Genomic DNA, 72089 nt, shown 5'->3' with positions numbered 1-72089 from the left:
TAATTTACAGTCTTCAAGGCACAAACTGTGTCCACGATTCCATAATCACAGTATATTCTATATTCAGAAGAGTAACGTAATTTTTTAAAATCAAAAGGTAAAAAAAGTATTGCTCGTTACCCTTCCTGATTATTCTCAAAGAATGTGGATAATTTGATATGAATAAAACTGATATACTCATTGCTCCTCAACTGAAGTGCAAAGAACCAGCTGCCACCACTTGGTCTAAGCCAGCGTGTGACAACAGCAGTAGACAAACCACAGGGCCCCTCACCCTGTCAGCATTCACCTCAGTGTAGGACTTGCACCAATTTATCACATTCATTCTTGTGGATGCTGTATTGTGTCAAATTGTTAAACAAATGAATCCTCCTCTGTGTCCCAAATCTAAAGGCTTAAAGGAGAAATTCAAGTTTCCTTTTTGGTTCTCTGAAGTGGAGAAAGATTTAAGCTATCTGTAAGTTCCTCAGACTAATTGATGACCCAGCTTTCTGGAAGTTGGAAGAGACTTCAGAATTAGGTCATATGATTATTTCTTTGTTTCCTAATACAGAGTATTTGAGATATATAGTTAGAAAAACTTGTACAGCAATGCTTGTGATTTGTCAGTGACTTGTTGCTGGATTTTTCATATGACTTTTAGAATAAGACCATGCTTTCAGGCAGAAATAGTTTGCATTCCTTTCTTTTTTTTTCAGTGTAACTCATATGATCCTGGCATAAACTTTATGTTTTGAGACTGAGATCCAGCCTTTGCGTGGATAAGCATCTCAGAGTCTGGCCAAATAATCACATCTTTGTTGCGGAGAAGTAATAGAAGCAGCTTTCTCTGTTTTCCATTCTCGTTTCAGCTACTATTTAGTAACTCTGGCTATGGGCGTGGCACTGAGCAGTGGAATGGCACACAAAAAAATGAGATGTGCCCCTCTGTCCTCAAGGAGCTCAAATCATTAAAAAATGGCACACAATATTAATTGCTAAAACAGAGGTAAATGACTAAAGAAATGGAAATATACAATATGGAGTGATTAATTTTGGTTAATGATGTAGGATCTTTATTTTATTCAACAAATTACTGATCTATGTGCCAGGCACTGTGAATACAAAGGGGATACAAATACATGCAATGAAAAAGGGGTCCTGATCTCAAGGAGCTTGTATTCTAGATCAAAGAACCAGTATACACACACACGCACACGCACAGAAAAGTAAAATTAAATCCCAAACGCTGACAGTTAAACAAACAAACAGATATACAAATTAAAAACATTGCAAGTTGTGGTATGCGTTATGAAGGAAACAGACAGAGGAATGGAGAAGAGGCTAATGGGAGGGTTGGGAAACCTATTTCATTTTTAACGAGGAGATCAGGGAGGCTTCCATGAAGAGGTGGCATTTAATATAAAAAGTGTGAAAATACTGCTTACACTGAATTTAAAATTGTATCCTCCGTATGTCATCTGTAGAGTAGGTAATAAATTTCTTTTCATTTTTCTATTTCCACTATAGGGAGAAGAAATACTTGAATTTGCCTGACCCAATTTCCCTAGCTCACGGAGTGGTATTTGTATGGTTACATGCAGGGCTGATAGTCAGCTGCCAAACACCAGTAGAGATGTTATAAGTGGACAAAACATTGAAACATTTTGCCATCAATAGGCAAGTAGCTTCCCAGAGCCCAGTCCCACTAAAGCTCCTTTGTCAGGACCCCTTGTACCTCCTGTGATCCAACAATGGGGTTAAAGCCGGGAGCCACAGGACCCTGCTCTTTGTATCTGGCTGACTGATCAGTTCATCTTTCTTACTGTTGTTAAATATTTTGGACATTACCCTTGGTTTCATCTAATCCTTACCAAAAATAATTGATCTATAATAGGATATGTGTTTGACACATTTATAGAAGGCCCTGGAAGGTTCCAAGATGAAGAACATTCAGAGAGCCACAGATATTGGTTGTCTAACCGATATAATCGTATAATCAGAGACTGAAGGCAGAAATTGCAATTTGCAATTAGTTTCTTCTGAAGCTCATGAACATTAGGATTTTACACTCACTACCTTAGCTATTAATTGTTTTATTTCTTCTGCTGCTTGGTCCTAAAAACAGTCTGTATCCTTTTCACATTCTTCATTAATTTGCCATAATACATAGTTTTACATTTTTTCTTAACTAAATCAGATTTATCATAAAAATGAATTTGATATTAAGAAATTCAGAAAGCAATATTTGTGATTTGTCAGTGACTTGCTGCCGGAATTTTCATATGATTTTAAGAATAAGACCATACTTTCAGACAGAAATAGCTTTTAAAAGATATGATATGCTATGGAGAAAATAGTTTTTATTTGTTCTTTATTGATTTCTCTCTTCCCTCTCATCCAAGTCAGCCAGGTTTTGGGAATCTTTGCCTAAATAGTAAGAATAATCTGAAAAAGGCTGTCTTTCAGAAAGTGAAAGCTAACTGAAGAGATTCTGTTTGGTTTACTGGCAAGAGAGGAAAGGGAGGGTATCTTTTAGAAGCTGATGGAAAAGCTGTATTAGGTAATGGAGTGAGGTAGGGTGGGGGTGAGTGGGGATATATTGGGAGCATGTAGGGAGTAATGGGGACCCAGGAAATTCTCCCTGGCAGAGAAACTAGGAAGTGGCCAGTCCTCACAGGGGTTGGTAGCATGGTGTATCTAGGGAGGTAGGACTTGAATCACAGAATCCTAACCAGAGTAACACTCCTATAGCCAATGTGTGGCAAGAAGTGAAGAGCCACTGGATTTTGAGTGGTCACTCTGAGCTTGGAAAATGAGGATGCCAGCAGTGACCAGGATATACTGAAAATTAGCATTCCTTCTTCAATTTCTTGGCATCATTTAAAGTTTCAGATTCTCATAGGCCTGGGTGAGACAGATCCCCATTATTCATTGGAGTTTCTCACACCTATGTGTAGAAGGGGCTGACTTAAAGAAAATAGAATACTGTTTCTCTCACACCTGAGTTTGTGGATCAAGATATTTAACAGACATCACGGGAAGCACCAAATTCTGAGGGGTAAATAAGTCTTGTTTGACCAGCACAGTATTAGGAAAAAAGTGAATGCAGGTGTCCTTAGGCCAAGCTTGCTCTTGCCACATTCCCTAGCCCTCTTTCCTCAATGTCTCACCCCTTCCTATCTGGCCTGAAATTCACTTTTTCTCCCAATGTCTCCTGTTGACAAAAACACAATAGGCTTTTAGAATCTCAGACTTGATAGAGCTTTTAGAGTCTAAACTTATGTCTTTGAAATTAATCCTTTTCAAAAATGTCTCCAACAAGTCATAATTCATTTAATTTTTAAATACATGTTTCACCTTTTTTCATGGGATTTGAATCAGCTTGTGAGAATATGTATATATATAAAATACTGGTATTTAAATAATAAATTGACGAGACTGGAGAGCAAAGAAAACAGAATGGAAGATGAAGATGGGAGAAACTAAGAATGCATATGCTCATATATGTGTATCATAGATTTCTAAAGAGTTGACAGCTTTATAGATTGGTTGATTGTCTTCAAAACAAGAAACAGACCATGCTGCTCCAAATTTGAGACCCTTGACTGACTTCCCCTCACATGTGGAATAAAATTTGAATTACTTCTCAATACTACAGCACAAGCACTATCTATTCCTGCCCCTTTCTCTCACCTCCCTGATCTCACTCTGAGTGCAGCCACTTTTGCATCCTCCTCCTCCTCTGTTTTCCATCAGTAGTCCAGGTTCTTGCCTTCCTTGGGGCTTTTGTTCTTCCTGGTCCCTTTGTTTAGATGCTTCAATCCCAGAGCTTTGGCAGTTCTCCTGAATTAGTCAGGACTCAACTCTGATGCCTTATCTAAAAGCCAGACTCTCACAATCATATCAGCTTATTTAATTTCCTTCATAGCGTTCTCTCTATTGAAATTATTTTGCTCAGGTATTTCTTTACTTGTTTGTTTCATGTCTTTCTTTCTACCCTCCAAGCCTATGAGAATGGATGTTCTATGAGAGAAAGTTCCTTGCCTGTCATTTTCACTGTTATATTCTCAGTATCTAGAACAGAATAGTTTCTGAAATACAATGGACATATATAATAAATAAACATTGAATAAATAAGTGAGTGAATTCTGAGTTTCCAACCAGTAGAAGGGAAACGGGGAGAATGATCAGTTACAGATGTTTCATTGTCCAGTAAAAAAAAGTTCTCCTGATTAGGGATCAGAGTTTTTCTATCAATAATAATGAAGAAATTTCTCTGATGGGACTTCATACTGGGACAAAAACAGTGTCTTTTACAATGTGCTCAAAAATATTCTGGAGGCATTCTTAAAAAACTGGTTTCTTAAATAGTTATCCACCCAGTGCTTGAGCTCATCAAATACAGACAATGAAGAAGGGATTTTTTTCCTTATTCTAGGTGCAGCGTTTAAAGTTCAGCCATATAAACAGATTTAATCTCTCAGTAACTCCTGCTCCATTGTATCATGGACAGCATCACAAAAGATAAGACCTGCTTGAACTGGGATGACATTGTGGCTGTCACCTTTCCCAAACTAATCCCGCTGTTCTATCTTCTCCATGATTATTCTGTGATTTATGGATATATATAATTTTTCACCTATTTCGTTTCCCAGGCCTATGCCTATTCTATTGGCATCCATCCAACATTCTCCTACTGGTCAATGTAACACTTAAATTACTGTACCCAGAATTGTATCCAGGTCTTTAATGTTTTCTTCTTACCATAGAATAATATGAGACTTCCAACACCAGTTTTCTATATCCTATTCTTTAATTAAAAATAAATCCTAAGATTGTGTTGTATTTTTTGGCAGCCTCATCATCCATTGAGCTTCTAGTCAATAGAAACCTGAACTTTTTACATACGCAGCTGATAGGGAAATCACTTCTCTCAAATTTGTTTTACCTTCTACTGCTGCTTTTGATGTTTGATTGTTTGTTATATTTCACTTGCTCACTTTGCCAATTTTTACAGCCTGATAAGATCCTTTATAATTCTAACCTATTCCCTTCCTGATTTTTATATCCAGTTCTGTATCACTTGTGAATTTGACTCACGTTTACTATCTCTTTATTTAAAAACTTGGCACATTTTAGTAGCTAAAGTTATACCCAGTATTTTACAGAGTTGTCCTTCCATGTAGACTTTGCTTGGTTAGTAATGACCACATGAATAATCATTCATCCCACTGAAAAGCCACTTAACATTAATTCAGCACTCATTATTTTTGCTTTTGCAATGTGAAATCAGAATGACTATCAAAATGGCCTATTCAAAATCAGCCACACTATGCCTATAACATTCTCGTAATCTTAAAATAATGATGTGGAGATTGAAATAAGAAATTGTTAAATGTTTCCAAAAATTGTGCACATGAGAAATTTTATGACAGTTGAATCAAATTTAACTAAAAAATAATGATACAGATTATGTTTGTAGCTTCTTTTTTTAAAAAGCTATTTTATAAGATAGGGTGCCCTCATTGACATTAGTACTTGATTTAAAACATCCCCATCAATGAGAAGGTAGAATAATAATCATTGTAATGACAGTTATTGAGCACCCACCGTATTCTAGGTACTATAAAAACATTTACAGACGTATCTTTTTAAATTTTCCCACAATCCAATGAGGTGGGGTCTATTGCTATCATTATTTTTCATATGAAGATACTCAGAGTTATTTAAATAAATAAGCTATGAATAAGTGCAAGTAAGTAAAAAGAAACCTGCATTCACCTTCAGGTCATTAATGTGATCTGCAATACCAATGTTTTTTACCAACTGCAAATGACAGTATGTGTTACATGGGAATCAGATTTTAGAAATCATTGAATCCTATGGAGCCTATTTAATCTGAGGAAACTGAGACTCAAAAGGCATGAAAGAAATTAATCACATTGACCAAGTCAAATTGGAGAAATTCCAAAGAAAGAAAATTAAAACCATTCTACTTTTTTAAAATAGAAGGAAATGCCAAGGGAATATGTGCGAAAGGAAATAACTGAATGAATTCCATAAATGCAGTTCTCATGGGTGCTTTGATAACTTGGCATTGTTCATTGAGCCAAGTGACGACAGTCGTGTACGCACGCATATGTACCAGTAACCCGTGACTCCCGAGACAAAGAATGCAATATTGTGTTTCCCTCACAAGTTTGAAAGTCACCAGTTTAAACTTGGAAAATCTTGTGTTCTCATAAGTTCAACAGCACCATGTTTCTTCTTTTCAAATTAAGTTTTTTCAAGCCCAAGTCAAGCACCCATTCTATGTGTAGGTATCTGAGATTTGAAGGCTTATTCTGTGTGTGGGTACCTGAGATTTAAAGGCATTGAAAAGAAAGCAGCACCTTGCACTAAGTGCAAAGAGTTGGAGAAACACATTAATAGTTTTAAAGACAATCTGCCAGCTCCTTAAGTGACACCTCACCTTCATATTAGTTCATTAATTATACATCCACAGCAATTACCTTCTGGGGAATAATTACTGCCAAGGAACAACTGTAAGATGTGCAGATCACATTAGTTATTTAAAAGGAATATGGTAAAACGATTCCTTTTTAAGCTGAAAAATAAATTCGTCTAACTCCAGACTGGAAGCGTTACACTAGTGAGTACAGTGATTAATACACACACACACACACACAAAAGAAACCAAAACCAAATATCATGTTGGTATGGAAAGGCAGGTGCAAAATCTGTGCTGTGTGTTAGCTAGGTCTTAGTTGATGTCTGTTTGGGTCTACATTAAACAGAAACCTTCTGACTCAATGTAAATAAATATTTTTTTATAAATATATGACTGTATTAATGGTTGTTGGTTTCCTTAGACTAACCTGTATCGTGTAAAATAGTATTTCACGTATTTTTAAATAACAGCAATTCTTGTTTTCCTAGGCATGGAGGATTTCTTTTCTTTTCTTCTTTTTTTTTTTTTTTTTTTTTGAGGAAGAGTAGCCCTGAGCTAACTGCTGCCAATCCTCCTCTTTTTGCTGAGGAAGACTGGCCCTGAGCTAACATCTATGCCCATCTTCCTCTCCTTTATATGTGGGATGCCTACCACAGCATGGCTTTGCCAAGCAGTGCCGTGTCTGCACCCGGGATCCGAAACAGCGAACCCCGGGCGGCCGCTGAAGCGGAACCTGCACACTTAACCACTTCGCCACTGGGCCGGCCCTGAGGATTTCTTTAGAGTCCAAATGTGTTCCTCAATATTTGATGAGAGATTTAGGCACCGTGATAAACCTAACCTTCATGATTATTAGAAACTTGTAAGAAAATTTAGGATAATCCTAGTCCCAATTGTTTAATATCTATCATAGGAACAGATTGCATATATTTTCGTTATGTCACCACTATTATGAATATTGTTTTAGAAGTTCTACCTAATAGAATGAGACATGAAATAGAAAAGAATATATACCTGCTGAAAATAAAGAGATGAGCTCATGATGCTGCTGTTGTGCTGATACTGACAACAGGGGAGAAAATCAAGTTAGATATTTATCTTATACATTATCTCAATAAGAAAAATAGATTAAATAGATTAGTTAATGTAAAATATAAATCTCTATAAAAAAGAGGTGAATAATTGACATAAATAGGAAAGGAATTTTCCAGCACAGAGCCATTTTACTAAAAGCGAAATGTAATAATTACAGACTAAAACACACAAATTGCACTTACAAATCCATTAAAGATACCATCAATTGACTAACGGGCAAATGTTTTGCACATGCAGTATAAATAATAGAAATACATATTACTAATGAGTTTAAGATAATCTATGCAATCTTATAATCAATAAAGACAATTTCAGATGTTTTTCGACGACTAAATCAGCAAAGATTTTAAAAACCTTTATAGCTTTGAGTGTATAATGCTGCCCACATTCATACGCAACAGACAGGCATGTGGATATTTATGAAATTATTCTTTAAAGAAATTTGCAGTGTGTATCAAAAATTTTAACTATACCTGCTTATGCCTTGTTTCAAGGACTCTATCGTTAGGTAATGATCAAATATAAGATGACATATTTATAGAAGGCTTTTGTTGCACTTCCTTATTCTAGTGATAAGAAATAGGTGTTCAAAAATAGTGAATTAAAGAATTAATTATGGTAAAGTCATATGAACTACTGAAAGATCCCTGAGAACGTCCCTCATCTACCTAGTTCCTTTGTGACACCATCTAGAATGGTGTCATGAGCATGTCATGAAGGTGTCAATGCCCTGAGTCATTATCTGCGGAATGAATGAACTGGAGTGATATGAAAACATTAATAATCATGCCTGTGAAGATTTATAGGGAGAATAATTAAAACATAAAGCTATACGAAAACACGATAAAGATTATGTCAACAATGAGATCTCAAGTTTTAAAACATGTTGTTTACATTTAAATAAAAGATATCTGGAAAAAATAAAAGTATTAAGTATTAAAGTGATGGTTTTACAGTTTTTTTAATTTATTAATGGTTTTACAGTTTTTTTACACTTTTCTCTATTTTTAATTTTCCTGCAATATGCACATATTTAATTATTACTATAAGGAAAATGTGACCATAATCTTTTGAAATTTTAGATTCACATTGAGCCAAACAAAATAAACATGCCTCTGTTCAAAGGGAAATACTGTGAGTGCTATGAGGACAGCACTGGGTCTGTCTTGCTCACTTTTCTCTCTCAGCACTTTATCATGTTGTCTGGCTCAGAGCACGGGCTCAGTATTCATCCACTGAATGAATGAGCCAGTTTTGATTCTGATGACTGTATTTCAGAGTCAAGTTCTTTAGGACAGAATACCTTTACAAATATCTTATAGCGACTTCACTGTTTCGTTCAATTCCAGATAAATTAGAGATAACTTAACATTGATTTTATTTCCGTTACTTTTCCAATGTTATGTCAATTGAATTTTGCGTGATCTTGAATTATTCTTGAAATTTGACTTTGAAATATTTTACAGTTAACAAATAAGCTTCTCTATGCTGAGTAGTTTTATTCCTTTCAAGAGCAGGAACTCCTTAGGTCCATTATATTGCCTGCTATAACAATGTTTTTCTATTGTAGCAGTTATCATCCTGTCTGTCTGTCAATTACTTTGACTTCTGAGTATGTATGTATGTATCTATCTACTTTCGACTTTTCCACAGCCTGTGAAAAAGTTTCTTTTCAACATTCTTTCAAAAGTTTTATTCCATATTTTAACACAGCTCCTAGCATACAGTAGGCAATCCATATTTGTTATTTTCATCAGCACACAGCAATTGGTGTTTTTCTAGTCTATCAACAAATTCTATCAGTAATTATTATATCCTTAATATAATATTAATCATTCCATAAATAATTTATAAAAATTATTAATTTTAATAAAAATTTATAAAAGAGGACATACTGATGTACATGAAAGACTAGCAAACAATACAGGAGTAACTGTTAAACTATTAAACAGTGTGGAACAGACCACGAGTGCCAGTGAACATAAGAGGAAATGATTACCAATGAGGCTGAGATTCAGCAGGGCTGGCATCAGCATGGAGGCAAATAGAAGTGTAAATTGAAGTCTGCTTCCTGGAGCTCCAAATCTTACTAAAACCTGGGATATTGATCTGCTAAAGAAATCAAGTATCTCATTCACTTTTGAAAATGAAATATTAATTAGGGTTCACAAATTTCCTTTTAGTGGGTAGATATTAAAGTGTTCATTGCATCACTAGTGTTGAATTTTAATCAATATTTCGGAATGATATGAGAATTATCTGATGAAATGTTAATGGAGCATTACTCTCCTATGGTGTCCTCTAATATCATAGTTGATACTGAAGGTCCAGCATCAATGACAAAAATTAAGGAAGTGAAACAGGCCCTCTTGTAGGTCCCCACCACAGGTGGTAAATTACCTGCTCCAGGGAACCGTGAACTGAGCTGGTATTGTGTATACTATGTCTGGTACACTTCCTCGGGATCTCACAGTGCCTCACATTTCAAAAATCTTTTTTTATATACCTGACTAAATGAGAAACTGTTGGAAAACATTTTTTTTCCTTTAGAATTGCATATTTAATTTTTGACTGATAATTTATGTTAACATAGAAAATTATTTTAGCTAGCATCATATTCTATCATCAAGAACTGTCAGTCTTTTCAATGCAAATAACTTAGGTATCATTAGTGACTTGCAAGTAAACCTACTACGAATGATGAAACTTTGAAGTCTAGTAACGTTAAATGCATTTTAAATATTTAAAATATGTAAAACTGTGTATGAAATGTGAATGAACTCTTTTCTTTCGACTGCCAGTGATAGGGTTTATGGTAGATTTTTTTTTTGGTCTCCTGTTATTTCATAATGGGTCAGAGGTTATTTAGGCCTCATATGCATATTTCTGAAAGGGCAGCACACATTGAAAAAATGTCATTGCATTAATGTGTGCCATTCTTGGCTTCCTTGGCCAAGCCCACTTGTCACAATTATTGCCAAAGCAATGCCATTGTGTGTCCTGTGATTCTCTGCCCATGCAATTTAGACCAACCCATTTTCATGTTCTTAAGGTAATTATGTCCCTCCAAATGTCAGCTAGATGACTTTGACATTCAAGATTCGTAACAGCTTTTGAACACCATGTTATCTGTGCTATTTGTAATTCATATTCATGCAAATCCCCAGCCCCAGACACTTACACCATCCCATCTGCTGAAAAGGTTCCACTCCTTCTGCCTTTGAATTGTAGCTGGCTAGAGAGGCTGTATACCTATTGACAATGCTTTTAAGGTATTTACTGTCCCCAGAGATTCTACAACAGGTAGGATTTTCTGACCATTCCAAGTGAGGAAACATCTATTTATGACAGCGTGAAAATTCTTTTTAAAAAATTTAGCAATTAGTTGTTATCTTGTGGAAATATATTACTATTCTCTTTCTTTCTGCAGTAGCAAGAACTCTTCCAGGTTATTTTTTGGCTAAGTTTATCTTTGCTTTATTTGTAAAATAAATAAAATATGTTTTTGTAAAAAAATCTCAATAGAAGGGAAATATGTGAAGATACATCAAAACAGGTGGACCCCCTCTGTATTCTTTTATGACATAGATAAAGTAAATGTCTTTGACTGGAAGATACACACACACACATACACACACACGCAGAATCACACACACACACAGGATAATTTGCTCAAAGTAAACTGAAGAGTTAGTCAAATTATGTGGATAGTCTAGGTAAGTTATTGTGGTTGTCATAAGATTTCTTTGCTAGATATTTTTTAAAGTCTACTTAAATTTTTTTTTTTTTTAAAAACAGTCATTGTGTAGTATTAAAAAGTGACTCAACAACACAGTATCGTGTTTGTAGATGGTTAAACCCTTGGGAATAGTTATTTGTCCTATAGCATAATTATAAGCCCCTCAGTCCTTTTATCAGCCACGTGCATTGACGTTTGATAAGCTGACCTCTCTAGTTGTTCCCGAGGAAAATAATTTCCCACCATAAAATGAATATATTCCTGAGGCTGCTCACCAAGGAATATACTTCATAGAGTTGCTCATGTGAGCAGCAGTTTAATCGCAAATCAATGCTAGTAATTTTGTGTCTGTCCCTGTGAATTACAATTTAAGGCTCATATTGGAATCATACCGTTTACTTCTGATCGGGAAATGCAAGGGCCTCTCATATTCCTTAGTTTCAGCTACTTTTAATGCTAATTGCCTGTCTTTTTTAGATGTAACCCTCCCTTGCCCTGGATCCATGCAAAGAAGTCGTTGTTTATGCTTCATAGCCTAGAAATAATTACAATAGAAACAGATAGAATCTTAGCAATAGCTTGAGAAGATCAGTCTCTTACAAATTCGCTTACAATGATTGAGTTGTCTAATCGAATTAGACTTCTATCACTCCTGAGCTGTTTGGAAATATTTTCTATTATATATTTCAGCTCTTGTTGTTTTACCATATCTACTTAAAAACAAGGTGAGAAATCAAGTGTTGTACCCAAGATGTTAGCATTGCAGTGATTAAAACAAATCACCCTGGTTCACCTTTAACGGAAGCTCAACATTGTTCGAGCTTTTGCTCTTTGACTGTTAACACAGTAATTTGGTTACATCCTTTGAATCATACTTCATAAGAGATCCATATTATTAAAAGGGAGTAGTACACACCACAGTGCATTTCACAGAGAGAATTTTGCTATGGAATGAAAGAAGCAGTTTGCTGTAAATCCTGCAAGTTAAGCATAAAACTAGCCTACATTGCTGGGAAGGGAAGGAAAATAGTATTTTTTAAAACATGCTATTTCCTGGTGCTGAACTAAGTTCCATGTTCATAATAAGTGTTGTAACATTTATTCCTCACAATCACCTTTTATGTTTATTGTTGTGTGTGTATTACATGTCAGGCAATGTGTTAGATATTGAGGATGCAATAATAAATAGGATCTTGGGATCTGATGCTCTGTTCTCATGTGGTGAATAATCAAGAATTGAAAATATGCATGTAAACCAATATCAGCAATACGGGGTGAAATTGCAGTCAGGACAGCCTGTGTAAGAAACAATCATGGTTCAGAAGATGAATTATTCACTTCCATTATCCTATCCCCTTGACTTTTTAAAAATTGAAGCGTAGGGGCTGGCCGGGTGGTGTAGCGGTTAAGTTTGCCTGCTCTGCTCCAGTGGCCTGGGGTTTGCTAGTTCAGATCCCGGGCACCGACCTATGCATCGCTTATCAAGCTGTGCTGTGGCAGGTGCTCCACATATAAAGTAAAAGAAGATGGGCACAGATGTTAGCTCTGGGCCAATCTTCCTCAAAAAAAAAAATTGAAGTGTAATTTAAATATAGTTAAGGTGCCTAAATCTTAAGTGTACAACTTGATCCATTTTTTTCCTATGTATTCATCAATGTAACAACTATCTAGAGCCATACATAGAACACTTCCAGCAGAACTTGAAGGCTCCCACGTGCCTCCTTCCGTTGAATATGCCTCTCTAGATAATGACAATTCTGAACTCTTTTGCTTACCATATGTCTTTGATTTCATCCGTGTTGTTTTATGTACCAGAGGTTGTATTCTTTGTCATTTCTATATAAGAAATAATTGTACACATATACCACAATTTATTAGTTATTCGAGTTTAAATGGATATTTGTGTTGTTTCCAGTTTGGGGCTATTACAAATGTACTGCTATAGATGAATATTTCACGTATTATATTTGTTGAACAAATTATGCATTTCTCTTGGGCATGTGCTTCAAAGTACAATTGCTTGGTCATAGATTATGTGCATTTACATTGTTAGTGGTTATTGCCAAACTGTTTTCCTAGAAGATTCTACAAATTTAGACTCATACCAGCAATGTATAGGATTTATCATTTGCTATACATCTTCCATTTATTTAGGTCTTTTAATTTTTTTTTTTTGAGGAGGATTAGCCCTGAGCTAACATCTGCTGCCAATCCTCCTCTTTTTGCTGAGGAAGACTGGCCCTGAGCTAACATCCCTGCCCATCTTCCTCTACTTTATATGTGGGACACCTGCCACAGCATGGCTTGATAAGCAGTGCATAGGTCTGTGCCCGGGATCTGGACCAGCAAATCCTGGGCCGCCAGAGCAGAGCTGGCGAACTTAACTGCTATGCCACCGGGCTGGCCCCAGGTCTTTAATTTTTCTCAGATATATTTGTGACTATTAGTTTAAGGAACTTATATATCTTTCATTACTTTTATGCATAGATATTTTATATTTAATGATGGGATTTTAAATGGCATTTCAAAATTTCTTTTTCATTTTTTTGTCTCTAGTATATAGAAATGCAACTTACTTTTTATATATTTTGACCCTGAATTTAGCCACCTTACTAAATTCCCTATTTGATTCTAATAGCGCTTTTTTGTAGATTCTTTTCAAGTTTTCCGTGCAAACAATGAAGTCATCCGTGTTTAAAGTCAGTTTTAGTTCTTGCTTTCAGTCTCTTTACCTTTTTTTTTTTCTAGGCTTACTGCATTGATAAGGTCCTCTCCTTCAACATAATGCTGACAAACGGTGATACTAGACATCTTTGTGTTGTTCTTAAATGCAGGAGGAAGCATTCAACATTTCACTAATAATTATAACGTTATTTGTACATTTTTTAGTAAATACTCTTAATCAGATTATGGGAATTCTTTTCTATTACTAATTTTATGAGACTTTAAAAAAACTATCTCATTGAAGTCATAGTGGCTTATAGCATTGTGTGAATTTCAGATGTACATTATTATATTTCAGTTTCTGTATAGACTGTTTGTATTCGTGACTAATAGTCTAGTTTTATCCACCACCATACGTGTGTGCCCCCCTACCCTTTTCACCCTCCCTTACCCACTTCCCCTCTGGTACTAATCTGTTTTCCTTATCTATGTATGTGTTTATCTTCCATATTTGAGTGAAATCATACAGTATTTGTCTTTCTCTGACTTATTTTGCTTAATGTAATACACTCAAGGTCCATTCATGTTGTCGCAAGTGGCACAGTTTTGCCTTTTTTATGGCTGAGTAGTATTCCATCATACATGTATACCACATCTTCTTTATCCTTGCATCCAATGATGGGCACTTGGGTTGCTTCCACATATTGGCTATTGTGAATAACACTGTGATGAATGTAGACTGCATAAATCTTTTTGAGTTGTTGCTTTCATATTCTTTGGATAAATATCCAGTAGTGGAATAGCTGGATCATATGGCATTTCTATTTTTAATTTTTTAAGAAATCTCTAAACTGTTTTCCATAGTGGCTGCACCAGTTTGCATTCCCATTGGCAGTGTATGAGGGTTTCCTTTTCTCCACAACCTCTCCAACATTTGTTATTTGTTGTCTTGTCAATTATAGCCATTCTAACAGGTGTGAGGTGGTATCTCATTGTAATTTTGATTTGCATTTCCCTAATAATTCGTGAGGTCGAACATCTTTTCATGTGCCTGTTGGTCATCTTCTTTGGAAAAATGTCTGTTTATATCCTCTGCCTATTTTTTGATTGAGTTGTTCGATTTTTGTTGTTGAGTTGTATGAGTTCTTTAAAGATTTTGGAAATTAACCCCTTGTTGGATATATGATTTGCAAATACTTTCTCCCAGTTGATGGGTTAGCTTTTTGTTTTGTTGATGATTTCTTTTGCCATACAGAAGCTTTTTAGTCTCATGTAGTCCCATTTGTTTATTTTTCTTTTGTTTCCCTTGCCTGGGTATACATGGTATTCAAAAAGATATTGCTAAGGCTGATGTCAAAGAGCGTACTGCATATATCTTTTTCTAGGAATTTTATGGTTTCAGATCTTACATTCAAGACTTTAATGCACTTTGAGGTAATTTCTGTGTATGATGTAAGATAATGGTGTACTTTCATTCTTTTGCATGTAGCTGTCCAGGTTTCCCAACACCACTTATTGAAGAGATTTTCTTTGCTCCATTGTATGTTCTTGGCTCCTTTGTCAAAGATTAACTGTCCATAGACATGTGGCTTTCTTTCTGGGCTTTCAATTCTGTTCCATTGATCTGTGTGTCTGTATTTCTGGCAGAACCATGCTGTTTTGATTAATCTAGCTTTGTAACATACTTTGAAGTCAGGGAGTGTGATACTTCCAACTTTGTTGTTTTTTCTCAGGATTGCCTTGGCTATTTGGGGTCTTTTGTAGTTTTTTAACATTATAGATGGAGATTGAATCTTTTTGAATCTCTTAAGATTATCATATGGTTTTTCACCTTCATTCTGTTAATGTGGTGATTACATTGATTTTTTTTCTAACGCTAAACCAACTTTGCATTTATAGGATAAACTCATTGTGTATTATACTTTTTATGTATCATTTGATTTTTTCTGCTAATATTTTATTTTGGAATTTTTTTGCATCTGTGTTCATGAGAGATGTTCAGCTGTTATTTTCTTTTATTTTAGTATCCTTGTGAGGTGTTAGTATCAATACTATAGTGGCTTCATAAAAATGAGCTACAAAGTGTCTTCTCTTTCTGTTGTTCTGGAGGAGTTCTGAGATATGTTACCTAATTAATGTGTGTTAATTCAATGTTTTTAAAAATTCACTGGTGAAGCAACCTGGGGCTTGGATTTTTCTTGTGGGAAGATTTTTAATTATAGATTGAGTTTCCTTAAAATTATCGTATTATTTATATTTTCTATTTCTTCTTTGTCGCTTTTTTAAGTTGTGTTTTTCATTTTCTTCAGTTTGTCTAAATTCAAATATTTTTTATTATCCTTGTGGTCATAACACATTCCCTGTATGATTTCAGTCCTATAAAATTTGTTTGGGCCTCATTTGTGACCCAAAATATGTTTTATTTCAGTAAATTCCCATATGTACTTGAAAAGAATTTATATTCTGCACATTTTTGGTAGAATGTCGAGTGATGTCAATTAAGTAAAGCTGGCAACTAATGTTCGAATCTTCTATATCCTTTCTGACTTTCTTAAACCACTTTTCAGACTATAATAATTTAATTTATTTTTTCCCTTCTCACATACTTTCCTTTTATTGTCTTATATTTAATTTCTGCTCTTCTTATAAACTTCATTTTTTTTAAGGCAACCTTTTATTGGTGAGGAAGATTGGCCCTGAGCTGTTGCCAATCTTCTTCTTTTTTTTCTCCCTAAAACCCCAGTACATAGTTGTATATCCTAGCTGTAAGTCATTCTAGTTCTGCAGTGTGGGACGCTGCCTCAACATGGCTTGATGAGCAGTGCTAGGTCCAAGCCCAGGATCTGAACTGGCGAACCTCGGCCGCAAGAGCAGAACACAGGAACCTAACCACTCGGCCACGGGCTGGCCCCTAAATTTCATTTTTGAATAGCATTTCATTGCATATAATATAAAATTGTAGGTAGTCAATTATTTTCTTCCAACACTTTACATATGTAACTCTGTTGTGCTTTGGCTTCTACAGTTTCCATGGAAAAGTCGACTGTAAGTTTATTGTTCCACTTGTGAAGGTACTGTGCCCTTTCCTTCCCTTTCTTTTCTTTGGCTGTTTTTAAGGCTTTTCTTTAGGTCTTTGTTTCTCAACGGTTTCATTACAATGTGCATACATGTGCGGTTTTGGTTTGCTTAGGATTTGCTGAGCTTCTGGAATCTCTGGCTGGTCTTTCTTTAGTCTTACACATTTTCCAGCCATAATTTATTCAAATATTGCTTCCACCCTATTCCTACCTCACCTTGTTGATCTCCATTTGTATTTATTCTAGGCATTTTGACTGTTCCACATATGTCTCATCATGTTTCATCATGGATATTTTCTATTTTCCAACCATTTAATCATGTTTTCCCTTGTTTCACTCTGCTTTTAAACTCATCTAATGAATTCTTAATTTTAGATATTGTATTTTCAGTTCTAGAATGTCCATTTAAAATCCAGATTCTGTTTATCTGTTGAAATTCTCCAGGTCTTCCATCATTTTGTTCATCTTATCCTCTGTTTTTAAAGCATATTGGTTGTAGCCAATGTATGGTCCTTGTCTTCTAATATTCAAGTCATCCTTGTGTCTGCTTCTATTGTCTTACCTCTCAATTTTCATTTATGTTTTCTCACATCTTAGTGCCTGATAACTTTTAAAATTTTATTATGAATATTGTGTGTTAAAGAAAACTAAAGGTTATAGATGCTGTTATATTTTTCCAGAGAAATTTCTCTTTCCTTTTATCGGCAAATAAGATGAAGAATTGATCATCTAAATCCAACTGCAGATTGACCTGTTGAAGAACCATGTTGCTGTTTTAGTAAGACTCAGTGTACTTCTCTTTCATTTGGAGTCTGGCTGATTGCCTGAAGGTTCTCTTTCTCCTTGGCCCAGAGATATTAGAGGAGATCCACTTGTGTTCTTCAGATTTTCTCAGCCCAGCTCTCTGGACACTTGTATTAGTCAAGGTTCTCCAGAGAAACAGAACCAATAGGGTATAGATATAGATACAGAAACATAGATATCTATCTATACAGATAAAAATATATGTCTGTATATGTATGTCTATATCTAGAAAGAGATTTATTATAAGGTATTGGCTTATGTGATCATAGAGGCTGAGAAATCCCCCAATCTGCCCTGGGCAAACTGGAGACTCAGGAAGGCCTGCGGTGCAGTGTGAAAACCTGGTGGCCAGAGAATTGATGGTATAGATTCCAGTCCTGGTTGGAAGACTTGAGAACCAGGACTGACAAGGGCAGAAGATCAATGCCCCACCTCAAGCAGTCAGGCGGAGAAACATTCCTCCCCCTTTGTGTTCTGTTTAGACCTTCAAAGGATTGAATGATGACTACCCACATACAGGAGGGCCACCTGCTTTACTCAGTGCACCAATTCAAATGCTAATCTCCTCTGGAAACACGTTCACTGACACACCCAGAAACATTTGACCAACTATCTGGGCATCCCTTGGCCCAGTCAGGTTGACGTGTAAAATTACCATCATCATAGTTTAAAAATCTATCAGGTATCTTGAGAGGCTAGAAGTGTGCTTGAGGCAGGACTTCTCTTCCAGCAGATTTGTGCTTGGGAAAAGCACGATGAGACTGCAGGGGAGTTCACTCTGGCTTCCATGTCTTCAGGAAGTCCCAGATTTCAGCACATGTCTAGAGGGTAAAGGTGATTAAGCATTTGTGGTCCACCGGTCCCCCAGTTTCTTACACAGGACCTGTTTACCTGCTAAAAACTTAGCTTGTTTTCCTTTTCCTTAGTAGAATCTGTCTGTCTAAACTGGTGTCAATATAAAGCCTGTGACTAAAATTAGCAAATGCCTCTTGGAAAAAGAAGGATGTGATTAACAGTTTAGTTTGGAAGGTCTCTCTTTTCTCTAGAATATTAGGTTGGCTATTCTTTTTCTTTTATTTTTTTCCAGGACAATTAGCTGTGAGCTAACATCTGCTGCCAATCCTCCTCTTTTTGCTGAGGTAGACTGGCCCTGAGCTAACATCCCTGCCCATCTTCCTTTACTTTGTGTGTGGGATGCCTGCCACAGCATGGCTTGCCAAGCAGTGTGTAGGTCCTCACCTGGGATCAAAACTGGTGAATCCTGGGCTGCTGGAGTGGAATGTGCAAACTTAACCACTGTGCCACCAAGCCAGCACCCAGCTATTCCTTTTAAAAATATGGTTTCTGTAATTTACCCTGCTTTCTTCTTTGATTGCCATGGGGACAATAGTTGATTGCAACCTACTATTTTTCCCTGGAGGAAAAAGCCAGATTGATTTTTCTTAGAATAAATGATCCAGATCATCAATTTGGAATGGGATGGAGAGTTTGAGTACTATTCTGCCTCATTTTAGCTATTGTCTATGATTATCTGAATATTATATAGATGCCAGAATCTATGTAGAGATTGAGAATAAAAATTAAATAAGAAATAAGAAATAATTTCTACTTCAAAGGTAATTATAGTCCAGAGGATGAGAGAAATAGTGCTGCTAATCTCCATTTCGTACACTATGATAAAGCTAAGCGCAGGTTGCTGTAAGAACATAGATGAACTAAGGTCAGTTTTGGAGGATGATAATGCTTAGAATGAAAACTAAGGTGAAGTGAAGGCAAGGAAGAGAGGGAATAACTTTCTACATAGAGAGAGAAGTAGGAAAACAAATAATGTGTGCTAGGAACCATGAGAAGTTTTATATCATTGGGGCACAAAGGGGAATCAACCCTCCCAGTGAGTGGGTATACTGGAGAAATAAAAGCTTAGCTCTGTATGTTGGGTGCTCCAGTTCAGATTCAGAGAGCTCAACCTCCAATGCTGTTTGACATGTCTGATGGCACCACAACTGGCAGGGGCAGAGTTTATTTCTTATTTCTTCCTGCTACACTTGGAACATTTAAAGCCCCTCCTCTTCCCAAAGGAGCAGCTAAATTCAGAGGAAGACGTTTTAAAATTATAGTTTTGTGAGGATTACTCCAAAATATTCTAACTTCCTCCCGACCCTGCTCCCCAGGAGCCTTTTTGACTTTGTCATCTTATGGGAATATATATTTCTGTAAGACTTAAAAGGAAAGCTCAGGATGTGATATCTATAACCATATATACATTCCAAAAATTTGGCATAATAAAATGTTTTATTATTTGCAAATTTGATTTTTATTTTAGTAATGAATTTAACACCATGTTTAACAATGAATGCAAACGAATTGTTTACTTATTTCTTGAACACTCACATCAAAAAAGTGGTGCAAGCCAATAGATTTGGAATTCTCCTTGACCTCTTTCTTTCAGTCTTAGATGCAGTGCATCAGCATATCCTGTAAGTTTTCCCCAAATGTTTTCAAATCTCATTCCTTTTCACAACTGTGATAAGCTAGCCATACCACCATCACTTCTTTGTCAGGTGAGAGAAATAGCTTGCTTACAAAAATGCTTGCCCATCTACAATCTACTCTCCAAATAATGGCCAGAATGATATTTTAAAAACCTAACTTTAATTAAATGGTTCTCTAAAAATTCTCCAATAGCTTCTAATTTTATCTGGAATAAATCCAAATTTGAGAATGGCCCACAAGCCCTACAAAATATTGCTCTTTGTTACCGCTCTCACCATTTTCCCCCTAACCATTCTTCCCTTTAATGTCTCCATCCTGGCTTTCTTGTTCATCCTTTGGCATACTGGAATTCCTTTTTCCTGGATGTGTTCATGTCTCTCACATGTCATCCTTCAGAAAGAATATTGCTAAATAGTTTATTTAAATAATCACTGTTTTTCACTCCAATGGGAATTATTTTTTCTCTAGAGTATGTAATATACTCTACCATTATATTACATAGCTACTTATTTATTTATATCTCCTGCTAGTATGTGAACAATTGCCTAGAGACCTACAAAACCCATTGAATAAAAGTTGTGTGGGCAAGGGTTGTTTTTCCTTCTTTACCACAGTATTTTCATAGTCTATAACAATACCTGGAGTAGGGGTTGGCATATAGTATGTATTCAATAGTGGTTTTTTTTTTTTTTTTGGAAGATTGGCCCTAAGTCAACATCTGCTGCCAATCTTCCTATTTTTTTTCTCCCTAAAGCCCTGGTACATAGTTGTATATCCTAGTTGTAAGTCTTACTAGTTCTTCTATGTGGGATGCTGCCACAGGATGGCCTGATGAGCGATGCTAGGTCTGCATCCAGGATCTGAACTGGGGACCCCGGGCCACCCAAGTGGAGCACGCGAACTAACCCACTTGGCAATGAGGCCGGTCCCTCAATAAATTTTTTTTGAATTAATGCATGGAAAAAATAAAAAGAAGTAAAATAAAAAAGAAGAGAAACAATGTAAGAGATGAAAGGAAGAACAAGAATTGAGAATGGAGGACACAAAAATAAAGGATTTGGTCTCAGTAATAAACTGCATAAGAACTATTAACATCCTATGTTCATGTGCCTACCCTGTGTACCTTTTCCACTAGATTATTCTGGATGTGCATATTTATTTCCCTTTCATCTCTCAATCACTTTATATTCCTTTAAGTGACATGGGAGATGTAAGGGAAGGGTAGAGAGAATAGAATAAGCAACGAAAGATGCAAGAAAAATTAAAATCTATGCGAAGAGAATAGTCACTATTTTATTTTGAGTGAAACATAAACTTCATAAAAGGAAGTTGTAAAATCTAAGATAGTTGTCTAATGATGAACAGCATTGAATACCAGGAAATGAATTTGGAACTTTACTGTTTAGGTTATGAACAGGTCACCAAATATTTCCTTGAGAGAAAATACTTATTAGAGAATATTTCCATGTGATAGCTTTTTTATTGTATGACATTCAGAAAAATTTAAGAAAACATCTAGGAAAGTCAGATATTAAAACCCAAAATCAAGAAAACAGATCAAACCCAAACTGAATTCATAGGTACAGAGAACAGATTTATGGTTGTCGGGGGCAAGGGTCTGGGGGTGGGCTAAATGGGTGAAGGTGGTCAAAAATTACAAACTTTCCATTATAAAATAAATAAGTCATGGGGAAGCAATGTACAGCATGGTGACTATAGTTAATAATATTATATTGTATATTTGAAAGTTGCTAAGAGAATAGATCTTAAAAGTTCTTGTCACAAGAAAAAAATGTATTTGGTGATAGATGTTAACTAGACTTATTACGGTGATCATTTTGCAATATATACATATATTGAATCGCTATGTTGTATACTTGAAGCTAATTTAATGTTATATGTCAAGTATATCTTTAAAGAATTACAGAAGGTTACTGATAATTTCCTAGTGCCGTATATGTTAGTGAATTAACAGACACTGTAAGAAAGTAATATTTTTTGTTGTTGTTGTTCACTTGAAGTCTTTCTTTCATTGACCTAAATTGTTTTTATAAATATTCAACCAACAAGAGGGAGAATCTGAATCAAGATTTTTTAAGTAGACTCCCAAGACTTACTTGATAAAATAAATCATGGATAAGTAGAATTTCATAAAATGCTGCATCGTTTATAAGTTGAGTTGCAAGTCATAGCAAAGAAGAGGTTGCAATTTAATTTGATATCATAGAATTTGTCTCAATACCCTCATTTTTAATATGGAATAATTACTATATACAATTTCAATGGAATTCTAGAATTAGGGAAGGAATATTGTTTTATTATAGAAAATTCCCTGTAATTTACCACAGTAATATTGGGGTGGCTACTGTATTATAGAAATAATCTGGGCTCCATACGTAATCATAGATACTTCAAGCTCCACACATTCTCCCTAATCTCAACCCCTTTTAGCAGCTTGTGTCTTTTATAGTAATTTGTGTATAATTATTCTACCTACCTGCATCTGCATATTCTATTATAAACCTTCAAAGACAGGGAGCATGTCTTATTTATATTTTTAAACCCAACACCTAGAAAATATTGGACACAGTGAGTGTTTTTTGAGTAAAGTTAAAATATGATGCCTTTGGAATGGATTGTCATTCTTTGAGATCAGGCCTAAGTGTATACATATTTCAATAATAAGCAGTGGAATAGACTGATTTTTTGATAAATCAAAGTTTTAATTCTGTTATCACCACCACCACTATCACCAGTAAGACGATTGCGTCTACAGCTTCTTTTCTTCTTTCTCTGACTATAGATCAATTATTGAGTTCTTTCAGCATCGAGCATCGTGTGAAGGTCTTCGTCTCATTTACTCCTCACACCAACCCTGTGAAGGGAGAATTAACATCATGCCTGTTTCACAAATGAGGAGACCAAAGCTCAGAGAAGTTAAGAGGCTTGTCTAAGGTACATGGTTATGAAAGATGATAAGGGAAACAAAGGATATGGATATCTGGGATTGAGAAATTTGTGAGCCCAATATTCAAGTATATACCATCACCCTTGAGAAGCAAACAAATGCTGAACTTTTGAAAGTAGCTTTGTTTCCACAGTAGTGTGGGTGGAGCAGTCCTTGTTGGGCGAATATGTAAATGTGTCAATATTGTTGGGAGACAGAGTGCTCAGTGAGGAAAGAGGGAGTTAAAGATGTAAAATGGGAGAAGACCAGGATGGGCCATGTGAGGATGGATAGCACTTGAGGGATCAGAGTGGACTCTTGATTTCTAAAATATGTATGCATATATTCAGGTATATGTCTACATATTTAGGTATCTGTATATTTGTATGTGCTTATATATTTATGTATGTTGGTGTATGTATGGCTTTATAAACATGCATATGTTTCCTAACTCTGCCCACTGAAAGGCCTAGAAACAAAGACATCTGGGCATTGATGAACACACATGGTACCCAGATCTTGGTTTCTAATACCACACTCCAACAAAAGGAATCAGGGCTCCTTGAAGGGATGTTGAGTACAGAGCTGGGCGGAGAAGATAAGCCTGAAACATCTTGTTATGATAGAAAGTAAGAAAGTAGTAAAAACAATGATAAGACCTGTCACGAGGACACAAAACTCAACTTAAAGGGGCTCCTTCCTGCCAAATCAAGGACAGAATGAGCATCAAATAACAAAGGAGAGTAATGAACTACAAACTGTTTAAAAAATTAGGATCCATTAATTCATATCAACAATAAATAGATTAAAAATAAATGTGGGGGGAGTAGGAGGGAGGTGAAATAGATGAGAGGACTAAGAGGTACAAACTTCCAGTTATAAATAAATAAGTCCCAAGGATGTAGTGTGCAGTATAGGGAATATAGTCAATAATATTGTAATAACTTTGTATGGTGACAGATGATTACTAGACTTATTGTGATGATTTCATCATGTATGTAAATGTCAAATCACTATGTTGTAGACCTAATATGGAAACTAATAGTAGAAACTAATATAATATTGTATGTCAACTATACTTCAACAAAAAAAATGTGGGAGAAGGGAGAATGGGAGATCTAATTTATAGCAGAAGGCCAAGTGCTAACTGTTCAATATGGGGGAAATGCTGGAGGTGGCAAATCCCCTTTTTGTAACTATCACAGTAAAGATTGGGTCAGGCAAGAATCATCAATAAATGCTTGCTTTAAGATGGAAATTTTGATGAGGAGCAGGATATGTGTTTGATCTTAAAGAATCTCTCCCACAGATCCTTCATCAGTAGAAAGGGGAAAACTATATAATAGGGGAATATGGCAGCACCTTGAGCAGGTGATTAAAATTAATTTCAGAAACAGGGACAGATTGACTTAATGCACCTTTGTGTGTGATACCTTGAGAAGGACACAACATCAATTATTTAGTATTACAGCGTGGACTATGCAACCTGAATCTAATTATGAGGAAACATCAGAGAAACAAAAAGAGGAACATTCTATTTAAAGAGGAGATGAGGGTGGAGACTATTGAGCAAAAAATTTTGATGTCATATAAGACAAAGAAAGACTGAAGAACTATTCCTTTTAAAGGAAACTGAACAGATATGACCCCTGATGCTAAGCCTGATGCTGTACTGGAGAAACACTGCTGTAAAGGAGAGTATTAGTTTCAGCAAAAAAATTAGAATAGATCCTCAAGTAGTAGTGGAGCAGAACATGTGGTCCAGCCCGAAGCCGAAAGATGCATGTGACTCATGGAATTTATGATGAGAATGTATAGAAAACAATGCTCTTGCAAGTGTCCAGATGCTTGTTTGACATCATCTCCTTGATATGGCAGAAGAAGAGCAAGTTATAAAGCAAATGGAGCCAAATGTCTACACTGGATGACATAGGTAAAGAGTATATGGGTGCTCTTTACAAAATTCTTGGAATTTCTTTGTAAAGTTGAAATTGTGTCTAAATTAAAAGATTCATTTATTTATTCATTTTTAATGAGAACACTTGGGATTTAAAGTCCTAAGAATAGATCTTCTAGATTGTCTCTGGACTATCCTAGATTTGGCCATGCTCTTCAAAGGCAAAAAGCTGTCTTTAGCGGCTGGTGGTAAACTAGGTAATATTTAAAAGAAAACATATAACCGTTTTAAACCAATATTATAAGTGATTGAGGGCACCTGTTTGCTCTGCTCTGAATTGAAAATGTTATCGAAGGTGGGCAGCAGCTTATTTTATGCTTACTCTCTAGTAATTGTTCACACTTTACTACCCTCCTTTCTAGGCTGGAAAATTTCAAATTCAGTGGGAGTGACAAAGAAAAATCAATTGATTCAGATAAATGGCTTAGCATTTTTTTTCAATGATTCTTTCTTATCACCCTGCAGAATGTGAATTCTTTTTGAGAATATCTAAGAATTCTGACTTTAAAGTCTAAATCTCTTTTTAAATTAGATTAAGAAAGTAAAATGCATACTCTTTAAAATGTGAAACATATGACTATCCCTAAAGAATTGCTAGGGATAATGACAAGACCCAAATCAAGTCTCCCAACCCTTCACAGCCCAAGAGGAATTTTTTTAATTGAGGGAAAAAATTTTGACTAACAAAACTAAAAATAGATGTATGCGATTGTGATAATTGAAACAAAATTAACTTTAGGTTCTAAGTTATTTAGAAGTTGTCTATGATAATTTTTTGGTCATGTCAAAACAAGTAAGGAAGTTCTTTTTAGATATGTTTTCTTTTGTCTCCATGGAAAAGAGTCTGTAATTTATCCAAGAGGTATTATATTCATATTAAGAATGAATTTTTGTATATGTGTCCTAAAAGTTGAAGATAAATGGACTGAAAAATTTTAGGTTTCAAAAATTTTTAGTGAATCAAGGAAAAGGGTAAAAGCCTGGAATGGTACTTGAGCAGAGCCTCTAGTCCAGCTCAAAGCCATAAGAGGCACTTAATTTTTATTTATGATGAAAATTAAGACAATGTACAAATGTCCTCCAATATACAGATGCTTCTCTGACTCAGCATCTCTTTGATATGGACCTTGCTTCTGCTTAAGCTCAGTTCACGGATAAATATAGAAGAGAAAAAAGAACCTGACTTTTTTTTTATGGCTACTAAATGTCCATCACTAAGCTGGAAATGTGATACTTTATGAAGTTTTTTATTAGGTGAAATTTCTAAGTGTTAAATTTATCATTTATTGAGGATCACCCATGTAATTAACACACTTCATTAATTTTGTATAACTAAAATTTTCCGAGTATTCTTGCTCGAATTGGCTTCCATTATGTGGAAGATCAGGCCAGCTGACAAAGCATAACAGGGCACTGTGGTGAAGTCTTGAGACGAATATGCCCTAAGAGGCAGAGATGAGCCATGGCAAGCCCACTATGATCCAGATGCAGAGTGAGTTATGTTTTTTTCTAAGTTATTTATTTACTTATCCTTGTTTCCAGTATCTCTTTTGGATTAACTTTTCTTCATGCTAATACATTTTAAGATGTTTTTCAAAGGTGCTGTTTGTATTTGAACAGCCTGGGGCCTTAGATGACTGAGAATACTTTATTTTATTTTAGTATTAAAATGCTACTTTAGCTGGACGTAAAACTCTGAATTTGTTGTTATTTTCCTTCAACATCTTGTATCTGTTACACCATTTTCTTTGAAATTCATATTGTTATTGAGAAATCTTTTGCAAATTTGATTCATCTACCTTTTCTCTCTCTAAAAGTATTTAGAAATTTCTCTTTATTTTGAAATTCTTAAAATGTCACTGTTTTTGTTTAGGTTTCATTCTTCTTATATATCCTACTTGGCAATTTACAGGTATTTCAACTTTTTCCCTCTTCTCAAATGTTACTTTTTCACTTTGCTAAATTCTGGGAATTTCTGAGTTAACATCTTGTCATATATTTCTTCCTCTTCATTATTTAACTTTCCTCTTTGTGACTGCCTCTACAAAGATCTGACACTTTTGTATCTATGCACCCATATCTTAACTTGACACTATAATCTTTTCATTCCTTCCTGAATATTTCCTGGGAAATTTCTCTGTCTCACCATCTAGCTCTTGATACATTCTTCTGCTGTGCTCATTGTGTTGTTCAATACGTCTTTTCAATATTTTATAAAAATTAATATATTTCTATACCTTACAGTTCCAATTGTCTTCTTTTCAATGCTTGTTCATAAGTCATGTTAGTATTCTTAGTCTTTGAGAATATTCAGTGTCATTTTAATTCTCTTTTCATTGGAACTCATATTTGGCTTTATTGTGTATATGTTTTTCAGGATGATTATTTTCTTTTGTACTATTTGTGTTCTGCATCTGTCAGAAGTCTTGTCATTTTCCCCTGAGAGCTCATTTTCTCTGTGGGTATCAGTTACATAGTATTGTCCTCCCAAAGGGCTGAAGTCAAGGTCCTAGATTTGACAGAACCTGGAGACTCAAAATTGGGAAAGAATTGAACTTCGAAGTGGAGTGTCTCTTGAGGTATAATTTGAGATTGTCATTCTCCAGGTGGCTGCTCTTCAGAGACCCTGGCCACTCAGATAATGCCTATTTTCCAAGAGTTTACTGAGACTAGGGTTTGTGTGTTGGTGTAGAAGTGCTGGAGGGAGCCCTCGAGGGTCATCAGAAATACCTGCACCTCTTATTTACTCACCACCCAGCAGGAATTAATATCCCCTGAGGTTACTCTCCCGTCTGCTGCCAGAGCATGGCTACAGCAGGTATTTTCAGGCTTTTCTGTAGCAAGGGGCAGGTGCTGACCATCCCAGGGAAAAATGTGCATGAAAGAAAAAAGTACAGCTAAAATTGTTTCCCCAGGTGGAGTTTTCCATTATTACCTGCCCCTCTTCCACTCTGGGTGAGCTTCTCTTAAGAATGAGACCCAAATAAATTTTGCCTCCCTGGAAGATTCTTAGAGGTTTTCACCAGCTTTTCCAATTTGTAAACTTTCATCACATTTTGAAGACTTCACTAGAATAAGGTTAGCGCTGGGGGTCTTAGGGAGGAAGCCAACAGCTCCTGTTAGTCTGCCATCTTATCCTTAGTAGCATTTCCATGTTTATCCTTTTCATTCTTGCTTTAATGAACATGATAGCTCTGATCAAACATAGGAAAACCGTAAAATGCACATAATTTCTTCAATAGTTGTACTCCCTGAAGGACTAGGGGCAATATTCAGTGAGATAACTGTTGTCATCCAGGAGCTACAGAAGTAGGGTAGAGAATATTTATTGCAATCTTTCAGATTCATAGAGCGGCAGTGACACCTGCTAGTCCTCTTATATAGAAATATTAGCTGTCTTTTAGACTCACTTCACATGCATATTTTCATTTAATTCTCCCAACAATTCTATAAGGAATTTAGTATATTATTGTCTCTATTTTACATGCAAATAGACTGAGATTTTGAGTTTTAAGTTTTGTTAAGCAATATCTAAGTGGAGGAACCAGAACCCAGGGTTCTTCACTTCTGTATTACTGGTGTAACTTATTTAATTTAATACGGTTGTTTTTATTATCTAGGTATCTTAAGATTTCAGTGCTGGAGTGAATCTCAGTGGTCATTTAATTTAACTCCCTCACATTCCAAAGGAAGAAACTGAGGCCTAGAGAAGTTGGATGAATTGAATTGTTAACAAGCTAGTTTATACTCAGTAGCAATGAAATAATTATCCTTAGTCTTTCAGTCAAGTGCTTCTGTTCTCTGTTCTATACCTTAATTTTCTTATTCCTCCTAGAAACTGTTATGTTGCATGCTTCATGAAGAATGATCCTCTTTTTTCTTATTAAAATAATTTATTAACATCCATAGTTTGTTTTTTTTCAATTTTATTACAGTACATTGAATTGCGCTGAGTATTGTCTTTTGAAAATAAAATATGCAATTAAAACTGGTTAAATTTATCCAAAGATCAATATGATGAAATTAAATTGTCTGATTTGTTGAAAGTAGAAAAGCATAATTTAGTACTTTAAAGAAAAAGGAAATAATAAAACTAATTTTCTTTATTTTTTAAGACCCTTTACACTGGTAAATTAGTTTAACAGTAAAGTAAATGAATTTGAAATGATATGAATTCTAATTATCTTAGAAATTTTATCATGAAATTCAAGGTATTTTAATAGTCATTTCCATTTAAAATGAATATAAATTCATACTTTTCTATTATTACTTACAGCATCGAGACCACTGCATTCTTTTCGGGAACATAAAGGCACATCCTATGCTCAAATTCTATGGCACTATTCTTAATTGTGCAGGAGTTTCAAGTATTTTTTAAAAAACAATTCCACTCTTTGAATATCTTGTTAATAGATTTTCTTAATTGTATAGAAATGGAAAAAGAATAGTGATCTATACAGGTACCTTTTGTTCATTTTTGTTTTTTGCTTTTTCCTCCCCAAATCCCCTCAGTACTTAGCTGTATATTTTAGTTGTGGGTCCATTTAGTTGTGGCATGTGGGACACTACCTCAGCGTGGCCTGACCAGCAGTGGCATGTTGGCGCCCAGGATCCAAACCAGTGAATCCCTGGGCCACCGAAGCGGAATGTGAGAACTTAATCACTTGGCCATGGGGCCAGCCCCTATACTTTTTACACTGTGTTTAAAGATTTTGGAATTGGAGACAGAGGAACAGGCTTAAGTTTGAGCCCTGTTACGATTTCCTGCTTGTCTTGTTTGCCTCATTATGTCCTCTTTCTACTTTTCTCCACCAGGTTTATGTCCTAAGGCTCCACCAAAGGTCTCCTTTATCTTCTGGCTTCCACTTGGGTTCAATCAGTTCAAAGTGGGGTCAAGGTTTTTATTTCCCCTACTCCTTTCCTGCTGGTCACAGTGGGTCCAGGACTTCCTTTTACTGAATGTCAGATGGTCTTCTCCATGCATCTTTTCTCTCTGGATCCTGGTAATTCTTTGTTTTCCTGGCCCTTTATGCCTAGAGGTAGTAAACACTTCCTACTAGACTTGTACCTTGCTGATTTCCCTACACCCTGAATTCACCTTTATAAATAGTCCCTTTACTCAATTCTTCTCAGTTACCTTGTTTGAGTGTGCCATCTGTTTAATACCAGAACTCAGACTGATGCACTAAATTAGCTTGGTAAATCAGATTTGATCTTTGAATTTCAAATTCCTCTTTATACGATACATGTAATAATGCCCATCACTGAGCATTGTTGAGATGGCTCATCTCTGCTCTCAAGATAAAGTTCTAACTTGACAACATCAATTCAAGGTCTGTGCTTACATCATCAGTTTTATCTTTTGCCAAGTTCCCCTTTCAGAAGCTATGCTCCCCCCATATTGAAATGCTTTCAGTATCCCCATTCCCTCAATGCTCTAGCCTCAATGAGTTATGAGCAATTTATGTCATTTGCAACCCTCTCTTCTTCTCATTCTCTTCTCTATTCCCTTCAATAAAGTCTTCTGAGAATCACTTAGACTACAAAGTCTATCCTGATTAGTCTCATTTACAACCTAAATTGAACTGAATATTTTAAAAAATTTCCTTGTTGTCTTTATTACACACGTTATGGCACTTACTTAATTGCCTGTGTACTTGTTGGTTTCTAATTCTAGAATAAAAACTCCCTGGGTCAGGGACTAAGTGTTGCTCACTAGATCTTTCCGTATCTAGCACAATCCTGGTTCTACGATGGGCAGCAAATAAAAATCTATTGCATGGCTGTAACATATGAAAACATAGGTTTTCTTTGAGATTTTTTTTGTATTTTCAGAATATTAATTTGTTACTATAAGACAAACAAATGTATAACCAAAACAACAAAAACAAGCAAACATGCCTTACCGATCTACTCTTCATCACTTTTAATAAACTTGAACTTTATATATCTTTTTGAAATATATCGAGTGCCTGGATAAAAGGGAGCTCTCCCACCCCCGGTATTCTTGAGACTTGGGCCAATGAGGCAAATCTTCCGAGGCTGCTTCAGATTATACCTGGCTCCAGCCTGGCTGTCACTCAACAGGAGGGGTACACTATGGCTTCAGGAAATAAAACTTGGTCACCCTATGTCTCTGCAGGTAGTCCTCTTCTGAGAACCCATCCCATAGTTTATTAACTCTTTTGAATTTTAACAAGGCTTAAAACTAAGTTATCTAAGAAATTGTCTGATTTCTTCAATTCCTATTTCCTGTGGGATTTGATATGTTTAGCAGACTGTGTCAAATAATTTTCGAGAGGCCTAGAAATGTAATCCGGCAATAGTTTCTTAGCTGTTTGTTGTATTCTTGTTTATGCTTGTATGAAATAGATTGAATAAGCCGTGATTTATCATGCAATCTTGTTTCACATTCTGGGTGATGGAGAACAAGTCTGCTGTGCAGTGGGACTCATTCAACAAAGATTTTCATGTTTTTCTCCCAATATTAAAAAAAAAATCTGGGAAATTACATTTTCCTCATTTGAAATATGTTTTTATTTTATGGAAGTTTATTATGTCTCTATTTTGTAGATTGCGCTTTAAAATTTCTCATCATTTTAGTAGTGTTATTGGGCAATAAAAACAGTTTTTAAAGCTTGGACATTGACTCTTTGATATGCCTTTCACATCATTTCATTTCTTGATTTGAACTCATTTTCATTTTTTCCCAGAGACAGCATAAAAACACATTAAATGCACAATAATGCTTGTGTTGTGATAGGAAGTCATTGAAGAATTTTTTTAGGTACTTCTAAATAAAGATAAGGTTTCTGGAAGCCGGCAAGCATCAAATAACCAAACATGGCTGTCAGCTGAATTATACAGCTTTATCTTTTTGTTACTATATTGTTGAATCTGATATTTGGCTTTGATAGGTTTTTCAATCAAATGTGACCTTTTCACCACTTGTGATGGAAAAAGGGCACACAGCAAAATTGCTAAATAAGACTAGGATTTCATAACTACTCATTGACATTTCAATTTTAATTTTATTTATTTAAAAGAGCTTTCTCCTGTAACGTAGCTAAATGAGAATGAAGGGATATTTTAACTATCCTTTCCATACAAATGGGTGTATTATTTAGAAAGTTGTTTTTTAAACTAACCATTTTTAGAGAAGAGAATCCCCAAATAAGTAACAAAACCCCCTCCAACCTACCACCTTCTCTCCCCTACTGCTCCCTACCCCAGACAATAGTGTTGCCATGGGAGAAAATATCACAGACACCAGCTCATCATGTAAATGGAAGAGTTATAAGAACTGTGCTGTGGGAGGGTGGGAGAGTGCTCTCAGTCTGAGCTGGAGCCTCTATACCCCAGTTCCTTAACAGATCACAATTTCAGGCATCTTTCCAATTGCACCTAAGACACCCTCTGAGATGTGCCTGTGGTTAGCAGTGGAGGAGCGGGTGTGTGAGCCTGTGGCACTCCCTAAAGGAGGAAAAAGTACACTCTGAAAAAGTACATTCTAAATTAGCAAAATCCAAAGAGGCTATGCGAAAGGGAACTGACAGCTGGTATTTAAAAGAGGTCACAGCGTTTGTCATAAAGATTTAGGATCTCCAAAGGGAGTACAGTGTTTGTCCTGGGGAGTAAATCAGTGAAGATCTCCAGAGACACAGGACTTGTCCCAAGGACTATCGCACATTAATTATTTCTTTGTTAGCTGAGTTTTCAAACTTTTATGATATAGGACATAAAGATATGTTGATTGTGAGGATCTGATTTCCTAGTCAGCAGCAAAATCTTCTTTTAGGATATTTAAGGAAATATTAGACTTTAAATTTACATATATTTTAGATGAAATGAAAGTAGTTCAGCATTACTAATACTTATTATGTGGATTGACGTTGCTTCTTTCCATTCGCCTATATGTACTATGGTTGTACAGCATACTTGAGTTCACTCAGCTCAAAAAATATAAAGGAAAAGCTATTATAAGTAGTATGTCAGAACAGCTGATTGATATCAAGAAAGATGTCTATTTACTAGCCATATTCTAGCAAATTTCTTTGGGTCGTTTGTGGCTAAAACTGAAAAATGTGTATCTTAATTAAGAATAGCCAATGATGACTTTGTTTCTCTTTTGATGTGCATGATATTTTCCAGCTATGACAGTTTTTAACCCTGTATAAAAATAAACTCCCCTTAGACTTAGATACTTAAATTTTTGTATCACAAAGAGTTAAACATTTTTGATTAAAAAAATAACAACCCTACTTAATCAATCTTTTTGAAATGGTTGATACATTTAACAAATTAAGTATTATTGATTTCATCTTTTTATCAGCTATTATAAATTTCTCACTTCGTATGATTTATAAAGACTATATTAGCAGATTACTAAATATATGTCATGTGTAAGTAAATATATTTACATGTATTAGAAGTGCTTGCTAAGAAACTTTTTTTTGTTTCTGATGAGCTACCTGATCAAAAAATGTTGCCAAGTCTTAAAACAAAAAGAGATTCCTTATACTCATCTTTCAATTAACCAAAATTAAATTAAAATGTACTTTAAAGGTTTCTACTCATTTAAATATAAAATACAGTCTGCCTCTAAATGGGAAAATTGAAGGAGAATATTTGACGAATTAGCTAAAAAAATTTATAACATGCTATATGTTATTTAGAGACTAAAACAAAGAATATAAGGACTAAAACGAACTTTCTTTTTTATTTTTTTAAAACTTTTATTTTTCCTTTTTCTCCCCCCACACCCCCCAGAGCATAGTTGTATATTTTAGTTGTGGGTCGTTCTAGTTGTGGCACATGGGACGCTGCCTCAGCATGGCTTGATGAGCGGTGCCATGTCCGCGCCCAGGATCTGAACTGGCGAAACCCTGGGCTGCTGAAGCGGGACAGGAACTTAACCATTCGGCCACGGGGCTGGCCCCAAATGACCTTTATTTTAATGGTGTATTTTAAGTAAATTTATCGTGTGATTATTCAAGTAATTTTTTAAAAAATGTCTGAACTAAATAGAATCGTAAACACACACACACACACAATTTTTGTCATTTCTCCTAATGGAACAAATATATCCCTAAGGGGGCTGGTTGAGGATACCATATAGAATTGTCAGCCTTTTTTACATATTTTCATAAACTCAGACAATGGAAAGAACTTTTCTGGAAAATAGAGGAAATGTGATTCTATGAGTGTAATTGTAGGAGAGGCACTGGACTCTCTAACACTCTCCCAACATTCCTCACTGAGACTTCTTCAAGGGGTTTCTCATTTGGAGGACGTTTATTTTCAAGAACATATTCTGCCACGTTTGATAATAGAGTTATTTATATTTCCAAAGCAATATTCTTGCTACTATGAAAGCCTATAGAAATATAATGATCACTAATGTTTATAATGAGCATTATTAAATGTACTCTGTACATAATGCAAATGAAATCAACAGATTATACGTGAGAGTTAAAATTTTCCTGAAATATGCAATCTTATTGGCTGGATTTGTCTTTGTTAGATATCTAGGAGAAAAAGAGAGAGACAGAGAGCATGTGGTCAAGGAGTATTCAAGAGCCTGTATAATATACGGCAGGGCACAGGGGTGTGAAGTCCCCTTGAAAGGAGACCTAAGCGCACACTGAAATTATAGGAAATAATCTGAGGAAGCAGTCAGCCTTCATGTGCCTTGCTGCTTGTACTATATGGTTCATAGAGTGGTGCCTGCTAGTCATTGGAATTTATGTTTTCAATATGTGCATGCATTGTGCTATGTTGGTCTAGCTCTAAAATCTCAGTGCAATCCAACATTTGAGTGGTTTGAGTTTAATAAATGTTTTTGGGAAGGAGACAGACAATCCAAAAACCCTAGGCTGAATTTGAACATCTAAGAATCCTGATATAAATATATCGGGCCAGCTGGTGGCGAAGTGATTAAGTTCACGGGCTCCGCTTCAGTGGCCCAGGGTTTGCAGGTTCGGATACCGGGCGCGGATGTAGCACTGCTTGTTAAGCCATGCTGTGGCAGCATCCAACATAAAATAGAGGGAGATTGGGACAAATTTTTAGGTCAGTGACAATCTTCCTCAAGCCAAAAGAGGAAGTTTGGCAACAGATGTTAGCTCAGGGCCAATCTTCCTCACACACACACACACAAAAGAATCCCAGTTTAAATGTGTGTGTGTATATATATATATATATACACACACACACATGCACACATATATATATGTATGTATATATAGGTATATATACACACACACATTTATACAGATATATACAAATACATATATACAAAAAAAAAATATATATATATATATATATAGGCTAAAAACATTTTTGAAGCCCCTATAAAAGGCCCCCATTTCTGATAACAAGAAAAGATCCATTAATTACATGAAATCTTTATCACGGTGTAGTCAGATGCGATTGTTCTGTGTCTCTATATCTAAAATTAAGACCAAACCATTTTTTCTGTGTCTTCATGGGATAATTCTGTGGCACTAGCAACAGCAGGAATCTAGGATTGATTTGATGAAATGATTTTTTGTTGCACTCACTGTTCCCTCCATCAAAGATACTGCAAAACTTCAAAGCTCCTTGAGCACCAGAAGCACTCTCCTTTCAGGACTAAGCAATGAGGGAAGAGAAAGAAGCTCTACCACGTTTCCTATTTTGATGGCTGTACCCCAATAAATGGGGTTCTGCATAAGATCTTGGCCCTCAGTCCCCCAGACTAGGAAGGAAACTAGGAAATAGACTCAGAACACACATACCCACTCATAGGCACTCTGCAATCCAGGAGAGAAGGCAAGACCAACTACTACGGTGTGGGAACTATAAAAGATTGTATTTTTTAAAGCTAAATCTTTTGTCCTAGATTTTACCACACTGTTTCTGAACCAAAGCAGGAACAAGTACGATTTTGCTTGCCTTGAAAATGGGCAGCTGTTCAATGTGAAGAAAGCTGAGGTGAGACACCTTGCAGGTTGTTTGGAGACCGTGGGACCCCACATTTTCAGGCCTCATTAATCTTCGCTTATGTTTTGTAATCCAGCAGGCTCTGTAGGTCTGTTTAATTAGTCAGCATCACGGAAGAAGCTGCCAGTTTCTTTTCTTGGAACTATTTTAGTCATTCTAAATATTTAACCCTGATGCCCTTCGCTTGGAGGAGAGCATTATACGAAAGATAGGAAAATGGAAAAAATAGTAAGACTCTTATTCTTTTGATTATTACTGAAAGCAAATGGCCTCACAAAAGCAAGAAAGTGATGGTTTGTGGAGTTCAGTGAGTTTTCACAGTTGACCAGTTTCCTCAGGCTTTAGGCTTTGCTCCTGGATGATCCCAAGAGTTTGTTCCAAAGAGAAAAATCCATCATTTGTCAGGAATTATCAATATAATCAAGCAGACTTCATTTTACCTTTGATAGAAAAAATAATAAATACGCTTAAAAATCTTTTAACAATATGAATTTTCATTTTTGAATATTTAGTGCATAAAGATAACAGTATTTTGGTTTATATTTCCAAGTACTTTCTGAGTTAACATGTGCTTCTCCGGTAAGGAATTAATTTGACTAGCCTTAAAGCAGGATACTGAGAAACTGCCAAGTTGTGATTTGTTCCAGTGAAGTGAGAGAACATTGAAAAACTATAATCAGAACCCACGTCCCACATAAACTTTCAGTTTTCTAAGGCATATGTGAGTTCCCTGGTCTCAGGTACTAGAGCCTGTCTGATTTTACTAGTAGCTTGCTTGGTTCCTAGAGCTCTACCACTGCAACTTGATTTTATTAGTAACGTTTTAATATTTCACACACACACACAAATGAGTACATGATGTTGGCATTTTGCTTTTGTTGTGCTTAACAAACCTCTCTTTGATAATGATGGCGGTTCTGTGCAGGTTGTTTCAATTGTGACATATTACTTGAGCAAAAATACTAAATTTAGAGAAATATCATCCAAGTGCCAGAAGGTGGCAGCTTCACACCACTTTGGATTAACAAATCAGCTTTGCCTTGCAGAGACGCTCTTATTACATGTTCTTCTTAAGACATTCATGCAAGGAACCATCCAAAGGATGGCTTTAAATGATTTATTTTCTAATACAATCTTGATGAAAAATGACCTCTCAGAATAAGAGTAATAAGTTTGGTCCCATTTGGTTTAAATCGAAATACAAGGGCTACTATTCAAAAAACTGCAGATTTTTGAAACTAGTAGATTTATGAGATCCGACTTTTACGAACAGTAAAAAAATACATCTAAAAGTAAAAAATTCATAACCATGCCCTTGAAATCTATAAAGATACTACAGCTGCTAGTTTAGAGCTTTGAACTTAGATCTGAGCATAGAAAGTATAAATTTAGGACGTATTTGGTCATGTCAGGTATCTGGAATTATTTAATAATGGTTCCTACTCCCTGAGAATTTTAACTTGTTTCCAAGTACCTTTAGTAATGAGAGCGAGCGAGAGAGCGAGCGAGAGGGAGAGATTGAGAGACCAAGAATGAGAGGCAGAGAAATCAAGGTAGGAATCAAAGCTTTAGGAATTATCTTTCAGAAAAATAGGCTGAGAAATATCTTTTCAAAGTAGTAACTTGGGGGTAAGTGGATTTGATATGTTGCGGTTACATCCCTCCGGTCCTCTTTAGGTCTTTCAAGACTTTTTACACTAAAGTTGTTGAAATAACATCAGGAACTGAAAAATGAAAACAAGTAAACGATGATAAAAACAAATATTTTATATTGATTTACATGATTCACAGTAACATTACAGGACAACACTAACAAATGCTGACTTCCATCATTCTATTACTGTATCATTGTACCATCAAGGGGCTTTTTTCCTCTTTATTGTTATTAGATTTGACCGTCTGTTTTTATATGCAAGCATGTCTGTGCACTAGAATATAAATTGACACGTAAAAGGCCGTCTTCTCTTGGAACATTGCAGATAGCTTAGAACTAAGGAAGCAAAAGAAACCCTGAGTGGCTGAAATAGAATAAAATACTTGTGTACCACAGTTTCATCAAATATTCCATATGTGCTGCCTCCTGAGATTTATATATATGCTTTTGGGAAGGCCTGTTTGATAATCAAATAATAGGTATTGAAGACATCAAATGTACTCTATTGTATTTTGTGCTTGTGCCATAGAAACATGTAGAAAAGTTGACAAACTAACCCTTTTTGAAGGCATTTGTCACATTACTATCAAATGATTTACCACCTGAAGTTATTCACTATGTGGTTATATGGTAAACTGGTAAGACTTTGGAAAGCAAGGATGCAGAGGGAAAGGAGATTTACTAAAAAAAATAAAACAAGGAAATTAATTAATTTAGAAGGAATCAATGCGTGTTTTGTGGTTTCCAAAGAATTTCTGTTGCACATAGCGCATCTGATGCTTTATTCGGAAAGTGTTACCAGCAGTGAAATAATGCATATCAAACACTTAAATATTTTCAAGGTTCCAGCCAAAAGATTTGTAACATGACATTTAAATAAGTTCAGAATCATATCTAGATTTGCAATGTCAAAAATCAAGAAATCTAGAAAAACTCTAGCAAACCAAGACCTATGTTCCACTCAGTTGGCCTCATAGAACTTATCCTTTGGTGTTAGCGGAAAGAAAGAGAAACACAGTTTTTTTCTGGAACGTGTGTTCCAACATGTTCAAAATGAAAACTGCTCTATCTTGAAGATTTCTTGAATGATTAAAGATAGATAGTGACTAAAGATTCACTAAAGTCTGAGGCCAGATGACAGAGTGTTCTGATGGTGTTCACATAGGAAGGAAAAGGTATTAATCAGAAATGGAGGATGTTGGATCTGAAATCACCCACCTGTTCATTGTGTTATCATAAGCACAAAATAATACCTGTTACCCTGATTTGGACTGAAATGATTTTGTCCTTTAAAAAGTTTGTCAACGTACACTCTAATGATGTAACACACTGCCATAATGTTTATTCTTCCCAAATTTTAATAATGAATACTTGCATTGTTTAGATGACATGGGTTAATACTAGAAAGTATAATTTTAGTAATTTATGTTACTAGAAATTTCTATAAGAGAACAAACATTAACACCCCCCCCCCCAATTCTGCATAGCCTAATGTAAAACTTGGATAGCTTTCCTGGGAGCACATTGCTGTTTTCAATAAATACTCAGAACAGCAATTCAAAATGATACAGTGTTGGAGGCACTCACAGTTCAGATTTTACTTGATTGCTCTGACAATCATTTGACTCAGTTCTTTCTAGGGATTAAGATCATTTCCTCTCTCTACTCTTGGAAATAATGGTGTAATCTCTTGGTAGCTTACCTGATGGGTTAGCAACTACTTTTCAATCACAAGATAATTTGCATCTTCCTTTTTTTCTATTTAGTCAAGACCATTCTATAAACATATACTTAAGTTTAGCCCTTGTACTTGTAATGCAAGTGTATTACAACAGCCCTAAACTAAAAGTATGCTTCTTTTTAGTGCCTGTAATTTATGTTACTAGAGAAGAGAACAGTGGTATAAGGAAGAGAAGAGAACAGAACAGAACAGAAAAATAAATACAATGCTGCTAAAACCTGTTATTTTCTTTGGCTGGGAAAATACTTCCCAGTGTGCTAGAAATAAACTGCAGACATCTTCCTTTTCCCAGAGTGACTACCCTATGGATGATAAATCTAAATTAAGTTGATTGTGTTTTCTAAAATTAAAATAGAAATGACAAATGGCTTGTTCTTCACACCTATATTTACTTCTTGATCAGCTTTTTCATTTCCTTAGGCAGACACTAGTTATGAAGTTTCTAGTTGCATAAAATAAGAATATGTGTTGTTATTATCCTGATTCTCACTTATTTAGTACTGAACAGGTTCAGAACATTATGATCAACCACTATTTTATGCAAAGTTATGTATTGAGCATTTTTTATACACTATATTTTGAGATTGACAGTGGACATACACTGATGAACAAGGCACATGTGGTCTTCTGACCCTAAAGAAATATACCCTAGTGATGGATATAGAGAAGTAAACAGGTGCATCACAAGTGCTGTGGAAAAAAAGATGTCTTGGTTACAGTGAACACACATCACAGAGAACACCAAAATGCATCTCTGGAGTGGATACGAGGGAACAATTCAGAGGACACTTTATTCATTCAATGAACATTTACAAACCACCTACTGTGTACAAGGTACTATGATTAGCACTGACATGGTAAACAAAAGACACATTTCCTGCTATCATGGATATTATTATCTGTTAGGGAAGACATGTAATAAACAAACACATGATGGGTAATGTTAGGTAGGGATAAGGAAGACTTAGCAGTATAACAGGAAACAGGGCTGGACAAGGGAGACTCCCCTTGATGGGGTGGTCAAGGAAGGCCTCTCTGAGGAGGTGATTGTGAGCAGGGACCTGGAGGAGAAGAGGAAGCAAGCCACGTGGAGATCTGAGGAGAGATCTGAGGAAACAGTCAGTGTAAAGACCCTGAGGATAGGGTGTGCTTGGCTTTGTTCAAATCAGAGCAAGAAGGCCAGCAAGATTAGAGTGAGGAAGTGACTGGGAAATTATGTTTGACTATTTGCCAGGGGGCAGGAAATGTAGGGTTTGGTAGGCAATAAATCGTTGAATTTTTTTTTTTCCTGATTGAGACGGAAAAAACCTTTGGAGGATTTGGAGCAAGCAAGTGAGATAATCTGATTTATATTTTAAAATGTGGCTCTAATTGTCATACAAGGAATAAGATACTGGATGGTAGGAGTGGAAGCTGGGAGAATAGACAGGTGGTATTCCAGCGTCCAGGCAATGATGGGGATTGGGAGTAACGTCCTAGTGCTGGAGGTTACGAGATGGGATCAGATTCAGGATTTATTTCAAAGATATTGTTGGCAGGAATTCTTGATGTGTTGGATATGGTGTTTGAATAAAAGAAAGGAAGCAAAAAAGACACATAGGATTTTTTCCTGAGAAATGGAGTGAAAGGAAGGTCCTTTTACTAACTGAGAAAGCAAGTTTTGACATGATAGGTAATGGGGGTTGGGGAGAAATAGCAAGAGTTCCATTTTGGAACTACTAAGTTTTAGGATGGTGGCTTTAGTGGAACCTGAAGGATGATTTAGGGTTAGCCAGGACTATGAGAAGAAATGAAGGAATGGGGTGTCACTTTACCCAAAGACACCCAGTCCAGATCTAGAATTTTAGCTTGGATTTAACTGACTCCCATATCTATATTCTTTCTATGTTGTTCTACTCCAACCTTACCAACCAGTGTAGGGATAATATGGATTTACCTGTTGCCCAGTGGATGTCTTTATCATTTCATAGTTTTAAAGGAAAGGATGGCAATAACAGTATTACACTAGTGCACAAAAACATGAATTGTAACCAACTTTGCCTGGCGCTAAAGGAAAGTTCCCGAACTGAATTATAGAGAAGGTAAGCTCTTCCACATCATCACTCTACCACTCCATAAGGCTTATAATAAACAACACTATTTTTATTACATTTAAAAGGTATATGTTTATGTATGTGTATACATATATATAGACACACATATATATACATATACACATATGTTTATTTATCTAATTAATTAATTAAACTTCCCCTGCACTGGTATGCATCTGCCTCATCCACTTCTACCTTGACAGCATTAATTTATTCTGTTTGGAATTAAGAAAAAGAAAATTCTGGTCTATAGTGAATTTAATCTTATCTTCTTGATATTCTCTGTTGTAGCATCTTTTGTCAAGTTTATAGTCTATAGTGTCCAAGCAACGCTTAAAGGTCATATTTAAAAATATGTATTTATATAAACCCCTCTACTCCTGGTTCTAGACCTTAATCCTATGTCACATATTAGAATTTTCAAATAATTTGAGAACTATCATTTCTCATTAGTTCCTACAAGAGAGTTATTTACCTATTCAAGAAATGCTTACTACTCAGTACTACTACTTAATACACTGGGGGAGAAACAGTGATTAATAAGATGCCCTCCCTGAGTTATAGGATCTTACAATTCAGGAGGGATGCTACATTTAGATGCACACACATACCTATCTTGGGCTGTTTGAACACTTATGCTTTTTCCTGTCATTGCACATGCTAGACCCCTGTCCTTACCTGGTCTGGAATGCTCTTCCCCATCCACATGTCTTCCTCCTTCTTGTAAGTTCAGCTTCTGGACTTCACAGTTTGCTATAGACATCACTTATAGCAGTTGCAATTTTATGCTGTATTTGTTGATTTCCTCCTTTTCTCAATTTTCTACTAGACTGTGAGTACCTTGGGAGCAAAGATTTTTTATTTAACCCCATATACCCGAGGCCTTGCAATGTGCTTAGCACATAGTAATTATCCAAAGAATGTTGGTTGAATGAGCAAATGGATTCAATATTGGTATATACCACATGGGGGGGGGGATTTAATTTCAGTCATTAAATCTCCTTCATTCAAAGAAATTAGGAAATGTGTTTAGCTGCAGAGTTGAATAGTCACACAGTCAGCTAAATGATTAATTATTGTATATTTCATACTGATTCTACTTCTAACTTGTAATTAAGATTTGAGTTGGTTCAACATGTGAGATTGATTTCTCTTTCAGAAATTACATGCTGGAAAAGAAGGAGAATAAAGTGCTCTATGGTTCTAAAAATCTCTCCAAATGTGGATCCATTTAGGTCTTTCTCTCTATGTTTTAATTCTGTTACACAGGCACGTAGTATTGAATATAAACAGGGTAGGAAAAGGTATGGGCAAGATCAAAAGGAGTAAGTTTTCTAGGGAGATGTAGAGAATTGTTTTCTATTGCTAAACAGAAAACATTAAGCTAAGCGGTCAGAAAATAAAGTCTAAAGGGTTTGATGGTTAGTGATGGGACTAAGGCAGGAAGAAGACACAGTAGAAACTCAGTAACTATCCAATTTCATTTTCATAGAGAAGATATTAAACTGGTTATTTAAAGTTGGACCATTCCTCAGACAGAGATGGAGGGAAGAGCAGAAGTAAAAATTACCATGTGCCAAGGCCAAAAAGAGCGTGAGATGCTCGGAAATTGGAGAGAAGTTTGGTTTATTGGAAATGGAATGAATTTGAGGAAAGATTTCTTTAAAATAGACTGCTTTCTCAATGTGAAGGGCTTTCTGTGACATGCTAAGGAATTTGTATTGAGTCATAGTCTGTAGGCAAAACAGAGTTGATTGAGGTTTACAACAGAGTTGACATGATTAGCTTTGCAAAGATTATACTGTAATAATATAAAGAAATGCCTCAGTAGCTCTGAGGTTTTCGTTATTGATTTTCTAGCATGTGGAAGAATTCTTAACATCTTTCGGTTGCTCAATTAATCTTTGTGGAGTGAATGAATAAGCATAATTGGCCAATTGCTGGATAAAGGAACTTCTGGATGTAGGAGAATAGCTGGGACATGATTTCAGAAGGTCAGGCAGGAGACGATGAATGAAGTTGGAGAGATGAAGTCACATCTGGTTGTTAAATTTGTTGCAGAATTCAGTGATGATTTAAATGGAGAAGGGAGAGGGGCAAAGAAGGGAGGAGTCAGACAGCTCAGAAATTTCTATATTCTTTAACAGAATATAGGAAAAGGAGAAACCATGTGGGGAGGGAGACCGATTATGAGTTTCCTTTTAAAATGTTTAAGTTTGTGGTGGTTATAAAGCATCAAAACAGTGAGGTCTAATAGAAAGGAAGCTCAGAAGAAATATCATTTTGTCACATTAGGAGGCATTAGCCTAGTTGAGAGTTGATGTCGTAATAGTGGCGGATGTCAGTTCTCAGAAAGAGCACTGTGGGGTGACCTGGAGAGACAACCTTGGAACACACCAGTTCCTCTGCCCGGGTATCTGTTTCTCACCTCACTCAACTGGTGAACTTCTATTCATTGATTAAGATGTAGCTTAAACTTTATCTTCTCTGTGAATCATTCCTTTATTCTTCCCTCCTTTCCTTGCTCCTCCCCTTCTTCCTTCTCCTGTCTATTATGATCACTGTTACTATTACTTATCCAGTGTTTTTCTGTGGCAGGCACAGTGTTGAGCTCTTTACATCCTTAGGCGTATTCAGTCTTCACTGTGATGCAATGAGGCAAGTGCTTCTATTATTCCTTATTGTACATGACAGAAAATTGAAGTGTAGATAGAGCTAGTAATTGAAAAAAGGCAAGAACACATAGCTAGGAAATGGTGGAGATGAAATTTAAAGATGTATCACCTAATCCAGAGACCATACTCTTCCTTTTAGGTCAGTTATTTTGTTCTCTGGGATTCAAAGCTGTTTATTCATGCAACTGACACAGCATGTGGCATATCATACTGTAAGTTATCTGGTCACCTATTTATTCCCTTCACTAGAGTGAGAGTTCCTTATGAACAGGGGCATTCTGATTATTTTTTGCATTTTCTGGCAGTTAAAAACATTCAATGAGAGGCCAGCCCGGTGGCATAGTGGTTGAGTTCACTCTGCTTCAACAGCTTGGGATGTGTGGGTTTGGATGCGAGGGGTGGACCTAGCACCACTTGTCAAGCCATGCTGTGGCAGCATCCCACATACAAAATAGAGGAAGATTGGCTTAGCTCAGGGCCAGTCTTCCTCACACACACACACACAAACCCACACAAATATTTAATGAAAGAATGAATTTATGAGCTAATATTTAAGGTGTAAGTTTGAGAAAAGTTGTCAGGGAAAGAGAATGTCAGGAGGCAACCTGGGATAAGAGGAGAACAGGCAACAGAAATCAAAGAAACAAAGGAAGAAGAGTTTCAAGAAAGATTGACAATAATGAAATTCCTTCATGGTTGTAACCTAGCATTCTTTATCTTCTCTTTTGGTGTTTTTTCTATTAGTGGTGACTTTTATCTGTCCCTGTGCCTTCTGTTATTTTTCAAGATCCACAGATCCTGATTTTTTTTTCTTAAGTTGCAGAATACTTCAACTAAAACCTAACGTGGAAGATAATGTATATGTAAAACATGAAAGTAGAGTCCTCTGGTTGAAGTGTAGGACTCTTTGAGCTCCATTCACTTTCCCTTTCTCTCACTATCTCAAAGCATGTCCTGAGAGTTTGAAAAAGCATGCTTCTTGATCTTTCCCTCCATTTACATTTGCTGCTCCTGTTTTGAACATGACTCATGTGTCAGCTAAGCTGAGTGAACTGTTGGTATTTTCCATTCCTTCCAAAGTCTCTATTTTTCAATATGCTCTTCCTTCACCTTGAAATGTCTTAACTGCCTTACCACTCTTCTGTTTTGGCCTGGGTGACTTCTAGTCATCTTTCGAGATTCAGTTTAAAGATTACCTTCTCCACACAGCAGCAACTCATCAACCCAGTTTCTCTGTATCATTAAACTACTGCATATCTTTAGAAAAGCCCTCTTAAAGTGTGTGTGTGTGTGTGTGTGTGTGCCTGCAAGCATGTGTTTATGTGCGTGCTGGTGGCTATTTATCTACACTGTGCTTTTCCTCAAAATTATAAAGTTATTAAGAAGTGCTCACTTTATGTTCTATAGCTGTAAAATATAGTACTTGCAAAAAATAAGAACTCAATGTGTTTTTGAATGAAAGAATGAATGAATGCATTCTTTCATAAGCCAATAGTTTTACATTCTGTAATCTTCACATTTTCTCTATCAAAACCATTAGCTTCAATATTTTGCTTTATTTTTCATCAAGAAAATCTAAGGTCTATCCTAGGCTTCCCCTTCCTCTTCCAGTTCAATCTAATTGTCTGTCATCTTAGGAATGTTAGAAATTATTATGAGTCACAATAACTAACAGGAAGTGTGAATGCTGATTTCTAAAAAATTTACCTCAATACTGCATGACACAGAAGACACAAATATTTAGACAGTGAGAAAATGGTGGAACTAGCTTCCATGATCCAACCACTGTTTTCTTACAGAATTTTTTATTCCTTGTCAAAAAGTCATGTGTGTGTTCATGTACACATCACTTAAAAGTAGTGAAGGAAAATGCTCAAATGTCCTTTATATTTCTAGATACCTCCAATAGGTGAAAGGTTAATTGCTTTCTTTGAAACAGCATCTTCTTGAGCACTGTTGAACTTCTGTTATATTTAAGTGCAATTGATTAATTATATAGGCAGAACTTGGTAGGACAAAATCAGAAAACTTTGTTTTCTTTTTTTCCAATCACTACCACTAGAAGCAGTGATCTTTCTTCCATTCTAATTGGTGACATTTCAGGCACCCAGCACAGCTTGTCTGATTACTTCTATCTCTCAGTCTAGTTCCGGAGCACCTGGGCCAATTCAATCAACTGACATCTCAGATCCAATTCACATCTCTTCCTTCTTCCTTCCCCAGGTCAGGCCTGGTGTGAGATAGAGGGCTAGTGATGGGAAAAGAGAGGTGGGTCAAATTTTGTTATTGTTATTATTGTTGAGCTCTGTAGTCTTCCTCATCAACCATTCCTATGTGGGTTCCAGGTTCTCCACAGTCATGGTCAGAGTCAAGGAAAGAAATGACTAGAGGAAGATGTATATGACTAGTCTTATGGCAGTTAGACCATCCCTTCCCTCTTTGTAGCAGAGCCAAAATGCTGATTCCCGTGTGCCATTTATTAGATTCTTAGACAAACATATTTTTACTCCCTTCCCTGCCACAATCTTCCATTTCCTGATGGTAGTGTTACATTTTCTAGCTAATCTCCTTGATTTCTCCCTCGGCAGCTCCCCACTGAAGGTGCCTATGGGGCTGCCTCACCCACCAGGTGGCCTTTTTTAGTGGGATACTTTCAATACCACCAAAGTCTGGATACTTTAGTTAAAGGGAAAACTCACTCACCCTTGTCTCTTCGAATACTGCTCCAACTCTTTCCCTCTCTTTTCATCCTGCCATTGCAGGCTACTCCAGGCTGCCTCTTGCTTTGAGACTTGCCTAGTAGAGAGGAACACATCAGCATGGATCTCAAAGCTGCACAAATTCCAGAGGACATATTTAAAGCTTTTTCCAAAACACTCTTTCACTGAGCTCTTGTGGTAGCAAAGGACTGGCTGACAAATTTCTCTACAAATATCCTGCTGGGGCATAAGATTCCAATCTGGCTTCTTTAGAACTCTGTATTCTCTCTGTGGCTCATTTGGGGAGGTAAGGGGAAAAGCCAGGCAGTCTTAAGTGTTACTAATCCAGTCAAAGAAAGTTCCCTCAATGAATCATTTGCCTTGTCTTATATCAAATAAAGGAAAGAGTCAGGTTGATAGAGCAGCTTGGCTACCCCTTGGCAAGTCTTTCAAGAGTGTGTCTAGCATTTCTCTTTAGAAGTTAAAGGTATCTGTCACTTATTGTCCTTAGATTTGATGGTTAAGGTAAAATTCAAGATGATAGGGAAAGTTTTTGTTTCAAATCTTGCTGTAGAGGTAATTATTTCCTCTATTTCTCTGAATTCCTCTGACTCACAGCACAGTTTCAGACACATGGATAGCAATGTAGAAATAGTAGGGAGCTCATTAAGCCTACCTATTGTGAATAAATTAGCACATTTCAATCAAAATGTAAATAAAAAAAATTTGGTGCAAATTTTCCTCTTATTGTAATTAAAAATTTCTGTTGTAAGAATACAGAACTATTGCTTGTTTAAGCAATTAGTCTACATAAGGCTTTTTTTTTTTTATCTATAGTAACTTGTATTCGTTGAAAAGCACATGTCCTTGGGATTATTAAGGACTGCACAATGACAATCCAAGACCTTGACACACCGTTTCTTTCCTCCTTATTTGACTGAGGATTTAAAGATGGTTTTCTGCACATATTCATTTCTATATGGCTATGTACAAGGTGAAAAAAACGAGTCTTTTGTGAAATAAGATGAATTGACTTTATGGAGATAAAAGGAAACTGATCAGAATCTATAATTCATTCATGTGAGCTCACAAATCAGAGTTCTGCAAGATATTAAGTTGGATCCTAAATAAATCAAGTTGCAGAAAGGAATGATAATGATGGTTGAAAGCATTCCCTAGCAGTATTACTGTATCTAATTTATATTTATACATATATACAATATGAGATGTATCACTACCATGAGAATGAAAAGTGTAGTAAAGGGTAGATGAAGATTTTATGGGTTCCTAGATTTAAACAAATTATTTGTAAGGCAATTTACATTGATTTTTTAAATCAACTAGGTTCTTATTAAGAAATTCAAAACTCTAATTCAGGTCAATGAATCACTACTAAATCTGCTATTTACCAAGGTTATTCTGACCATTTCAGAGACTAATTTTCATACAAGTATAGCAATTGGGTCATTAACGTAACTGAAATGTCTACTTTTTCTTATTATTTAGGATGAATAAAACTTTTCCCTAAACCTCCCTTCCCTAAACCTTCTTTGTCTTTTCTGTCATGATATTTAAAATTAAGGTCATAATTTTGTTATTATCAAAGAGGTGATCTGATTTGATTGCATTAAGTATTAAATGGGTCACATTTAAGTAGTTTAATGCCTCCTTGAATGACTGAAATGAATTGTTTTAATAATTTGGTGAAAAAAATGACTTTTTTTGTTCTACTGTACTATACTGTAATTAGTACACTATACTATACTGTAATTGTAGATTCATGGTATTTCAGAACAGAACATAGTGGGAGAGATCGTCTACCAATACCACCAATAACTGCTTACAAAATGTAGAAGGAAATAGAGCTTCTGAGAGTGATGGAAAGCAGTACCAGGCAGTTAATTTACAGATTCCTGATAATGACTAAATATTATAAATGAATCTTACCACAGTTTATTTGTTCATGTTAAATAGGCAAAAATTCCTTTTACTATCATGGTTTCTAGTTGTAGAAGATACATTGTAGGTACTTTTAAAGACACCATAAGGCATTCACTAATCATCTTAGATGATGTCAGATAATGCATTAGAAATAAAAAGTTAACATTTCTCCATTTTAGGTGAAATGCAAAAGTTCCATTGACAGTTAAAAATCAAGGGAGTTTAAAATTATTATTGAAAATATATGTAGACCAACCTAAAATCATTTATGTTTAATTCTCTTTGTATTTAGCATATTTCTGTTGTCTCAATGTAATATTTTAACACAAATAGGAGTGTAGTATAAATGAGAAGAAGGGCAAAAAAGTAAATGAGGATTAGATGATAAGAAAGTAGAAGAAACTTTGCACTGCTGGTGGGAATGCAAACTGGTGCAGCCACTATGGAAAACAGTATGGAGATTCCTCAAAAAACTAAAAATAGAACTACCATACGATCCAGCCATCCCACTACTGGGTATTTATCCAAAGAGCCTGAAGTCAGCAATCCCAAAAGTCCTGTGCACCCCAATGTTTATTGCAGCACTGCTTACAATAGCCAAGACGTGGAAGCAACCTAAGTGCCCATCAGCAGACGAATGGATAAAGAAGATGTGGTACATATATACAATGGAATACTACTCAGCTGCAAAACAGAACAAAATCATTCCATTTGCAATAACATGGATGGACCTTGAGAGAATTATGTTAAGTGAAATAAGCCAGCAAGAGAAAGATAATCTGTGTATGACTCCACTCATATGAGGAATTTAAAACTATGGACCAAGAACAGTTTAGTGGATACCAGGGGAAAGGTGGGGTGGGGGGATGGGCACAAAGGGTGAAGTGGTGCACCTACAACATGACTGACAAACATTAATGTACAATTGAAATTTCACAAGATTGTACCCTATCAATAACTCAATAAAAAAAAATAAAAAAAAAAGAAAGTAGAAGAAACTTTGGAAAATAAATTGATGTCAAATAGGAAAGAGGGTGTGCCAAGGAGACTGGGTCACTGGGATTTCTGCGCCTTCCAGGGTACAAACAACATACTGAAGGGAAAGAGTTGTTCACAGTCTATGAATATTGCAGGACAAAGAACAATGATCCAAAGCCTAGGGAAAGAAAAATAGTGGAATAAAAGAAAAATGATATCTGAACGTAAAAGGAAATGGACAAGAGAGAGTTTAAGGAAGACAAAATATATTCTACAATAAATGTTCAAGGACAGAACATATACTACATTAGCCAGGATAATGTAGGGAGTGGATTTATTAAAAGTAAAAAGATTCAATGTTCTCCTCGTCTTTCTGACTTTATTTTCAATACATTTTCTACAATGGTAACTGATTCTGTTTATGTATCTGTTAGATTTGATTAGAGAACAGAACTTCTGGAGAGATATGATAAGGGGTTTATTATAGAGATTTGACTTTATGCAACAGTGGAAGCATGTTATACAGTCTTGGTGAAGCTGTCGTGTTTGCATTTGCAAAAGGAAGAAGGATGTGAAGTGTAAGAAAGAAGGACAGACCGGGACCTGTGAGGGTGAGCAGAAAGCCATGAGTATTGCCTGGAATCTGCTTCAGTTTCTCAATACCTCCGTATCTCCACTTTAAATGGTGGGAGTGATCTGCAACAAAAGCCATCAACCTTCTTCATGGCCCAGCTCTTGAAAAACCAGAAGGAGGATCCAGAAGGAGTATAATTTCTATGGGCCTGGCTGCTGCTCACACCAAGGAAAACCACAAGGTGTGTGCTCTGCAACAAGCCTGTGGCATGCTCCAAACTTCAGAGCAGGCAAAGTGAGATTTTGCTCCACTTCCACCTTTCAAATCTCACCACACACACACACACACAAAATGTGGCCCACACTAGTCTGCAACTCTTCAGGGAATGGAATTCTGGGAGACACAGTTTCATCTTCAATTGATGAAATGCAAATTCACCACAATGTAATTTCAAACTTCCTCCGTTGAATTGTCGATGAGATACGATAAAGATGATCTAGTACAGAAGAGCTGAAACCTTAGATGCATCAGAATTACTTGGAAGTCTTATTAAAACAGATTTCTGGGCTTCACCTCCAGAGTTTCCAATTTAGTAGGTGTATTAATTAGATTTCTCCAGAGAAACAGACCAGTATAATGTGTCTGTGTTTTCACCAATTCCTTAAAATAAATCTCTGTTTAAAATAAATCTCTCTCTCTCACTAGAGAACCAGTTCTCTCTCTCTAGAGAGAGAGATTTATCTTAAGGAACTGGTTCATGTGATTGTGGGGGCTGGCAAGTGTGAAGTCTGCAGGGCAGGCCAGCAAGCTGGAGCCCCAGGGAACTGATGTTGCAGCTTGAGTCTGAAGGTAGTCTGGAGGCAATATTTATTCTTCTTCAGGGACCTCAGTCTTTTTTCTCAAAGTATTCAACTGATTGGATGAGGCTTAGCCACGCTATGAAGGTTTTAATCAAAGTTTACCGATTTTAACTGTTAACCACATCTTTAAAAATACCTTTACAGCAACATGTGGACTGGTGTTTGACCAAACATCTTGGTACCATGGCTTAGCCAAGTAAAACCAACCATCAGCGTAGGTCTGAGGTAGGGCCTGAAAATTTACATTTCTAACAAGTTGTCTTCTCCAAGTACGCAATGTAAATCCTTTTATCCAGCTTGACTGGGCCTACTTAAATTTTGCGCCCTACACTATATTGATAACAGTTGTCAAGGAATTGCCATGCACTGATTGGCTTAAATAGATCAGGGTTACTTAGGAAAGATGAAGGCAATGGTAATCCTTACTGGATAACCAACCAATTTGCTACGAAATACATATGGCCTTAATTGCTCTGTATTAATATAGAAAGGAGAAGGTAACTTCCCATAAATTAAATATTATGTCTACCTTACGAGGGCGGCTCTTCCCTGTGCTTCAGGTTTTTGAAAAGCCAAATTAACGATCATAGGACTGTCAGCATATTGAGTATACTTTAAAACTATAGTGGGAGATTTTTTTAAATGCCACATTTGTGGCCAGGCAAAATTCACGTGGTCACCGGGCTCCACAAAATGAGGATCAGATAGCATGACTCTTCATTTCAGACTAATTTTTAATTATGACAAGTACTTAGAGATCTGCTTACAAGAATTGCCCTGTTTTCTTGCGGCACAGTGACTCTTCTATGCAGGCTTTTTGAGTGTTGTAGAAAGTGGATTGCAGGAAGAAACAATGGTTTTTACAATCTAAATCCTTCAAACATTTAAAACATTCCTCCCAAAAGCATACTTTAAATAACAAACTCAAGCAGCAATTATTCAGTTGTCCCAAACAAACTACCTCAGGAATGCTTAATTATTATTCTTTATGTTGCAATGTAGAAAACCCTTCCTGTCCATACTTTTAAACAGTGGGTTTACCTCTTGTTCCTCTCCACACCATTGCCCAGAGCGGCATTACAGAGTTATCTGGCTCATGGTCCCTCAAGGGGGCCGGTCCACCAGCATTGACTCATGGATCCTAGGGGAACACACAGGAATCAGTAAGGAGGTGGTGGGGCAAGTTTGAGGCATGTTTTATTCTCTCCATGGCAGATACTTCTGGGCCATGCCTGCCTCTTGGGACTGGTGTGAAATATAGCTGTATCATTGAATGTGGACACTGTCAAATCAATTTCCCCTAAATTACAGTTGCCTGTGATGCTTACCAAGTGTATCAATATCAGTGGGCTATATGTTCAGTGTGACTTCACAAGCCTCTTCCTTGTCTCTTGGGAGATGTGCTCGAAGTAGTGCTGACAGTAATCTGGTAGTCTGCTCAGGGTAATCTTTCCAGTCCTGGGAAGTTCCAACTGAGAGTTTACCAATTTTCTTATATGCGCAATCACATGATCCTGATAGTCCAACATAAACAACTTAGGTGGTTTTAAAAATGGCATTTAATAATCCATTTAATAGTCAACAGGCTCTTTCATCAAGGTCTGTTATAATTTCTTTCTGTGCCAGCAGATCATTTCATGACATTATCCATAGCATGGCATGTGCGCAGTCACAGTGTGTCTATGTAACCACTATCAGACTGCAGGTGGGAGGGATAAGTTCTTTACAAGATACAAGGAGGTCTAAGCAAAGAGGTCTGAAAGCCTGCCTTACTAGGCATCTGACAATAACAGAAGCTACCATCTGTCGGATGACTTACAAGTCACAGACACTGTGCTAGACACTTAACTGTTAATTAATTTCGTTTAATTTTTATAACCATACTGGAAGATAAGCATAATAGGGTTATGTTAATTTTAGATTCTACGTTTAGAAGTGCAAAAATAAGGTAACTACTTTATTTTCTTATAACTGATTTGTCCTTCTTTGTAAAACCTACATATTACTAGAAAATGAGAATGGTTCAAGAGGCAACTAAATGGATTCTCATTTGGGAAATTTATCTCAGTTTAATGAGGTGCCACTTGGAAAGAAGGGGGCTTGGGACCCACTCAGGAGGTTCTTGCACGTTCGTTTGGATTCTTATTGCCCTGCTGATACCCAATACTTCAGTCTAGAGCTTCTCAACCCAGAGCTGTTATTTCTCAGCAGAGTCGTGGTTATCCTGGTGAATGGGAGCCTGCCTTTGTCTTTCTTGTGCCACATGCTCCTCAGACTGAAATTGACCTGAAATCCTTGGCTAAAGTTCCTCACACTCCCTTCAGTCCTCGCTACATATGTCGGCAACTCTCCGTGGATATTTTCACTGGCCAGCAACATCAGCTACCTTAAGTACGTGTATTCTTCTTTAGGGATGTGTAAACCACTGGAGAGTTTCCACACTATATAGGAGCCAGGATATCCTGGAAAGCTGACTTGTGCTGCACTGCTGGTTTCACTTTGCTGAAGCTGCTGTATTTCCACGTGTGTGTGCAGGTTTTCTGTGAGGTGATTTCTTTCCAGAAATTCTGATATTGTATTGGCCCCAACCTCCATCTGTGCTGACTTTCCCCTCAACCTATTTAACTCATCTCGCTGCTCTGAGAATTCTCTTCATAGAAGATTAGAGCGCATATGTCTATTGACTTCCTCCACTCTCCATCATCTTCTTCTGCCTTCTGGTGGAACTTTGTCACAAGGTAGTGCTGGACTCAATCCCCCTCCCTTTGATTCTTTGGGGCTGTATGGCTGACTATTATAATAATGGCTCCCAGTGAATTTTCCTCCCTGTGTCCATGACCCTTTGCAAATGACTTTGCTGCTCCTGCTGACAAGAGGAGTCAATTCATAAATCTGATATTGGTTTTTAAGTGATGAAGACAAAAAGGCTAGAGAGGTTAAGCATTTACTCAGAGCAATGTAGCTACTAAATAGTGGATTGGCGCTTCAGCAAGAAAGACTCAAGGGGAAGGTGGACAGAGAGAATTCTTTGAAAAATTAATAATTGTAGAATGTCTAAATGTCCCAATGTTTCTCCTTTTGATTTATAGCATTTTTCCATCCACATATATTCCATCTTCAGTTGATGAAATGATTAACTTTCAAACCTAAGAATCTTGATTAAAGCATTAATCACCATGTAGCAAATTAGCTTAAGCCTTAAGATAAAAAAAAAGTGTCTTAGTTTGTGTTGTCTATTTTCCAACCGATTGCTGCCTCTGCATGAAGAAAACAACACCTTAGGTGTGAAATATTAGCACAAAATATCACAGCATCTTGGTAAAATGTTATTTTCTACCCAAACACTTCTACCCAAAGTGTTTCAGCCAACGGTTCTACTATTTAAAAAGCTCTCATTTTCCTCAGTGGCTAACGTTCTTTATACTTTAGTTTTAGTCTTTTAAAAAAATCAGGCTTTCTCTGTAGAACTCTGCTGGGTGACATAAATCTGAACACTGTTAATGCTTAGAATTGTCAAACAGAAACAGCAAATCTTTGGGATAGAAATGCCTCCATGCTAGAGATATTATTTGGCTGTAGAAATTTTGCCTTCTGACAATGACAGTTTAGATCTTTGCCTGATTAAGGAAAATTGATATACCTGAAGCATAGAAAAATACTCTAGAGTGAAAGTTTAGGGAATTTTTTTTGGTGAGGAAGATTAACCCTGAGCTAACTTCTGTGCCAGTCTTCCTCTGCTTTGTATGTGGGTCACTGCCACAGCATGACTGATGAGTGGAGTAGGTCCACACCTAGGATCTGAACCCATGAACCTGGGCCCCCGAAGTAGAGGTGTGGAAATTTAACCACTTGGCCACAGAGCCAGCCCTAAAAGTAGAGACTTTTATTAAATTAAGTTTAATATAAGCATTGGTAAACCCTAGTCACATATTAAAAATCAAATAAATTTGATATTTTGAATTTTCTTGCTAATATGTAAATTCATATTTATTCAAAAAGTAATCTCTTCTTTTAGTTTAAAATAAACGGAAAATGAACGTCCTCCAAAGAGGTGAATTAATTAAATTATTTTATGGAATTAAAATATTCATCTTTTACCTTGTTCTGTTTATATGCTCGTGTATTTCAGCTGGAGAGAAACATGTGACAGTAAAATTTGAAGACAGTGTTTTCTTTTCCTAAATGTAATTATTTGTTATTATAAGCTATACATTGTTTTATAAGTATTTTTTCAGAAGGGTAAAATAAATTTAAAAGGCAAGATGCAGACACCAGGGTCTGAAAAGATGCCTTTTGCTTCCATAACGAATTCATCATGAGGTAATTCTTTGACTTTTATTTAAAAAGGATTTACAAATTGACCTGACATTTTCTTTATAATAAGATTGATCCTTTGAACTTAGACACTTTTTGTTTGAAGGAACTCATTGTCTTTTTAAAGGACTAAATAAAGCCTTTAAGTACCCCAGGTGGGAGGATAAGTGTAATTGCTCTCATTTCATAGATTTGGAATAGACTGAATGAAGTATCTCTACAGGTTTATGGAAATAAGGCACTTCACGGATCTACTGTTTTACTCTATTCCTTTTAACTGGTCTCTACTCAGTCTCTGAAATGATGTCTTATCATAACCTCTTAAAATATTTGTGCAAGATGAGGCAGAGTTGGCTTAGACTGTTAGAATAGTGGGAGTGGAGAGTAAGGTAGAATCATAGAAAGGGATGGGTGAGTGGGAGCTGAATTAACTGTTGGGCTGGTCCCTGAGGAGGGGGAGCAGCAGTCCCAATTATTGTTTAAAGACTTGTGTCAGACCAGCTTTGTTTTCCTACGCAATTTTGAATTGGCCAATGGAATGGGCATTGCGTATCTTCAGGCAGCAGTGATATGTGATGGTAGCTGAGTGGCAGCATTACATAGAGTGGCTAGACCTAAAGGGTACAGCCCTTAGGAAGATGTGTCTGGCATAAGCAATACAGCTGTCAGATATCTGAGATCTGAGTAAGGATTTAGTCCTAGAAAGAAACTGTAGTTTTAGGCAAAAACTGAGGAGAAAACCCCAATTACTGCACTTAAAACTATCAAACGCACACCTAAGCCCCACGCTGTGAAGATAGGAATATATTTCCTGGCTTGATCAGGATAGTTTTAGGTACTGAGTGAAGCTGAGCTTGCAGGTTGGAGATAATAGTGTCTGTCGTTAAGGTGGGGCTGGGGAAGAAGGGGGTGGTATTCTCCGTGGCTTCTCGGGATGAGGTGCTGGAGAGTCGAGGGGCTTAAGAAAAAAGAATTTGCTTCCCCTAAGTTTATTCTCTGAAAGTGTAATCTTAGAAGGAGACACACATTGGCACTCAAATTATGACTCTTTTTTAAGGTATTGCCGCCCTGAAGATAGAAACCTATGCATCTAAAGAGAGGCTCATTCTAAACTTTAGTCCTTCATATTTTTTTTTCCATGAAGCTCCATATGCTAGACCTTGGTGGATTGTTTGACAGATAATCCTGGGAAATTTTTGTAATTACATTTTATCTTTGTTAAATACAGGTTACATCTATATAAACTTGAGCCTTAATTAACTTTTATACATTGAATTATGTTGACACTTACTCACTTCCTAATTTCAGGGAAGCTTTGACTTCCATTTTTGATTGTCCTCAGATGCTGGTGGCCCCTAAATACTTTTGGTAGGATTGACTCATAAACAGTTACAACTGGGTGCTCTCTACTCACCTGAAGGCATTTTTGAATTCTGCATTTTGAATTTGCAACTAGAAGACTCAGATCATTATCTTCTTCTGAAGTCATATTTTCTATATTGACTATTTGTAAAAGAAAGCATCAGTATACCATTTAAAGCAAGATCTATCTTTTATTATAAAGTTGGGATCATATTGAGTATACAACTTCAAATACTTAGCATTTCCTCCAGACAATATACAGTTGATCCTTATCGTTCCTATATTCCATATTTGCAAATTTGACTACAAGGCAAAAGTTATTTGTTAACCCCAAGGTCAATACCGGAAGTGCTTTCAGGGTCATTCACAGACATGCTCAGAATAGTGAAAAGTTTGAGTCACCCAACATACGTCTTCCCAGCTGAGGAGAAAAAGATGATATTCTGCTTCCTTGTTTCAGCTCTAATACTGTGAACAACTGTCTTTTTCGCCTTCTATTTAGTGCTATGTTTTTTGTGTTTTTGTGCTCTTTGTTGGTGATTTTGCTGTTTAAAATGGGCCCTAGGGACTGGCCCTGTGGCTAAGTGGTTAAGTTCCCATGCTCCAATTTAGCAGCCCAGGGTTTTGCTAGTACAGATCCTGGGCACAGACCTGACACTGCTTGGCAGGCCATGCTGAGGCAGTGTTCCACATAGCTGAACCGGAAGGACCTACAGCTAGAGTACAACTACGTTCTGGGGCACACTGGGGAGAAGAAGAAAAAAAAAAGAGGAAGGTTGGCAACAGATGTTAGCTCGGGGTCAATCTTTAAAAAATAAAATAAGTGGCCCCTAAGTGTAGTGCCAAAGGGCTGTCTGGTGTTCCTGAGCACAAGAAGGCTGCAATGTACCTAATGGAGAAAATATGCATGTTAATAAGCTTTGTTCAAGCATGAGTTATAGTGCTATTGGTTCTAAGTCCAACGTTAATGAAACAACAATATATCACAAATAAATAAGATGTCTTTAAACAGAAACACATGTAAAACAAGGATATGTATTTATTGTCTTATAAAAATGTTGTGACCAGAGACTCACAAGAAACTAACCCTGCATTTCTCCTGGGAACAATTGTTCATTGTTTGCCAATTCAGTGTTTATGGTCCTTTGGTGAATATTCTCTGGCTGCTTTCCTCTGAGAGCACATGTGTTGAAACCCCAGCTATTCCCAGATTGTTTCTCTTCATCCAACAAAATATCATACAGTCTTACATGTCTTGCCACAGTTAAGCTATTAACCTTGGTATCTAACTTCATGATTCCCTAGATGCTGTGACATTAAGTGACGTGGTTCTATCTAAGATAGTCACCTGTCATCTTTGCTTGGCTTCTGCGGCTACCACCTGCATCTTTCCTTATTGCCCCACGGAGAAAAGATAATTAAAAGCTTTAGGCCCAATGAACTACCACAGAAGAATCCGACAACTTATAATTCCAATTATGCACTGGGATTAATGAAATAGGTCCATTTGCTTAGATATCTCTTTTTGAGGTGGAACTGAATTGATTTTGAAGAGCTCTGTCATTTGCCTCTGGTCAGCTCTGCAGCAGCAAAACAAGAGTTTAACGTTTTGGGGAGGGCCCACAGGTTGTCACCTTCTACAGGAACTGTTTGGATTTTTCTTGGGTAAAACACACGCTTAAATCAATAGGGAAACATCATCAGTGTTCTTTGGTTCCTATTAACTGCTACTAGAAACCACTCGAAACACAAAAATCTCTTGAAGCTGAAATCAGTATACTAGAGGGGCACTAGCAATGGGTGATTTCAAGTTTAATGAGGCATTGGCTTTTATGGACTCCTGACTGTCTGCTAAGCTTTGGGCTAATATCTTTACAAAGATCTTCTTATTTAATTCTCATAGCAATCTGATGAGGTAGATGCAATCATTAATTAAATTTTTTCAGTTCAGGAAACCGAGTCTTACAGAGGCTCAGGAGCCGGGCTAAGGTCACGGAGGTCAGCGGTCAGATTTGAATGCAGATAGTCTGCCTGTGGAGCTAGCCTTCTTCACTACAACACTCCTACTGCACTGCTTCACGTGCACAGATCCTTCCCGAATGCACTGAGCCCCAAATTTCTCACATGATTATTAAAAATATAAGGCCATATTAACATTAACCTGAATAATAACATCTTGACAGGTAGGCAATTCTAAAACACATTTTAAAGAAATAAATGCTTCCAAGGGAGGTCAGTGCCTTGCTCACTAATCCTTCATTTTCTCTTATCAACCAGCACCAAGTGATTAACTTGAAGTCAAAAGTCCTTCCTTGAAGCTTGTCCTCAATCTCTGGGCTGGCTCAGTTTCAAAGCTACCCAGGGCTGCTTATCTCTAACAGATGGCTATCTTCCCTCTGACTCAGCTGTAGTGGGTTTTTTCATCCTTTTTTAGGCTATTTGACGCCAATGAAAAGGATGGCTGTATTTTTCTTTTCAAACACCGAGAGACCCTGAATATGTTCTCTGGCTTCCTCAGGAGAGACAGGAGAGAGAAATTGCTATCAAGGACATCTTACTACAGAAGACATTAAACACCTGTGAGTTTTTCCCAGCAATCTGAAAAAACTGTTCATTTCACACTTATTTATCTCCACTATTCCAACAGATATTTCAAAATGGAGAAAGGAAAGTCAAAATTTATAAAGAATGTTTGTTTCCATCTCTATCTGCCTATGGCTGTGCTTTCAATTTATAAATGGCCTCTGAGTTTCCAGACTTATTTTCTTAAGGGATTCATCCTTACGTGGGTCAAGAAATTTTGGATAAAATGAAATAGAAAACTAATTTCAATGTGGCACTTCTGAAAAAATTTGTTTTTTTTATGCATTGAAACAATTCTTAGAACTGATAAGGACGGTAATGGATGTGGTGATTTTCCCTGATTCTGTAGGAAAATACTTTTCCAGGGCTAGAGAGAATGACAATGAGAGAACCCGTAAAGAACTATCGTAACAATAATAGCAGCCATGTATTAAACCCATCTGTGTGCCAGAGACAGAGTTGTGACTGTGTAGATCACCTCAGGGACAGCCTTTTAGCAGGGCTGGATCAAGGCTATGTAGGGCCTCAAGCTTCCACAGTTTTTGAGAAAGCTTTTTAAGAACAAGAATACAGAATTATGTGTAGAAGTAGATATTTATTCAGAATGAGAAAAGAAATCACAATAAATTAGATGTTTTTAAAAAGCTCACAAATACAACAAACATCACAAAATCCACAAAAATAGCATTTAAAAAATTAACTGTTTGACACACGTTTTTTCCTGTTTTTGATGGAAGACTGATATCTTTTTCGTATGAAGAGATGTACATTTTCCCGTAGAAAAAAAAAGGGAATATGCCTAGTATAAGACTTTAAGTGGTGCTCATGGCTTTGACAGAATAATATGTCTATAAATAGACTGAGAGCTTTTTAAAGAAGGGAGATGACTGTGCCATTGATTGCCAGCAGCTGGGATAGTGACTGACATGAAATGCACTGATTGCACGTTTGTTGAATAAAGGAATAATTGCACTCTGGAGAAGGGTTAAGTTAAAGGTGATATAGTTCAGCTGGGAAATTAACTACTCCTTCAGATGTTGTTAAGAAACATTCCATGCACCTCCCCCTTGTCCGAGGAGTACAGAATGCACAGGAGTTACTAATGAAGTGTCGTCCATGCTCAGCCTATTCCCTTCTGAAGCCATCAATATTTTATGGTTAAGCCTGCCCCTGACCGGGATACACCATGTGGCTCTATTTTACTATTTTATAGATGAAAATAAGTAATGAGTACAAGTTTCTGTGTTGAACAAGGTAATATGGCAAAGAAAGTGATCCAAAGTGGTCTGTTCTCCTGACACCCACTCCTGTGTAACCACCCAAATAATCTTCCTTGGCATCAGCTCAATGATCTTTGCAAATTACCATTTACATATGTTTTCACTGAACCCTTACAGAATCCCTCTCAGCCATGTACCAAATGAAGGAAAATAAAAAGAAAACACATTTTGTAAGATAAATGGTTTCTCTTTTCCCTTTTAAATAAAATGAGCCGGGAAGAGGCAGAGAACGTTTATGATTCAGTAATGGCCAAGATATGATACTCTCTAGCTCACAAATCAAAGAGCCGCAAGCTGCAAAAGCTTCAATTTTTAACAGAACAGCTCAGGGCCAGGCAAAATGTCATCCTTTTTATAGGTTCAACAGAATTCTTCTGTTTTTCATCTTGCAACACAGGCATTAGATCAGCTCTTCAAGTTCCTGGGATGTCTGGAATACTGACTTGTGTGCACTTTCTAAAACACAGGGTCAAGTGCAAATAAATGCTATAGAAAAAGAGGAAATAGAAGTAGAGAGAGACCCAAAATGCCTGAGTAAAATCTTGACTGAAGGAATGCCATGTAGAGTTCTTTGGTGTCACATAAATGCCCCCTGAGGCTTATCAACATGTACACTCACACTAACGAGAGTGACCAGCTTAGAAGACAGTGGGGTCTGCAGAAAACGTCATTTACAGTCTGTTCCTAGTCACATTTAAAATTTGGTACTAACGGATAAAACTGGCTCTGAAGGTTTAATATTGAAAACACAATGTTTCAAAGAAAGAACAGGTTTTGAACTCAATCTAAATATCTTATCCACCTGTGTTTTCTGACTTCGGTGATGACACTTAAAAGTCTGATATCCTGTAAGTATGCATTTAAAGAGTTTCCTTTTATTAGTTAATGGAGTTTAAGATTATAACATTCTCTTGCTTCAGTTAGTTTTTTCCACTGTGAAGCTTTAATTTCATGTTTAAAAAAATAAAACTAAGCAGAATTAGGTACTGTTTTGGAAAGAAATGGCATAATATTTGACCTTCAGCTATCCATCAAGCAGATACACCTTAATTCACAGTCAGTTACTTATTTATTCGTTTAACAAACATTGGTTGAATACCCATTTCCCACTTTATATATATTACAGTACCACTAAGTAACCAAATTAGTAAATCGAGATCCATATTTCATAGATAGAATGGAATGGCTCAAGGTTAAAAATTTAAAATCATATTTCTGTGTCTATGTGGACATTGATAGATCAAAGTTACTAAAGAATAAAAACTAAGATATTACATGTATGCAACTATTTGATAAATATTCATCTACTACCCTGTATGCCAGTGACAGTGTGATAAGTACTCTAATGGATACAAGTTTGCAAGAGATGTATGTTTTACCCTTACAGATAATAAATTCAAGAAAGTACAATAAAGTCATAGAAATAACCGTGACCATAGACTCAAATTATTGCTATCGCATAGTGAATTAGTGAAATGTACACAGAAAAGGAAGTCTCTTCTGTCTGGATGATCAGGAAAGTCTTGTGGAAGAGATGATATTTATCCTGGGCACTGGAGGATTGATAAGCTTTGGAGAGGTGGCAATGGGGCGAGGACATTCTGTTCATCGCGAGCAAAGACAGAGTGGGAAAAACTCAGAGCCGGTGTAGGGCCAGTGGGAAGACCAGAGAGCCTGGAACATGGGGTTCTTGTCAAGGGCTAGTAGGAGATAAGGCTGTAAAAGTAGATTGTCAAGAGGTTGTCAAGAACCTTGAATGCCAGGCTAAGGAGTCTGGACTTTATTCCGTGAGCATTGAAGACTTTATAGAAACCTTTTGGATCAAAGGAATTATCTGAATAAAGTGACATTTTAGAAAAATGATTTGGTTATTACAACATTCCAGGTATTAGGTGTGCAGCAAGTGAGCTGAGTGATGGTGGAGATTAAGTCTAGAAGGGGCAGAAGCAAGAAGCAGTTTCCAGAAGACTGGATAATTTCCCAGGTGTCAAAATGTACTACAAGGTCTTGAGTTGGGTGAGTGGGAGTATGATGAACATCTTTTCAGGGTCTGGAAGATTCTAGACATCTGTCCTCCTGACCAAGAGTATACTGGAATTTTCCTCCGTTGTTTTTCTCATTGATCCACTTTGGAGATGGGCCAGACCTATGCTCACTTTTAGCTAATGACGTTATTAAGATATAGATTATGACACTGAGATAGGCATTTTTAGGAATGTTTCATATTTAATGTTCAAAACTTCCTAGTGAAGTCATTGTTTTTCTTTATTTTTCTTTTTTTACAAATTAAGAAGTTTAAGCTGAGAAAGAGAAAGAGAAAGAAAAAATTCCTGAAGTCTTAGGACTTGTGTTTGGAGGGAATTTAGAATCCAGCCTTTGCCCTTAATCCTTTCCCTCCTCCACCCCTACTCCATGTTGAGTATGTTTCATGCTTCCGCGATACTCCTTTTGCTTTTAGTGCAATATAGCCCCAGTAGGATTCCAGGAGTGTGGGTTAGGGTTCAACATCATACTGTGTAGTGCTTGGATCGTTTGTCTGTCAAGTAATCATATACCACCTGTGTAACTCCTAAAATTGTTATTTCACTGAAACCTAGAGCTTTGCACATATTAGCTTATCAAAAAGATTTGTTGAGTGAAATTCATTCATGACTTAGAACAGAAACACCATAAAAATAGAGCATAAACTTCACCTCCCCTCAGTTTAGAAAGGCATACTGTAGGAGGAGGTATGGTCCTCATCCGTGTTGTTTTGGTTTGGGTCATAGAAGTGGAGCCTGAGGAGGGGATATATAAGTGATTTTTTTTTCATTTTATTAGTTTCACGTGTACAACATAATGATTTATGTATATATAACAAAATGATCATCACAATGTCTCGTTAATATCCCTCACAACACAGTTATACATTTTTTTTTTTTGTGATGAGAACTTTTAAAATCTACACTCTTAGCAACTTTCCAAGATACAACACAGCATTATTAACTACAGTTACCATGCTGTACATTACTTCCCAGGGCTTATTTTACAACAGGAAGTTCTTATGTTTTGACTACCTTCACCCATTTTACCAACTCCCCATCCCCCACCTCTGGCAACCTTGAATGTGTTCTCTGTATCTATGAGTTTGATTTTTTTGTTTTTAGTTTCCACCTATAAGTGAGAACAACAATATTTTTCTTTCTCTGTGTGACTTATTTCACTTAGCACAATGCCCTCAATGTCCATCCATGTTGTTGCAAATGGAATGACTTCCTTCTTTTTTATGGGTAAATGACATTTAATTGTATATATGTATATACCACATTTTCTTTATCCATTCATCTGTTAATGACGCTAAGGTTGTTTTCATGTCTTGGCTATTGTAAGTAATGCTGCAACGAACATGGAGGTGCAGATGTTTTTTGAATTAGTGTCTTCATTTCCTTCAGATAATACCCAGAAACAGAATTGCAGGATTATATGGTACTTCTGTGTTTAATTTTTTGAGGAATCTTCACACTGTTCTCCATAATGGCTGCACCAGTTTACATTCCTACCAAGAATGCGCATCCTCTCTAACACTTATTTCTTGTCTTTTTGATAATAGTCATCCTAGGTGTGAGGTGATATCTCATGTGGTTTTGATTTGCATTTCCCTGATGATTAGTGATGTTGAGCACTTTTTCATGTACCTGTAGGCTATCTGTATGTCTGGAAAAATGTCTGTTCATACCCTCTGCCCATTTTTGATGAGGTTGTTTGTTTTTTTGTTGTTGAGTTATATGAGTTCTCTGTATATTTTGGATATTAACCCCTTGTTGGATGTATGATTTACAAATATTTTCTCCCAGTTGGTTGGTTGTCTTTTCGTTTTATTCATGGTTTCCTTTGCCTTACAGAAGCTTTTTAGTCTGATGTAGTCCCATTTGCCAACTTTTTCATTTGTTTTCCTTGCCCTATTAGACATGGTATTTGAAAAGATGCTTCTACGACTGATGTCAAAGAGTGTACTGCCTGTATTTTCTTCTGGGAGTTTTATGGTTTCAGGTCTTATATTCAAGTCTTTAATACATTTTGAGTTAATTTTCTGTGTGGTGCAAGATAATGGCCTACTTTCATTCTTTTGCATGTGGCTGTCCAGTTTTCCCAACACCATTTATTGAAGAGAATTTCCTTTCGCCATTGTTTATTCTTGGCTACTTTGTCGAAGATTAACTGTCTGTAGATGTATGGCTTTATTTCTGGGCTTTCAATTCGATTCCATTGATGTGTGTGTCTGTTTTTGTGCCAGTTCCATGCTGTTTTGATTACTATAGCTTTGTAGGGCGTTTTGAAGTCAGGGATTGTGATGCCTCCAGCTTAGTTCTTTTTTCTCAGAATTGCTTTGACTATTCGAGGTTTTTTCTTGTTCCATATAAATTTTAGGATTCTTTGTTCTACTTCTGTGAAGAACGTCATTGGGATTCTGATTGGGATTGCATGAAATCTGTAGATTGCTTTAGGCAGTATGGACATTTTAACTATGTTTATTTTTCCAATCCATGAGCATGGAATATTTTTCCATTTCTTTGTATCTTCTTCAACTTCTTTCAATAATGTCTTACAGTTTTCAGTGATAGGTCTTTCACCTCTTTGGTTAAATTTATTCCTAGATATTTTATTTTTTGTTGTGATTATAAATGGGACTGTATTCTTGACTTCTCTTTCTGCTGGTTCGTTATTAGTGTATAGAAATATAACTGATTTTTGTAAGTTGATTTTGTAGCCTGCAACATTGCTGTAGTTGTTGATTATGTCTAACAGTTTTCTGATGGATTCTTTAGGGTTTTCTATATATGTAGAATCATGTCATCTGCAAACAGTGAGAGTTTCATTTCTTCCTTCCCAATATGGATTCTTTTTATTTCTTTTTTTTTGCCTAATCTTTCTGGCCAAAACCTCCAGTACTACGCTGAATAGGAGTGGTGAGATGGGCACACTTGTCTTGTTCCTGTTCTCAGAGGGATGGCTTTTAGTTTTTCACTGTTAGGTATGATGTTGGCTGTGGGTTCCTCATATATGACCTTTATTATGTTGGGATATTTTCCTTCTATACCCATTTTATTGAGAGTTTATATCATAAATGGATGCTGGATCTTGTCAAATGTTTTCTCTGCATCTGTTGAGATGATCATGTGACTTTTATTCTTCATTCTGTTAATGTGGTGTATCACATTGATTGATTTGCAGATGTTGAACCATCTCTATATCCACAGTATAAATCCCACTTGACCATGGTGTAATGATCCTTTTGATGTATTGCTATATTTGGTTTCCCAGTATTTTTTTGAGGATTTTTGCATCTATGTCCATAAGTGATATTGTGATTTTCCTTCTTTGTGTTTTACTTGTCTAGTTTTCATATCAGGGTAATGTTGGCCTCATAGAATGAGTTAGGAAGCATTCTGTCTTCTTCAATTTTTAGAATAGTTTGAGAAGGAGAGGTATTAAATCTTCTTTGAATGTTTGGTAGAATTCTCCAGGGAAGCCATCTGGTGCTGGACTTTTGTTTTTTGAGGAGGTTTTTGATTACTGTTTCAATCTCTTTACTTGTGTTTGGTCTATTCAGATTCTCTATTTCTTCTTGATTCAATTTTGGGAGGTTGTATGAGTCTAAGAATTAATCAATTTCTTCTAGGTTGTCCAATTTGTGGGCATGTAGTTTTTTATAGTATTCTCTTATAATCCTTTATATTTCTGCAGTATCCTTTGTAATTTCTCCTTTCATTTTTAATTGTTTATTTGAGCCTTCTCTCTTTTTTTCTTGGTGGGTGGGGCTAAGGGTTTGCCAATTTTATCTTCTCAAAGAACCAGCTCTTAGTTTTATTGATCCTCTCTATGGTTTTTTTAGTCTCCATTTCATTTATTTCTGCTCTAATTTTTATTATTTCCCTCTTTCTGATGACTTTGGGCTTTATTTGTTCTTCTTTTTCTATTTCCATTATGTGTAGTTTAAGATTACTTATTTGAGATTTTTCCTGTTTGTTGAGGTGGGCCTGCATTGCTATGAATTTCCCACATAACCACTTTTGCTGCATCCCATAAAAATTGGTATGTTGTATGTTCATTTCCATTTGTCTCCAGACATTTTTTAATTTCTCCTTTGAGTTCTTCATTGATCCAGTGGTTATTCAGTAGCAGATTTTTTAGTCTCACATATTTGTGAATTTCCTAGCTTTTTCTTGTAGTTGATTTCTAGTTTCATAGCATTGTGGTCAGACAACATGCTTGATAGGATTTCAATCTTCTTAAATTTATTGAGGCTTGCCTTGTTTCCCAACATATTGTCTATCTTTGAGAATGTTCCATGAACACTTGAGAAGAATGTGTATTCTGCTGTTTTTGGATAGACTGTTCAATATATATCTGTTAAGTCTATCTGGTCTAATTTTTCATTTAATCCCACTGTTTCCCTGTTGACTTTCTGTCTGGATGATCTATCCATTAATGTAAGTGGAATGTTGTAGTTCCCTGCCATTATGGTGTTGCTGTTAATTTCTCCCTTTAGGTCTGTTAATAGTTGCTTTATATACTTTGGTGCTCCTGTTGTAGGTTCATATATAATCATGTGTTATGTCCTCTTGGTGGAAAGTCCCTTTTATCCTCATATACTGCCCTTCCTTGTCTCTCATTGTCTTTTTTATCTTGAAATCTGCTTTGTCTGATTTGAATATGGCAACACCTGCTTTCTTTTGTTGCCATTTGCTTAGAGTATCATCTTCCATCCCTTCACTCTGAGACTATGTTTGTCTTTAGTGCTGATATATGTTTCCTGGAGGCAGCATATGGTTAGGTCTTGCTTTTTAATACATCTAGCTACTCTGTGTCTTTTGATTGGAGAATTCAATCCATTTACATTTAGAGTGATTATTGATAATGAGGGCTTAATACCGCCATTTTATCTCTTTTTTTCTGATTGTTCTATGTTTCCATTGTTTCTCTTCCTTTGTGTTTCTGACCACATTTCATTTTTGAGGTTTTCTACTTGGGTTTTCTATTTTTTTTATGAATTGTGGCTCTGTTCTGATTTTTCGTTTAGTGGTTACCTTGAGGTTTGTATAAAAGATCTTGTAGATGAGGCAGTCCTTTTTCTGATAGGCTCTTATCTCTATTAGCCTAAGTAGGTTCCATCCCTCCCTCTTCCCCTTCAGAATTATTGTTGTTACAAATTACTCTGTTTTGTGTTGTGAATTTGTGACTAAATTGAGATGTTTATAATTACTTTTGATTCTTTCCTTCCCTTTAACCTTTAAGTTATAATTAAGTATTTGCTTCCCTGTTCTGAAAGAGAGCTGCAGCTTTCTGATTTTGTCTGTCTATTCATTGCTCAAAGCTTTGTAGACCTTTGCCTTTTTGTGTCAGGTATGAGGGCATCCTTGATCATTTCTTATAGGGCAGGGCTAGTGGCAATGAACCCCCTCAACTTTAGTTTATCTAGGAAAGCTTCTATTTCTCCATCTGAAGGATAGTTTTACTGGATAGAATATTCTTGTCTGAAAGATTTCGTCTTTCCGTAATTTGAATATATCATTCCATTCTCTCCTCTCTGGTAAGGTGTCTGCTGAGAAATTGACTGAAAGTCTGGTAGGGGTTCCCTTGTAGATTATTTTCTTCTGTCTTGCTCCTCTTAATATTTTTTTTTTGTCATTGACTTTTGCTAGTTTTACTATTATGTGCCTTGGAGAAGGTCTTTTAACATTAGTATAATTAGGAGTTCTATTAGCTTTGTGTATTTGTAAGTCCAGTTCTTTCCCCATGTTTGGGAAATTCTCAGCTATTATTTCTTTGAACAAGCTCTCTGCTCCTTTCTCCCTCTCCTCTCCCTCTTGAATGCCTATAATCCTTATGTTGCATTTCCTAATTGAGTCAGATATTTCTCAAAGAATTCATTCATTTTTAAAAAATCTTAGTTCTCTCTCCTCTTCCACTTGAAGCAATTCTATACTTTTACCCTCTAAATCACTAATTCTTTCCTCCATAACATCAGCTCCAGTTTTTAAGGATTCTAGGTTATTTTTTATTTCATTAATTGTGTTCTTCATATCCAGAATTTCTGCTCTTTTTTTTTTAATAGTTTCAATCTCTTTGGTAAAGTATTCCTTCTTCTCATGAATTTTATTCCTGCACTCACTGAACTATCTTTCTGAGTTCTCTTGTAACTCATTGAGCTTCTTTATGACAGCTGTTTTGAATTCTCTGTCATTTAGATTGTAAATTTCTGTGACTTCAGGGTTTATTTCTGGAGAATTGTCATTCTCCTTCCACTCTCAATTGTTGCTGTAGTTTCTCATGGTGTTTGATGAACTAATCTTTTGCTGGGGCATTTGTGGTAATATGAGGTCACAGATTCCCCTGCTACCACTAGGGGGGAAGCGGGAGCTGTGTGTGATCCCATCCCGTCCACTGGAAGTTGTGGGGTGTTGTGGGCGCTTGTGCAGGCTGGGAGAACATTCACCTGGGCACATAGATCTGCTACTGCCCCTTCTCAAGGTCACATCAGCAGCTGTGCTTGGCAGGTGAGGCTCCCTCACAGGGTCCAAGCATAGGCCATTCTTTGGGCCCACAGCAGCACTGTGGGCCTTCCCACCAGACAGGAAAGCAATCAGGTGGAGGCTCAGGGCTGCTGCCACCTGCTCCCACAGTCTCAATGAGACACACTTCCACCTGTGGGTGTTCGCACCAGGTGGGAAATCATACACCCAGGTGTGCAGATGTGCTGCCGCCTCTTCCTACAGTTACACCAGCCACTGTGCTTGGTGGGCAGGGCCTCTGCATGGGGTCTGAGCCTGGGCCACTCCCTGGGACCATGGGTGCACTGTGGGTTCTCCCACTGGACAGGAAAGTGATTACATGGGGGCTCAGGGCTGCAATCACCTGTTCCCACAGTTGTGCAGAGGTGTGTTCCCACCTTTGGGGCTGTAGCAGTACTGTGGGCGCTCATGCCAGCTGGGAGAGTTGTCATGCACATGCACACAGCTGCTGGGGGGCCAGAGAGTGCTCATCTATCTCCACCACCTTCCCAATGGTAGTCCATCTATCTTCAGATCTATAGCTGCTCAAGTCTCTCAGGCATCCTGTTGTGCTGTGTGGGTACCTTCCGTTCATCAGTGAATGTCCATTTAGTTGTAGTTCAAAGGGAAAGATAAAGGGAACAGCTCACTGTACCATGTTGCTGATGTCACTCACCCCTTCTGTCCATTTTTAAATTGGATTGTTTGTTTTTTTGCTATTGAGTTGTATGAGATTTTTATATATTTTAGGTATTAACCCATTATCAGATACATGATTTGCAAATACTTTTTCCCATTCAGTAGGTTCCATTTTCATTTTGTTGATGATTTCCTTTGCTGTGCAGAAGCTTTTTTGTTTGATGCAATAGCACTTGTTGATTTTTCCTTTTGATGTCAAATCCAAAAAATCATCACCAAGATTGACGTCAAGCAGCTTATTGCCTATATTTTCTTCTAATAGTTTTAGGGTTCAAGTGTTTAATCCATATTGAGTTGATTTTTGTGTATGGTCTAAGATAGTGGTCCAGTTTCATTCTTTTGCATATGGCTGTCCACTTTTCCCAATATCATTTATTTAAGAGGCTTTCTTGTCTTGTATATTCTTGGCTCCTTGGTTATAAATTAACTGAGCATATATGCATGGGTTTATTTCTGCAATCTCTACTCTGTTACATTGATCTATATATCTGTTTTTATGCCAATACCATATTGTCTTGATTATTCTAACTTTGTAATATAGGCTGAAATTAGGGACTGTGATGCCTCCAGCTTTGATCTTCTTTCTCAAGATTACTTTGAATATTTGAGATCTCTTGTGGTTCTATACAAAGTTTAGGATTGTTTGGTCTATTTCTGTGAAAGATGTCATAGGAATTTTGATAGGAGTTACATTGAATCTATAGATTGTTTTATGCAGTATGATCTTTTTTTTTAAAGATTTTATTTTTCCTTTTTCTCCCCAAAGCCCCCCAGTACATAGTTGTATATTCTTCATTGTGAGTCCTTCTAGTTGTGGCATGTGGGACACTGCTTCAGCGTGGTTTGGTGAGCAGTGCCATGTCCGCACCCAGGATTCGAACCAATGAAACACTGGGCTGCCTGCAGCGGAGCATGGGAACTTAACCACTCGGCCATGGGGCCAGCCCAGTATGATCATTTTTAACAATATTAATTCTTCCAATCCATGACCATGGAATATATTTCCATTTATTTGTGTCTTCTTCAATTTTTTCCATCAATATTTTATGGGTTTCAGTGTACCAGTCTTTTACTTCCCTGGTTAAATTTATTCCTAGGTTTTTTATTCTTTTTGATACAATTATAAATGGGACTGTTTTCTTAAGTTCTCTTTCTGGTAGTTTGTTACTAGTGTATAGAAATGCAACTGACTTTTGTGTATTGATTTTGTATCCTGCAACATTATTGAACTTGTTTGTTAGTTTTAACAGTTTTTTGTGGAGTCTTTAGAGTTTTCTATATATAATATTATGTCATCTGCAAATAGAGACAGTTTTACTTCTTTCTTTCCAATTTGGATGCCTTTTATTTGTTTTTCTTGCCTAATTGCTGTGGCTAGGACTTTCAATATTATGCTGAATATAAGTGGTGAGAATAGGTGTCCTTGTCTTGTTCCTGATCTTAGAGGAAAAGCTTTTAGCTTTTCACTGTTAAGTGTGTTAGCTGTGGGCATGTCATATATGGCCTCTATTATGTTGAGGTATGTTCCCTCTATACTACTTTGTTGAGAGTTTCCATCATGAGTGGATGTTATATTTTGTCAAATGCTTTTTCTGCATCTATTGAGATGGTCACAAAATTTTTATCCTTCATTTGTTAGTGTGGTATATCACATTGATTGATTTGCAAATGTTGAACCATCCTTGCACTCCCAGAATAAATCTCATTTGATCATGGTGTATGATCCTTTTAATGTATGTTGAATTCAATTTGTTTATATTTTCTTGAGGATTTTTGTCTCTGTTTGGGGATATTAGCCTGTAAATTACTTTTCTTTTAGTGTCCTTGTCTGGTTTTGGTATCAGGGTAAAGCTGGTCTTGTAAAACAAGTTTGAAAGTGTTCCTCCTCTTCTACTGCTTGGAGGAATTTGAGA

The sequence above is a fragment of the Equus przewalskii genome, chromosome 22 (assembly GCF_037783145.1).
Source record: "Equus przewalskii isolate Varuska chromosome 22, EquPr2, whole genome shotgun sequence".
In the NCBI taxonomy this organism is placed as follows: Eukaryota; Metazoa; Chordata; class Mammalia; order Perissodactyla; family Equidae; genus Equus; species Equus przewalskii.
This window is presented reverse-complemented; position numbering follows the sequence as displayed.